The 72,089-nt window shown below is 36.3% G+C and overlaps 1 long non-coding RNA gene across 1 annotated transcript; it reads right to left on the reverse strand.

The window, feature by feature from the left end:
- Nucleotides 1-7,633: 7,633 nt before the first annotated feature.
- LOC150107324 (uncharacterized) lies at nucleotides 7,634-36,098 on the reverse strand. The gene is made up of 3 exons (XR_016548225.1): nucleotides 36,005-36,098; nucleotides 14,109-14,209; nucleotides 7,634-7,744 (listed from the first exon to the last, which is right to left on the reverse strand). It is a non-coding gene; the product is annotated as an uncharacterized LOC150107324 (long non-coding RNA).
- Nucleotides 36,099-72,089: the final 35,991 nt, after the last annotated feature.

A 72,089-nucleotide genomic window follows, 5' to 3' on the forward strand; every position in this document is an offset into this window, starting at 1 on the left:
AATTTCATATCAAAGTTTTGTTTTCTTCAAAATCATAGACAAAGATATCAAAGAAATGTTGAAGAGCAATGGTAACAAGGAATCACCTTGGTACTATGTGTATACGTTTATTATTATTATTATTATTATTATTAAATTCGTATGACAAAAAGACACTACTACTTCCAAAAATTCATGGAATATAACGACAACATGAAGCAAACATGGGCTACACTTAATGAATTAGTAACTCGAAAAATTAAAACTTCAGCACAAGATTTTATTGCAAAAAGTTTCGGTCAGGATATAAACCAAAAGGAACTAACAAACTCATTCAACCATGCCTTCACAAACAACATCACACAACTCAAAAAACAATCTACCAACGATCAACAAAAAACTACCGGCACAAAGTCAACAACAAACTATGAATTATGTATTTTCCAACTTTAACGAAACAAGAAATGAAAGAAGTACTTTTACGGTACTTTTTTTACAGCTAAAACCAAACACCACTCCAGGAATAGACAAAATAAAACTCAGATCTTTTAACACACTTTGAACAAATAAATCCAATACTTTTGAGACTCGTGAACATAATATTCGACACAGGTATTATTCCACAACAACTAAAAACTGCAATAATTACGCCAATTTACAAACACCGTAAAAGAAAGGATACTCAGAACTACAGACCAATAGCTACCCTACCAATCATTTCAAAAATTCTAGAAAAAATAACACACACAAGACTACAGAACTATTTACACAAGCACAACATCATCTCACAACTACTCACCAAACTATACTCAATAGGTATAAGAGGAACACTGCATACCTGGTTCAGGAATGATCTCTCAAACAGAACACAAGTAACAAAAATAGGTACATGTCACAGTCGGAGTATACAAGTAAAACACGGTGTACCTCAAGGTGCCATATTATCACCCACTCTATTCAACATATACATTAACGATGCTCATAACATATCCATAAGAAGTCAAATATTTCAGTACGTAGATGACACCCCACTACTAGCAATCCACACAGACCAAAGCATTTGATACGCTTGATCATGATATACTACTCACCACACGGCTCTCTCCAAAGCACAACAAGACCTAAATGAAATCACAACATACCTCTACCAAAACGCTCTTGCAATCAACGCCACCAAAACACAGATGTTGATAATACACAACCCAAGAATCATGCGCCCCGCACCACTATCAATACACTGTCACACATACCGCTGCATTAACAACAAAAAAAAAACCTGCCAATGTCCCGAAATCAAATCGGTAACACATGCAAAATACCTCGGTCTCTACATAGATTGCCACCTTAAATGGACAAAACATATAGATTACGTACACACCAAACTCCGCATCATCGCAGCAAAACTTTTCCAAGTAAAAGACATTATTCCATCTAACATAAAAAAAAAACTCCTATATCAGCCACCTAACAAAATTAGAAATATCACATACGAAAATTGTGTTAACAGTGATTTGGACACCTTATACGCAACAACCAATATCTGATTAGTACATGGCGATACACAGAATCCTGAACATTAAAAATCTGAAACACAAGCATGACATTAATACGGAATTACTTCAACATTACCTATCGAAACAACAGAGACACATATCGTCAGTGGCGTAGCTGGAGGTAGGGGGTGGGGCGGAGGAGGCTGTCCGCCCCGGGCGGCGCTTTGCGTTTAAGAAATCTTGCCATACTGTCTATAGAACAGCAACTGAGTGATGAAATAGACTTCGACAATGTCATCGACAATTTTGCTAACCGAAAAATAACATTTTAGAATGTAGGAATTAAAGTTTTACTTCAAAAATAAACATAGTGTTTTAATTTATTTCCTTATATGTCATTTTGACTTTTTGTAGTATTTTTGGTGTGTATTGATAGGGGCGGCAAACTCGGGGATCGCCCCGTGCGGCAAAAGCTCTAGCTACACCACTGCATATCGTATAACACGACCTACAACAACTCTTTACATCCCTACACGCTTCAACAACTCATACGGTTATTTTGTGAGATCACATCTGATACCCACGCTACTCAACAACCTACCAAGAAATTTAAAACACATAGATAACTACAGAACATTAAAACACGAACTCTGGAAAATATAACAACAAAGTTAATATTCCATTAACACTAATATACACATCACAAATCACCAGCATCCAATGCCTACATCCCATCCATAAACACTAACAACAACAACAACAACAGAAATAGTGAAGGCTAATCCCACTCTCTTCATAAAAGCTAACCCAAGCTTCGAAGTACGCAGGATTAATCCGCCTCATTCAACTACACGTAATCCCCATAATCAAAGACTGCAAATTATGTAACAAAACACTCAGTATGATGTATAATAATAATGAAGATACTGATATTAAAAAAATGTGTGTATGTAAATAGGCTGTATAATAATAAGCTATGGTATTGATATTGAAAAAAAATCATGTACATTTACATTTTAAAAAAATCACTGTACTCTACATTTTGTACCGAACAGTATGCTTTATTGTATATATGTAAATACTCTGTATGATGATAAATAAAATGTTATTACAGTTTTAAAATTGTACGGGCACCTCCATGAAGTCCGAACACTCATCGCGGGAGACCCAAACTATTAACACAATCTATCATACCTCTCCTTGAACCCATTAACAGAAAAAGCACTCACAACTGACTCTGGCAACCCATTCCACTCACCCCCAACTCTCCAAGCAAAAATTCTAGTCCTCACATCCCTGCTAACCACACTGTTATTCAACTTCCTTATCCCTACTTGTTAATATGTTCTTCAATAGCCAAGTAATCTTATGGGTTACCTTAGCAATATACCCTCTAAACTTTAACTATCTGTTCACCACCAACAACCCTAAAGCTCTAGCTTCATCTATTTCCTGGATTACAGTGTCAATGTGATACATGAGTTGTAATCTATATTTATCCTAAAATGCATAGCTTGACATTTCTGGACATCAAACTGATACTCATTAACTTTTGCTTATACTGACAGACTATTTAAATCGTTCTGCACGCTCTCCACATCGCCTTCATTAACTATTACTCCACCTAATTTTATATCTTCAGCAAACAATTGAATATTTTCTTTCAGGTTATTTCCTATATCGTTTATGTACCAAATAAACAGCCATTCCCTGAACGTTGCAGCACACCACCAGTCACCTGTTTTCGTCTCAATTCTGCCCCTTCATGTGCTATATTTTGATATCTTTTCAGCAGCCATCCTCTTATTCATTTAACCAGTGTTATACACGTATATATCCCCATTTGTTCTAATTTGTGTAAACAGTGTTTTCTGTGGTATTCTGTCAAAAGCCTTTGCAAAATCATCGTATAGCCTTTTGCTCAGCTGTTACTTTATTATAAAACATTAGTAAATTACTAAGGCATGACTGACCCATCACGAAGCCATGTTGACCCTCGTACAGTATCATATTTTATCTATCCATTCTTGAATTCTGTTTTTGATCATTTTTTTCAGTATCTTTACCACCACGTTTCAGATACTGGTTGGTCTATAATTTGCTGTTGCAGTTTTAGAATCTCCCTTATGCAAAGGAATTATTTTGCCCTCTTTCCACTCCCTTGGAACTCTACCAGAGCTGAGACTTAAATTAAACAGCTTAGTCAAAGGCACTGTCAGTTCCCATGCACATTCTAGCACAGCTCTGGTATCCCATCATATTAGATGGGATACCAGAGCTGATATCCCATCTAATCCCACAATGGAGATTCTGCAAATACTAAGGACCTCCAATTCATCCACTTCTGTTCCTGCATTAGTATCTATCACATTGGCTAAAGCAGTAATCTCACCAGGATGGCATACCTTTGCAAAGTGGTCACTCTCCTCGTGACCATCATCATCACTCATTAAGGCTAATCTTCCCTAGTCATTCTTCCTCTTACTTGTCCCATAACGAAAGAACTCTTTAGGATTTCCTTTGGCCTGATCGGCTAAATTCTTCTCATAATCTCATTTTCCCTTCCTTGCCATGATGGTCACCTTTCTTGCCTGAGCCTTGTACTGTGCGTGAGTTTGCTGGTCGTCACCTTTCTCTTTATATACCCTCCACAGCATTTTATTCTTCTGCAGCTCATGCTTAATGATATTGATCATCTATTTAACTTCTACCTGATTAACCCTTCTTACCTTAGGTATACAAATTAATACTCGTATTGCTTTCTACAGACGCTCCTTAACTATCTTCCATATACTGCTATCATCCTTCCCTTGCAGGGTTTTATGTCATCAAGCTTCTTCCTCCTAAGGTTCTCATAACCACCTGCCTTGTAGTTCCACAAATACCCCCTTCTTGATAGGATATTCCTCATATTTTACAATTTCCCAAGTCATGACCGCATGATCACTTTCACCAATTGGAGGTAATGTTTCTGTCAAGTTGGTTATGGATAGCTCTTCTGATCCTGTGACCACGTTCAATATTCTCCCACCCTTAGTTTCCTCCATCATATGCTGCCTTAAGTAATTATCTCTTAGCAGGTGTATAAATTCCATTTCCTTCTGTCATGTGATCTTTCTTTCTTCCAGTCTATATCTTCATAGTTCCCTATAATAATCACTCGCCCTGTACTCATTGTACAAATTTGCTGATGTACGTTTTCCAGGTCATCTCTAAAACCCCCTTGGCCAACTAACTGTATATTTTGTCTTACTAGCCTTAATCCCACAACTTCAAATAAACAGCCACCCTATCGCCTGTCTCTTATTCTTTTTGGCTGCAACTCATCTGCCATCATCAGTAGTTCCCCCCTCCCATCCTATCTTCCCTGAAAATACTAACCCCTTCACATTCTATCCCTGTAATTACATCATCAGCTGTTAACCAAGTCTCGGTAATGCCTATTTGGCAAGTTTGCAACTAACCTAACCTAACTAATGCCAAAAACTCCTTCCTCTTGTTCCTGATACTTCTAGCATTGGCGTATAGAAACTACAGCATCCCTTTAGTCCCCACCCAACCACCTTTACTTCCTGTACTGACCATCCTATTCAATATTTTTGATTAAGAGACTAGATTTCGCACTTGGCCATTCTTACACTCACTCACTCATCTCACACACTCGAACATGCTGAAGTGCAAATTCAGGGAAACTTGCACAGTTAAGGTGGAAGTAAGTGAGTGTGTGTGAGATGAGTGAGTGAGTGTAAGAATGGCCAAGTGAGTGTAAGAATGAGCCAAGAATGGCTGACATCTTACGAATCATAGTCAAGAATGATAGAAAGATCGCTTTATATCCGATCAGTGCTGACGAAGAGAAAGAATTGCATTCGCTCACTTGTATGCAACTCCTCACACTCTCCGATTTACATGAATGCGGACTTTCCTTGCATTTAGAAAAGTCACCTCAGCGAGGTGCTTCTCGCTCTTCTTAATTACATTTTATTTACTGAAGCAATTAGACTTATAATGAAAGAAAGAAAGAAAGGAATTGCTTATTAACGACGTAAAAAAAAAGCAACATAACTGAAATAAAATTCAGAAAAGAAGGGGGATGTAAAGTAACAGTTTATAACCGTTCGTGGATGGGATTCGCATAGAAAAAGTAAATAACAGTTTATATTAAATGTATACTTTAGTAATTCATAAAGAAAATCTAATCATTAGACACAAAATACACTTTACTTTTTTATTTATTTATTTATTTTTATAACCATCGAAGTACATTTGTCTACGCTTGAATTTATCTTGGAAATTGAAATGTTTAAGAAATATGCAAAGAAGACTCTTTACTTCACAGCCCATACTGGATTAAAGTTTGATTTGACAAACAAACAAACAAAAAAAAACTGTTCCCGCATGATATTGTTCACTGATCAGCCGTAATGTAAACCTGTTTCTCCATTAAGAGGAAACGGACAGTCCCATTTCATTTCGTGTGTAGGCGAAATGAGTGTATTAATAATTGGGATTTTAGCGAACAGATTGAACGCATGACTAAACAAAGATTTTTATCGATGAATCATATGTTATGTTGGATATCTGCATGAAGTCTCTTTTTATTTACAGAATTATTTGTTTGTTCGAGCAAGTCTGCTCTTACGAGACTTCAGTGCAATTTCACTCGGACATAATAATGCCAACTTATCCATAATTCTATATTTTGAATAGTTCAAAATATTTCCTAAAATTCTAAAAACACATTTTGTGTGTTTTTAAACGCCCCAGTTGTAATAAATAGTGTTGCAAATACATGATTAGTTCTCAATACAGCTTCAACTACTATGTTCATAGCAGGGTTTAGTTTCCACATGATTACGGATGATGGTAATTTTCACCGCTCGGAGAACCTCTGCAGTCCTGCTATGAGCAGAACGGTAGAGATTGAAATGGATAGGAGCAGGGGGTTTTAGATTATATGATCCCACCCACAGAACTAATATGCTGTAGGTTATAATCTTTCGTGGGTGGGATGGTCATAAAAAGTATTTTTATGACCATCCCCCCCCCTTGAAATCTGTGTATTCCATTTATGAGGTGCACTTTTCTTTCTTTAAAAATATTGTAAATCGCATGCCAGTAAAAATAATATATAATTTTCATTTCTGTTATTAAAAAAATAATACGTCAAATTGGCTCAGATAACTGGGAGGTACATTTTCGAGATTATTTTGCCGTTGTGAGAGTAATTTGTGTATGTTACCCGAGGTCGCTTAAAGTAGTTAATGAGAAAAGTTGTGGTTGTCGCGATGAGCATGCATTTCACTGACAGACAAACGAAGCGTATTATTATTAATGATTATATGCTAAAGCAAAGTGTCTCCACTTAACTTGAGCATCGCAAGTGACTAGGCAGGCAATGACCTCCCTTCTTTTATTCCCATAGCACGTCTTTGGCACTACATGAAAGCACCAAATATTTGCATTCGAATCAGTATTCGTATTGTAATATCAGCACTTTTAAAATGGGAAGTGAAGTCAACTGGATTTTAAGCGTCTCTGGAAGAAAATACATACTTCAGTTTTTCTTTTCTTCTTTTTTTTTTCGCACCAGGATTTCGACTCTCAGATTCAGCAATCAATCTAGTAATATCATCCTTACTGACGTTACTAGATTCTAGTGAATATTCAGAATATTATATAAAATCTAATCTAGAAAACATAGAATATATTATATATTCTATGTTTTAAGCAACATGAGCTTAACCTGTGAGAAGCTTATTGATGAAGATAGTAATTAATTTATTTACGTATCCTTCGATTTAATAGCTTGGATGTGTCTGTTCCTCCGTGAAAAATAAAATCTACACTCTTCCAGTCATTAATTCGAAGATAAATTTATTTTCATTTTTTTAACAAATAAAATTGGATAATAGTTTATATATAAATATATATAAGAAACATAAAATCAATTTAGAAATATGAAAACATTTTGGTCATCAAAACAAAATTTCAACTTGTAAGTCAAATCTACACATGGATGTTATCTTACAATCGACATATCTTTGAAAGTACGCTAATTTTAAAAATGTATATATAGTATTTATGTTTATTTATTTATGTTAACATGCTTATTTGCTTAAGCAGCCTTAATCCGACTGCATGATTATAATAAACCCTGTAAGCAACCTTGCATTTCTTCTTTATTATATGGAGAAGCTTAGATAACTCGATCAGCCGTATTCAGTAACTAATTTAAAAACTGCTGATTGGTTCCAGAAATTCCTACAGATCTGGAAATATAACAAAACTTATAAAATTAGATATATAAAAGTAATTAAAATAAATAGATTATTTATATAATGAATAATATATACGAGAAAAAAGAATATTTTAATTTTTTTTTATAGATACAGTTCATACACCAAATTGTTTGTATTATTCTATAATAATAATAGGAGCATCTTTTTTTTTTTTATTTGTTTAGATTTTCTCGTAAGATAGAGAAAATCTAAAGTCTGTTGTTTTGAGTAATCTTTCACGGTAGATGAGCTCAACAATATGGAATTGCCAACAGCAAGTTAATATGCAATGAATTATGAATACAACCATCTCTAAAAGAAGTACTGGCTGATATTGCAATCGTATCGTATCATTTCATTTAATGAAATAACACCTCCTTTCCAGCAAATCAAAAACCGGATTACGCTTAGTCCTCCATTCCTACTTTAGGTGCTTCTCTGTTTCTCTAAGTAAGTTGTAAAGCGAAAGACCTTAATATTACCACCTACGCGTCACTGCTATGCATTATATTTAGAGAAGAAAGGGTTGCAATTGTTTACCCAAGTGACCATTAACGCTTTTATAGGTCACTCGATGGTAACCATGACTACATACTGTTGGGAAAGGGTAACCGCCCAAATGGAAGTGGTAATTAAATTGGAGTAAACGCCTAGTGAACTCTGGTAACTACAATAATCTAGAAGGCTTGGCTTTGGTGTATTTCTCAATTTCACAAGTGGAAGTGGGGGAAAAATCAGTAGAATGATAAACAAAACAAACAACAAAAAAAGACTTTTATATGAAAAAAAGGCTGATGCCCTGAAGGTTTCGGGATTTTACAGAATAAAAGACCAAAACTTGAAAAACAATCATTCCAAGTGGAAAGAATAAGTTAATTTACAAATAACTGCAATTCCATACAGGTATGGCATCCCCCCTAATACCCAGTAGGTAACCTCAGGGTTAATTTTTAAATCGAAGTGTGGAAAGTGTCCACTGCTTCCAAGATACGTCATTAACATGAGCATTGAACCCAACTTCCAACAATATAAACGCACAATCACGCGAAACCACGTAGATCTGTGCGAGACACGCAACCGCGTGCCATTGTATTCATTAATTAAAGCTTTGATGATACGCTATAGCATCTAATGGATCGGCCATTCACCTTCATTCTTTACTGGTTCGAAATCAAACCTACCGATTTTGGTGTCGAGGATGGCTACTCTTCAAACCCAGTGCGTGACACCCACTTCAGTGTTAAAGCAACCAAATGAGGGGAAAAGCGGAGGGGGGAATTGTAGGAGTGCAATTATGTTTAATTTTCCAGGACTGCGCAACCTCGTGGTTAAGAAAATTAATGGTACCTTTCAAAACCATTTCTTCCGAAGAATCCTCCTCTTTTGTGGTAGGTCACGTTTTTATAGCAAGTTGTTACTTGGGTATAGGTTAAGAAACAAGGAAATTGAATAAAGATTAATGATAGATATCGGATTTTCTTGAGATATTTTTGCGTCTAAGAAATCACCGTAATCAAGGTGCTGGTTAAAGTCGTATGAAAAAGTGGACTCGCATTCTGTTAAGATGTCATCAGAGGCTACAAAACTCTACATTAAGAAAAAGAAAAAAAAAGTAAAACAGAAAATATGCCCGGGATACAATAGGACAAACTGTTTAAGAGCGTGTGTGGTAATTACACAAAGCCACCTGTGAATATAAATATAGTGGGTTCGAACATACCCTTGAAGATAGCGACATTGGGCTGGTTGGAAGCGATACACTGAGATAATTTCAGGTTACAGGGGGTAATTAGAGGGAGGGATACTGTTATTATCCCAGGTATGAAGTTGTTCCAAACAGTCTACGTATCAAAAACAAATTTGGCGATAGGAATGGAAAACATGTGCTTCTGTCTCAGAATTTCTTACTTTTTTTACTTCCTTCTTTTTTTTAAGAATAAATGAAAGAAACCAGTCTAATGCACCATGATAAGTTATTCAAAAATATTCTGTTGCGGTTTAGATATTTTATTTGCTATTTTTTCTATGGACAACCATTATTCCTACATGAATTCCTATATATTTCATTTAAATTTCTTGAGATGGTAAGTTGATTAACATATATTTTAAGAATTTTATCATAATCCAAGATAAAATCTCTTGTAACAATGATCAAATCACAGTTGGACAACAATGAACAAATACTTTCATACACACAAGATTATAAAACAATCGTTTGTAACAACTGGAATTTTAATTGTTGTAATGGAAATAACAGTTCATTGTTACTATAGTATTATTACGAAAGCAAATCGGTCATTGTTTCCTGGTGATGTCGTTTTATTCTGATTCATTGTAAATAATCCTTGTGAAAATAAATTTCAGATTGTTTCACATTTCTTAGCAGTTTTCTAACAAGATCCATTTCAGTTACATTAGCGTCATTTATGATAACACCAGTCATAATGTTTTTTTCGCATTTTCCTGGATAATCCCGAGTTCAAATTTAAAGCAATGGATCTTTTGGAATTTTACATGACTTGAAATTTAAAGAGTCTGCTGTTTCTTATATCACATTTTTGTACGTATTACCTCATTCTTTCACACAAAAAATAAGCCTACATTTCTCATTTCTTACGACAAACAGATGGCGTCGTTAGGATGCTGGGTGGAGAGCACATAGTGAGCACAATGACACCGAATGTTTCTTACTGTTATTAAGAAGAGCAAGCAGGAAGTACGTTCTTAACTATTTACTCAACTAAGTTCTTATTGAAGATGCTACCAAGTAGCCTCCTCCTCCTTTATTGTTGTACAAAATGTGGATCACGGTGTGAACATAACTGTGGGTTAGTCTCCACCTCGTGTGATGAGAGTTTTCAACTTGGAAACCTCCGCCTAATGCGAAAGGATGTGCTACCTGAAATGGGACACGGAAAGATGATGATTCTCCCGTGTTTGTGTAATTTGTACGACATCGTTTGGACTGAAATTTTGCGCAAATCAACACCAACAACATAGGGGGATGTACCATAAATGAAATACACCTGTTTAGCTTCCTAACCCCAAACAAAAGCCCTGTAGCGAGTTATGAAAAAAATACAGGTAGAAACAGATGACTAGTGATGTCCATGGGCAGCTTCCGTCTTGGATATGTCACGTGATTGATGACATTCTGATGACAGTGATTGTTAATTAAAAATTAATAATTCGAAACTTATTTTTTGTAAAGGGAGAACAGTGAATGAGTAGGCTTAGGATACATTAACGTTGTCTTTTCTTGTGGATCCAAAATCCTTACTGTAACGAATGGCTGCGGACGTTTTAAGTGTTTCGAAATAAGGTTAAACGACTGCTGAAGTTGCTAATTTATCTCACTGAGAAAAAAACATTGAAAATCATAAACAATGAGGTTTTTTTTTTCTGGAATACCTTCCTGCCCTTAAAAAAAATCCTCCCAACGACTGTTGTAATCAAAATCCTTCGCTACAATAAGAAAGGAAAATGCGTAAGAGAAAAAAAAGTGAAAAAAAAAAAAACTGCTATCACCTTCACTAGGCCAAACATTTACTTCTGCATGCTTACATTGGGTGGCGGGGTAAAAAGCCTGATGGCCTGACCCATCACCGCTTTAACACAACGCCCGGATGTAACAAATGGCTTCGCCTAAAGGGAAGAAAGCAATTTTTTTTTTTTCCTTGATTAAAGTGTACGATTCTTGACACCTCCCTTCATATTTGTATGAGAATGCGAGAGAATGTGCGATCGCTTTCACTTTAGAAATTGGTAAGAGCAACGATAGTTGAAAATAAAAATGAAAAAAAAAACGCAGATGCAGCTCGCCCCTTAGCTAAGGACTGCAGGGGGATTCTAAGATGATAAAACCTCGGAGAAATGAGGTTGTCAATTTTCTAGGACAAGGAACTAAGTATCTATGGCTTAGGAAGTTTTTTTTAGCACCTTTTATCAGCATCTATAACTTCTATCACGCACTGCATTCTGCCTTGATAATTCTCATCCATATCTACTCCAAACGAAGACCACGGCAGCTCTGTTGTACCATTCGAAGCTCGTACTAGCTGGTGTTAGCACTGCTAATATGTCTGGATGACGAACTTCCTCTTGCTGGAACCTTTCACCTTATCTTGAATGTCAGAAAAGACGAAGAGCCTAACAGCCCCACCTCTCAAGATTTATAAGCTAAATGGCAAGCGGTCATAGAGGCCTATGACTGCACTGCTTTTTATACATACGAAAAACGCATGCCAAAGGGTTATGCAAGTTTTATTAAGGGAAATATCTCGCAGAATTTGAGACGCTGAAGGAACAAAATGAACCGACACAATAACTTTAAAAAGATTAAGTTTGGAAACGTTTAATTAATGAATGATTTTTTGGGCTGTAGTACGACGTGCCTGTTCTTCCCACATCGCACACATTCTGCATGCAAAATAGAATTCAACACAAGAAAACTTCCAGGAAGAGATTGGTCCTCAGAGTGAAGGAGATGGGCCGAGAACGATAAATCCCACACCCCTATTTTGTATGCGCGTTCCTATGTACGTGTGTGTTAAGAAATATTAGAAGTTAAATTCCTATAAGAAAAATCTCTTCTTGACCGAATATCACAAAATTATGAAAGTAAAAATAAAAATGGGGGGGGGGGGATCATTTTGAGATCCATAAGACTCGATTAAGTGTTAATGACTAAAATATTAACTTCCTTTTGGTTACAAAAATACTTCCGAAATCGATATACAGGAAGCCAGCGATATCTTCTAGAGGTTTTTGTGTGATGTGAAAGATCAAGAAAAGCTAAATTACGGTAAGTTATCATCAGAAAAAATTGTATTTGAATTTTTAGGCAATGAAAGAGTTAATGGTTTCCTTAATGCTTAAAAAAAAAAAAAAAAAAAGAAGAAGCCAAGTACTAGAAGAAGATTTGCTGCAATTCAGAAGGGACTACATGGATGATATTTTCATTAGCGCATTGATTAGTTCTGTCGGAGTTTCCGCTATTATTGTATTGCTTGAATTTCAGGAAAGGACTTTACATCAAGTAGCTGCTTTTTAAGTTACAGCCAAATGACTTGTTTTCTATGCATTTGGCTTGCTTCGTTACACAGGATTGTTTAATGGGATATAATTATTATTTTTTTTTTTTCACCTGAAGGAGGTAAGCATGCCGATGAGCTGGTCAAATTCGCTAAGGATTTCCTGTTGTTTCATATGTTTGTGTATTTTAGCTTGTACCGGAACTGAATATAGCATTACAATCCTCTCCGTGCATTTCCGTCCGTTGTGGTATGAAATCTTCAGGGGACTAAGTAATGTTGTTATTCTCATATGAGTTAAAATCTGTTGAAAGATATGACTTGTAGCTATCCTAGTTTTAAATAATTCTTGTAACAAACTTAGTAAGTTCTCTACCCCTTTTTTTTAAATAATAATGTCAGCCACGATTAAAAGTTAGACTAAGGTTTAGATAATCAGATTCTCTTGCTGTAGACACTAATCAATACCCTGATATGGCTTCCTTTAAAGCCATATCTGGGTATTGGTGTCACACACCGGGAGATGAAAATCATCTGCCACCTACATATATGCACAAACTTCTGTCCATAGTGGAATTCGAATCTTTATCATTTCCTGTTAATTTCTGGCTGGTATGTTCCTAAAAGAATTCAAAGCTCGTATATTATAGAGTTTTAATATATGTGTTATTATAATAAAATACTTTTTTTTTTTTTGAGTGGACATCGTGAGTATTGAGATTATTTATTTATACTGACGATCAAGTTTTTGGATCCTCAATAACATTTATTTTCTAAATTATATATATTATACGCAATTTTGACAAATTCATGAATTTCAGAAAAAATTGCTAAAAAATGAAATGCCGAAATGATTGCATGCATTCCCTATAAGGAAAGGTGTTTGGTAATAGCATTCTTGTATAGCAACGTAATTCGCTATCACGACAGTTGGAAACCCCATAATGCGTAAGCCCTACAGATTCATTTTGTCCATCCGCCCATGTCATTCCTTTGCTTTGGCTGGACGTAATAAAAATCTATCCAAATGTCTCATTTCGCAATAGCACAAAAAAAAAAAAAAAAAAACTGTAGATATATAAATAGCTTTCTTCCATTATATACCAGTGGATCCAATAGGCAAACTATATACTACCCCCTGGGGGTGAAATCGGAACAAACGTAGCCTAAGGATTTTTATTCCATCTAAGACGACATCAGAGAGTATAATGTCCCTTACAAATAAATGAAATAATAATTCAGTAAATATTAAAGTATAATTTGCTACTTATAAATAATAATAATAATAATAAAGATGAATATTATAACTGACAAGAAGATACCTGCTGTTTTTGACTGTCTCCATCTTCTCCTCACCCTTTCGTTGTAGCAGTTCCCACAGCTATGAAGAGTGCGAAGAAAGACTCTCTAGAAGTCCCGTGCCCTGTATGAAAACCAATTATTATATGGTTATTAAATTACACATATATTCAGTTAACATTAAAAAAAAAAAAAACGCAGTAATATTTTAGTAAAATTCCAGAGTAATAATATTAGCAATATTCATTAATGCGTGCGTGTATCGTAGGTAATATTAAAACCATTCCGCTTATTAAAAGTATCCATGACGTTACCACAACTCCCATTATTCTCCTAAGGGTGCAATTAATATGGCGTCTAGCGCTGTACGGTAAAAGACATTGGAAATTTCTGGACCACCTTCAGTGGATTCGTGGGCCACGTGCAGGAAGTCAGTGTAGTGAACTTTACCTTTTTATCACCAAGATGGAGCGATGATGATATTCTGCGGTTTCCACATTTTTTTAATGCTACCTTCTCTCTCTCAGCAGCTGCATTTTTGAACGCCGATGACTGCGGGGTAAACAAACCTCGTCTGCTGGCTTGTCGTAATTGTGGTGTCTGGAGTTGCAGCGTTGGAGATTCGGTACCTGATTTCCCTTTCTTTCCATCCCCCGGTCATTTGTTTAGCTGACACCTCCACGTGGCTTTTCCTCCTCCTAAGAAATTCCTTTTGTCGTTCCTTTATGGAAAAAAATATTTTTTTTATTATTAGAACTGAGCGCGTGCTTATTTCATATCCCACAAGGGGCAATATAACACGAGGAAGACTGCATTGGAGTTCCCTTGATCTCAATCCTGATGACTGGGTGCTTCGGTTCCCTTTGTGTTGGCGTTCCAAACAAGTGGGCCCTTCTTTTGTTCGCTAATGATTGTGGGAAAATGGATTTGTTGTTGTTTTTAATTAGAGAAAGGTCACGGAGTCAATTATACCTAATCGCCTTCACCGTCTAACTATTCTCTATTTCGATTTCCTCAAGGCTTTCGTGTTGAGAATATTCTACTCTTGACCTCCTTCCTATGTATTCAGGAAGTGAGCAAATATTACCATCAAACTCCAAAATCAAATTAAACATTTAGTATTGAAGCTTCGGTGTTCATTAACGATACATGGCTCTCGGAATCCATTAATCCACTACCCGGATGTTTGCATGTTGCTAACGCCATACTCCTTTCCTTGTACTGTATATAAAATCAATCTTTTGTGCCTAATAAATGGCCAACCCATTGCTCTATATTATCCAAAAGTTTTGTTTCGTTGTCGAAGACAGCTGTGACGTCATACTTTCATACGTCTACGACAACAGTCGGTTCTGCTTGCGCACAATAATCAGCGCATGCGTTTGCGCAGCTATCCAATGTTCTTAAGTACATTTATAATTGTATTTTATATTTTATAATCCGTACGGAATATAAATATAAGTGCAGTTTAATAATTTAAAAGAAACAGTATGCTATTTTTCTATACAATTTACTTTCTTAAGTTCTTAAAAGAACTGGGCGATGGACTGAATCCGAATCCTTGATTCCGTCATCTGAATGAAGTAAATCTGTGTGGATGGGGTGTTATTGAGCTAAAAGCTCTAGTCAGCAACAATTTACTTTCTTATAAGGACTGGCTTAAAGGGGCGAAGCAAGAATGCTTTTCATCTTCCCCGTTATCTGTAGAGGACAGTGTATGGATAAGGTGGTATTGAGCAATTAAAGCTCTGATCATGGCAGGAGGATAACAGCAATAGCCGAGCCTCAGTTAGAACTTCATTGGCTACAGCATTGCCATCCATTACCCTCCAAGAGTATTGGGTTGAATGAATCAATCACCGCATCTCACGGTCGATTTTTTTTTTTTTTTTTTTTTTGAAAAAATGAACCAAACTTTCTCAAGAATTAAACTAGAAAAGTTATATTAATAAAAAAAAGGTGTATAAGAAAACTTTATTGAATACTTTAAAATGTCGTTTAATTCAAAAATACTTAAAAAAATCTTTAATTTGCATATAAGTTTATTCAATAATTTATATAAAAATTATAATTATGGCGCAAATTATTGTAAAACTTTGGGGTTCTCGTTTCTTAATAAAAAATATAGCACCTTCTTACTAAACTAGTCAACACTTGAATGACAAATTTTCTCGAAGAAATCTTGAACATGTTTTTGAATACGTCATCCAACATTCAGTTTTTAACAGTAGTGTATAACAGAATTCTATTGTTCTTGTTAAACAATAGAATGTTATCTGATTTTCAAATATTAGCAGGAAACTGCTATCTTATTGTTGCTATCTGATTATCTTTATAACTGAATTTCTTAACCGCAATGTTTGCTTTTGTTTCTTATTTGATTTTCAATGAGATCTGTTAATGTTAGGTTTCTTTATTTTTTTCTTCTTTCAGCGCTTGCATTGCTAATAGCAAGAGAAATATTTGGTTGATACCAGGAAATGTCTCTCAAATAAACGTCAACAGCTCGTTTAGTAACCTAGGGGTAAAACTGACTGCTCAAAGCCCCACCTATAGTCATAGCCAGCGGAAAACTAACACGCCCATAGAATGGCAATAATAACCAATGACGCAATAGATTTCGCAACAATGATTGCCCTTGGAAAATGGTGCTTCGTTTGGTACACGTGATGGACTTACCTGCCCTTATCATCGAAATCTATGTTGGAATAAATGAAAAAACGAAGCGCCAACTGACTTTTAATTCTAAAATTCAATGTACGTAAGCATTCAAAAAAGAATACATACGTTGAAGAGTGTGCAAGTGTTAAAAGAATGCTCGTGACTCTTTCATTCAATAGAATGAGAATTCATTGTTAATATAAAAGCAATTATTTGCCATCTCATTAGAAATGACTAAAGGCAGTGAAAGCCAGTAATTGCTTCAATTGTTGAATTTCAATTGCAACAAATTACATTGTTAAGGAAATAATGTTTGGATTATTACGTCACTTATGATACAGCAAAATGTTAATTTTTATTATCTTGTACATTTCTATTATTAAAATACTATAAATGGCGCGACCCTGTCTTTTACGTGCGTTTTTCTACGTAGGCGTAGTTTTATGTAGCGTAGGGTTTAGGTTAATTCCTATGAGATAGAATTTCGTTTTCGTGATATTCTATTAAGTCGTATCGGGTGGAGTACTCGATCTATCTATCTGTCCGAGTTGACAGGTCGATACGTCACTGGGCTTTCTCAACAGCGAAATAAAATGGCAGAATGGAACTTAGAATTGAGGATAAATCAACTTGCCATAGTCCTAGATAATTAATTCGGTTAAATACTGGCCTAAAAACTCTACACGCTACACTCCCAGTGCGTGAGACAGATATTAACGACTAACTGCTGGAATTAAATATATTTTGATTCCAGTTTAAAGGAGGATGGCAAGGTTATTAACTCTGTTCGTGATTTTATTTATTTATTTTGACGTAAACGGATCGTCGTAATAAAATCGGTGTTCCTGCAAAAACAGTCACGTAACGACTCTCCCCCTTTCCACTTTTTTTTTTATAAATATGATTACTGATCATACGTAAATGGTTAATATGCGAGAACCGTACTTTACAGTACAAAACAGTTTTTTTTTTCTATTGGTAATCAGTAGATCGAAGGGAATCATGTCTATCCCCCCCCCCTCCCCATGCAAGTCATCTATCTATAATATTAACTGATATTTACTTCCCATCAATTTTTCATCTTCCGAAAAAGTGATGCCTAAAAAGTCATTTATTATTATTATTAAATTCCTTATTAACAATCCCCGAACTTATAAAACCGATAAATATTTATTTAATTATTTCACTGTATCCTTTTCATTTCGTTGTATCCTTCTTGATTTGTTTGTTCCACTGCTTAACTAGCGCTCCGAGATCTTTGGTTTAAATTCCCTCAAAGACTATTATTTATTTTTCAATATATTAAATTGAATTCAAACGCATGTGCAGGAATATACTGTTAAATATAGAAACTAAGAAAAATGGAGTGCATCATAACTGGGTTTTTGGCGCCTGATTTGAAAGAAAATTTTCCACAGCTACGAATGAGTCATAATCGATAGCGCAGATAATACCCGTAGAAAGACGATGGGAAAGAAAAGTGACATACGTCACAAGTAATAGTTGCATCATTTTTATCATTTCAATCAAACGTTTGGAAAGACTTTTATAGCTACATTCTTTTTATAATAACACACCTACACTGAGTCTAGTAAATAAATGTTAATGAAGCCAGTTTCGTAATAACAACGGGGAGAATGAAGAACATCACAGATAGGATGGGAACAAGATCGTTATTACACTGTTGCTACTCTATCGAAGCCATGCGGTGTTATTAAAGATATTACAGGCTTTCCTTTGACTCTCTAGATTATTGCTATGCTCCCAGAATGCAGAAAGTGGGAGAATAATACAAGTACTTTCCATGCCTACAATCACTTGGTGAAAAGACCTTTCGTAATTTGCTAAGAGAAATAGAAGCAGCCATTATTTAATTTGTTTATTTTTTAGTCATCTTTCAGGCGTTAGAAGTTCTAATTGCCAAAACTGTATACGAAATTTGTAAAATGGAACACAAAGTTTTAACCTCATTGGATGCTCAAAAATATTCCATCACAAGTCGAGTCTGATGCGAAATATATGCCATCTGGTCACCTGCTCGTCTCTTCAAATAATGAGTTGACCTGCGCTACAAAATTCGTTCCATCATGATGCACTGTGCCACAGGACTGCGAACCTACATAGAATGAAGCGAGACACGTCGTTAAAATGTTTATCTTTGTGTTATATATAGCATTAACGACAGGTATAAAAACCATCTTCTTTGTCAATTGGCAGCACAAAGCCAACAATGAAAAGAAATAAATGAAATTATTTAATGCCAGTCAGCACGTTGTGTTAATTTCGTTTGCTTGTAGTGATTTGAGATTGTTGCCTAGTGACAGCAAAGCGCGATGACAAATGCCTACAGCTCGCTAATTATTCAGGAAAACCAAGCACTGAGTGAAGCTAAGAGCTTGGAGTAACCGAGGCAGTAGACCAGACACAGAACTGGGGGAAGGAAGACAAGGGGGGGATAAAGAAGAGATGGAAACTTGCCAGTCCTCCTATTGCCCTCCCTACCGGCTGTATTCAAGGTCACGTTGGGTCTTAGCCTGACTTCCGAGTGATGCCCATGCACCCTAGGGTCAGGTGCAAGCGAACCAGGTGGAGGTCCGTTATAATGTCGGGCTGGAGAGAGAGAGAGAGAGAAAACAGGATTATGGCTGGTGTCGGTCACTGAACGTCTGCCGCAAGATTCTTCTGGATGACGTAACGAATACCACAGTTACCGTTGCCGAGTCGGAGAAAACGCGTGTGTGATTTACAGTAGTACCCAAAAGGGTTGGTAAGCTGTAATTATCCTGCAGGTTCGAGGAGATAATGCAGAACGTGTAATTATTATGGTAGTTCCTATTCGCCTCTTCTGCAGCGTTCACTTCTCGGGATACACAAGTTAAAATAATCAGCAATTTGCATTCAAAACTTCAATTTAAGTTTGAAAACTACTTCAAACTAAAGCACTGAAATGTTGTTATAAAGGAAGAGATTACTGCTGGATGAATGCGGTGTAGCTCTCCCCTCCCCCCCCCTCCACACACACACACATATATAACTTACTTTTTTCTCAAGGAGTATTCTTTAAAAGCCTTTAAAAGTGACTATTGGCTTTATTTCAGACATCGTCGTTGAGCCAAAAAATAACAATTGAAAGCAATTCTCGGCAGATTAGTGAATCGTAAAAATACTAGGAATGAATTTCGTTAATTGGTTTAATTTAATGCAGTTTTAAATACAAACTAGTCAGATTTAAATGCATTGAATAAAAAAAATTGGTTTATAAGTACGTTGGAGCAAAAGACAGTTATTAAAAAATAATTCAAAATATTTTTGTTATTTTTCCTGTTAATTCTCCCTCTTGTCCATCCCAATCATAATTTTTAAATCGTTTGAAAATACGGGTTATTGGCATCGGGCTGGTTAACCAAACAAATGGCAGTCCGTTCGTTGAAAACCAGGCACGTTGTTTTCGCATTTGCTGTTTGCGCATGTCTTTACAAAATGATACAGAATTTCTCCGTCGTCCGATGCCAAACTATCACCTTATGGGAGGCCTAAAGTGGATTAATCTCTAAAGCAAAGTTTTCGGATTATTATTATTTTGTTTGTCTTATAACTCGTACACGGTTCGCAACCTTTCTTGGGTGGAATTCAGAAAAGACTTGTCGTGTGGGTGCTCAATGGAACTTTTATGATGCAGAGAATGATACGATCGTAATTTCTGTTTACCCATAGGTCCACTTTGTATCAGATGTTCGAAGCCGAATTAGACAGAATGGGATGACTCTTTTTTCTTCTTTTGTTTCATGCATACGCGAACACCCACACCGTGCAAATGGGATGGTTAATCATTATTTCCGTAGTCTTATACGAGTGTGTTTTTCTGACTGTTTTGTGGAATGAAAAAATCGAGTGTCCGGGAATCAAAAAAACTGTGCGATGAGACCGGTTTGACTCACCTTCAGGTGAAAAGTCCTGACAAAAGCTCTTCGTGTCCTGCAGAGAATTCGAACCAAAGTCTTTCAAACCTAAGGTCATTGCAAAAATGACTGGGCTAAGAAGGCTCAAAATTAATTATTCTTTAAAACGTTAATTAATTTTAACATCTATGGTGTCGGATGCAGAACAGACTGATTCGAATAGTGTGGATATAATTGAGGATTAATTTCGATGGAGCTATGAAGCAAACGGAATTTAATTTACATTTAAAAAAAAAAGGACCTAGAAAAGGAATTTAACAGTTTCGAGACTCGAAGCAAGCATATACGTGTTATACATTTTTCAGTTGACTTTAAATCTGGCTTTATTGCTGATACTAAGTGTTGTGCACGATGAGATAAGCTCAGTGGTTTTGACATGAAAAATAAAATATTAGAAGTATTTTTAGAATCAAGTTTGATCACTTCGAGATATAACTTAGATTTTTACCAAAGTTACTCTTAAGTAATGAGTCTTCTAGCGAATAACTGAGTAGTTTCGTAATCATGCAAACATCCAGTTAAAAACCTTTGGACGTTGAAGCAAATTCTGTGCGAAATCAATGATTTCCTTGAGTTAATATTGGAGTAATAGTTAAGATCAGTGAATCATTCTTTAGAGCACATATTAACGTGCGTGACCCGCTCTCATTTTATCTCCAATCAGAGATTTTTTCCCCCCACCACCATAAGGGACCTTGGTAACTAACACTAGTCATTAATTATCAGGCAAGTGGCCACTTCTAATTACAATTACAGTAATTTCGAAGAAGGCAGAGAAATCTCCTAAGGGCTGTTTATTCTCCATTATTAAGTAAAGTATTATTTTACTACTCAGTAGCGCGATTTTAAGAGGTAGCATTCTGTATTAGCACCAATAACGACCCTTAAAATATCATTGAGGAATGTCGCTATTACTTTTCATTACTATCAGTTTTATTCGTAGCTTGGGGACTACTATTTTATTAGCCGCGCAGCTATCAGTGACGATTTCCATCTGGCAGCGCCTTTATCGCTGTGATACGCCAGAGGCCACGATGATGTTGTAATCAGACAGTGAACTGTGCATGAGTCTAATGAGGGCTTTTGTGCCGAAACATTCGAGGTATTTGTAATAGCAGGGTCACTAGCCCGTGGTCGTAACTTTGAGTGAATCAACGGGGGCACCGTCTGATTTAGCAAATAAAGGTATCGTTTATAGGGGCCCGCTTCTATGTCTTTATCTGTTTCGGAGACTCCGATAACAGCATAAGAATTTATAATGAGACGCAAGGCAAAACATGAAGCGATTAGAGAGATTTGCACGCTCTCCTAGCACAACCTCAACACACGCCAGGCCAGTACTGCTATTATTTCCATGCCCTCCCTGCTAGATAGACTATTACTGGCATATATCTCCGTGTCTTATCACATTCTTTAGTTCATCTGGCTCTCCTTTCATTCTTCCTCCTCTTCCCCTCCCCCCCCCCCCTCCTGTACACCATTAAAGAATAGTGTGTTTAGAGTCAGCCTCTAAACTGAATTCATGCATTTTTTTCTCTTATTTGGTTACTTTCCGTTGATTTTTTTCGAAGATTGCTTTTGCATTTCAGAGACAGAACTATTTTAACATGAGACGTACTCAATAAAACTCAATAAAAATAATAATAAATATACCAAATTTACAGCAGAACGCGCGACTTGGTTGGTAGATTAGTTAACATATCCGCTCTCCAGCCAGCCAGCTGTGGGTTCGAATCCTGCCGTGAGCATAGATGTTTGGGATTGTCTTTAGATGAATTTCATAGCCCGGTGTGAGATCACCGTCTCGTTTATTGGAGTCTGATGGCTCGAAAAAGTTCCATGTTGGTCTGTAGAGCTGAACTGGTTTCTGGAATAAGTAAAACGTGAATGAAAAAAAATATATAAGCAATTAAAAAAAAAAAAAAAAAATTATTAGCCCCTTCAGTACTAATGTAAGATAAGCTTACGACCTTTTGTAAAGGGCAGTCATACATATCATCGTATGTTACGCTTTCGCGCAGGCCTACACATTTAACCGCGTAAGCTTCCGTAACCGATAATCTCGCAGAATAGGTTGGTTGCTCCTTATTCGCGGTAGTATCCCATGTCTGTCAAAGCGTGTGTTCACGGGGTTGGTTTGCCTGCTTTGCGAGAGGAAAAACTCCAGAATAAACTGAGGGAAAAACCCCGCTGTCCGCGTCCATGATCGGCTAATTTGGCTAAGGAGGATTCTTAAGCTCACGTCGTCAGCGGGAATCGAACCTAGAACACTCCTTCCCCAACCATATGGTTGCGAAGCGCGCACCACTAGGCTAACCGCCCGGATTTATGCTTTCCAGATGGCGCTACTATGGATTTAAATAGATGTATGTGATTGCGGTTTGATAGTGAACTCACCTAATCCAATTGGATCTCCTCAGAGGTCAAGCAGAAGCTCAGAATATTTACGGCGGAGGTCATTCACAAAAAAAAATATTCGGCATCCAATAGTTCAAAACAAATTTTACAAGTCACTTAAAACAGTAATAAGATTGTGTTCTTATAAAATGACAAGAACGTGCAACGGAATCGTATTATTAGAGTAATAACCATTAACGAGTTTGGTTTTCAGTTAATCAGGCTACATTAATGTTAAGTTATCACTTTCATTTAAAAAGACGCTCCTAAGATGGGTGATATTATGCGTTTCTGGATTATTCCTTGAGAGGGAAAAAATTGAGAATTTTAGAGTATATTTCGGTTTCAAAATAGCTCAAGACTTCCCTCTTTCCCCCGCCAATCCTCTCTTCATTTAATAAAGAGTCACTTAAAGACTCTCATCTGAAACCTAAAATAAATCTTTCGTCACCTGATTTACTAAAGCAGGTAAGATTATTTCAAGCCAAAGATTACAGTGTCTGTCTGTGACACGCTCTTTCTACTGGAAATTATTAGAGAAGGACACTTGTAAGTAAAAACGACTTTTATTCACCTCGAAGCAATTTTGAATTACGCTCGAGGCAATGATGTAATCAGACGATGCTTGCTCTCTGCAGGATATTATGATTCAGAAGGATCTTCATCGTGAGTTTGTCTCGGAAGGTCAAACGATAAACCAACACCATAGCATTAAAACTAAAGGGCAAACAAAAAAAAATAAAATAAACTCGTCACCGGATTTTTTTTTTTTTTCATTACACTGCCCACAGGCATCGCTTTCCACCTTTTTGACGCGATTGCAACAGTAACATCCGTCTTTTTCGCTAGATTTATCATCCACGTCTACTTTTCCTTATTTCCCAGAATGGTATCGTTATAAAAAAAAAAAAAAAAAAAAAAAAAAAAAAAAAAAAAAAACGTGACAAGAAGAAGAAAAAAAAAAAAAAAAAACAGTAATGAAAGCGTCTCCTGCACTTATAACACTATGTAATTCTAAATCATAATTGCTTATTTAATACATTATTATTACATTAATTTCAATATGTTGTTTCGTATAATTTTAAACTTAGTAAAATATTACGTTAAAATATATTTGCTTCGTATATTTCATCAAGCAATCTGTCCATAATTTTTGCACTTCTTTCTTCACTTTATATTTCATTATTTGAACGAAAATAGAAAGAATGAAAGACGAATGCATGCTTCCCTCAAAGTGAAAAACTTGTAGGAAGTTTTTAATGTTGTCCTGCGCGCGCATCTATCTTGTACTCTGCAAAGCGCAGCAGGAAAACTTTCGCGGAAAAAATTATAAACGGAGATGACTAAACACCACCTTACACACACACACACACAGAGAGCCATCTGGTCGCTGATATTCCCGAAACAGAATTCAACTGAAGTCCGCTGAATGGTTTTCCTTGTGAGATTTCAAAGGGAACACAGTGGCCGAAGAAAGGCGATTTGGGTATCTGTTTAATTTATTTTAATAAATAATATTGAAGCAGCAGTTAGATCTATGTAAGCATGTGTGTGTGTAAGCGACTGACTGAGCCATTATGTAAAATTATAAACGAAATAAACTATTCTATCAAAGGAAAAAAACGAAAGCAGAAGTAAATATTTAAAACAATACTTACTTCATTCTTTTCCAGGGGTTTGAATAACAAGTTACTGTGGTATTCAGTTATAATATGCAATATTAATGCTTCCCTACCCCCCCCCCCACCTCATACATGCAACCAAGCAGGTGTCAAAGAAGCCAAAATGAAAGAGAAGCAACGACAGACGATTCTTAACAAAGATTGAATAAGATACTGAATATAAAAAGCGCTACGCGCGTGATCCTGTAAACCGAATTATAATCTCACTCTTAAACATCTGAATAATTTTAAAATTACGTCAATGTTCAGTCAGGTTTATTATTATATGTGAAATTTATCGCATATTAAATTAAAAAAAAAAAAAAAAAGGCTTTTCCTTCTCCCAAGGAAGTAGAGGCAACTTTTTTAACCCTAAATCGGCAGGTATCCAGTCTCCGCTGTTCATTATCATACATGAGTATGGCATATAATTACTTCCATCTTATGTTCCTAATCCTAATCAGCATCATTTTGGAAAACAATATGCGTTCTAAGGTCTCAATTTTTTTTCTAAGCTGCAAGATTAAAGACTGAACTTTCGATAAGTAAAATCCTCCTTGTCTGTGTCAAAGATGATTATCTCAAAAATTTATTGGGAAAAAAAAAAAAAAAAAGGCCTGAAAAAGGTCCTTTAAGTGGTAACGAAAATCAAACGTCTAACGGGCTTTCTTCTAGGCCAAAAGTTACTCTGAGCTACTTAAGCACGATTGTTGATCCCTCGTATTAATTATTGCACAATTCCACAATTTCTTCGACTCTTTTACAAGGTTAGCGAATTAATAAGATTTTGTTTCATTTATTTTTTATTTTTATTTTATTTTTATTTTTTTTCAGAGTTGTCCAAACCGTTATTCAATAGTTCCAAATACTATGACTGGCTTATTTTATAGTTTAACTTATATATATAAAGAAAGAATTTTTTCTTCATTCCGATAATTGATTTAAAAAATGAAATCTAAAAGCAATTGCATTGTGTTGATAAAATATAGAATTATGAATGCAATTTTTTTGTTCGTTTATGCATAAAATTCTAGTATGACATCATCACAACATACGTTTCCTGATATGTTATTTGCGGTTGAAACGATGAAGATGGTTCTTGTCTTAAAACCAGCTCTCTAACCATGTTTAGCTCTTTCCTTAAGGAAAATATGTTTGCCAGATCGCGCGCGCGTGTGTGTGTGTGTGTGTGTGTGTGTGTGTGTTGAGAGAGAGAGGGAGGCGATTACATATCTTTGTCATCTGTATTTTTAAACTTCAACAGAGATTGGAGGCTAAAAATAACGGTTATGATTATTATTTGGAATTTCTTAAATGTCTTAGCTTGCAGTCACATTTATAATAATGAGCTATTCCAGAATAAATCAATTTCCTTAATAAGAAAACACCATCACTAAAATTATTATTTTATTTTGCATCTGTCCACTTAACTTTGCTTCTCCGCATCATTTTGAGCGCGCATCAGCCAACTCTACAAAAGTCTTTTTCCATGCCTCATATAATTTGATTTCATGCTGGACCATTAATGTTTTGGTTAATAAAAATACTTTCGACAAGAACTAAAAGAACATTATAATCTCTAAAATGTATGCTCTTGATGATAAGGACAATAATTGACATTCCAGTATGTAAAATCTTTAGAAGTTGAGATCGTATTTTAACTATTTAAAATTGTGAATTATTGGCTACGTAATATTTTCGAAGAAATGACTGCTGTGCGGGGGCACTTATATGTTTACGCCAGAAATGATTGGAGGTGGGTGTTATCCCAAGAAGAGAATCCCAAAAAATAAGCCCGCATAAAATGATTCTTTATATTGGCAACAAGTAAGAAAGGATCAAGTTTTGGAACCAGCGATATTCACAATGTTGTCAAAATCACAGTGAAAAATAGCTTGTGGAAGATCCTTCAGACTGGATTGTCTGAAGGATATTCCACAAGGAATAGCGATTTCTAAACGCGAGGGGAAAAAATGCAATGCTCTGTCATTGGTAAAATTGTGGACTGAATTTGCATGAAACGGAAGAATGTTACTGATATGCAGAAGGGAGTCGGGGGGGGGATGAATCCCCTTGGTGCCCAATATTAGTTCCTGGAGTACATAGAAAAAAAGTCCACGTATTATCATATGTAACGCATGACCGGGAAGGAGAAAGTGGCAAATGTAAACAGTATGGCAACCCTTCTCCAGAGACCAAGCATGAAGTTTTTCAAGCCACTTGAGGCCTCCAATAAGCGGAGAAGCGATCTCACACCAGACGATGAAATTCATCTCCCGAGTAAGAGGCCTTTTGGCACTACAAGGCGTCAATCGTCTTTGGACAACATAAGCAAGGGCAACGAAAGTCGTTCTTGTCGACTGTTTATTAGGTGCGAGATTCATTCATAGTTTAGAAATTGGCTTTAATGCATTTCTCATTACTTTAAAAACAATTGAAGCAAGAAACTGATTTTGATAGTAAAGATTGTTACCCTTCTTAGCAGTAGGTCGAATATGAGCTTCTTTCTTGGCTACAGAACAGATTTATTAGTGGAAGAGGAGAAAATAAATATGCGACACAGAATAGAAACAATACTGAAGCGCGTGCACACACACACACACACACACACAATATAAATGGAGAAATGTTGTTAGCATTAAGAGACCTTGAAGTATCCCAGCTATACGATATACTTCTGTGACGAAAGCTCAGTAAGAAAACCAAAAAGTGGCTCTTTTTTCAGTCAATATTGTTTGCCAAGTGTGCCAAGAGAAAGCATGACTGCCATTTGGACATGATGCAAGTTTTATGCTTTTAGTTCTTTCAAAGTCAGTTCTGGAAGTGCAGTTTGCTTGCAACTGCTTCACTATAAACAGAAGAAGAAGATGAAATTTTGATGAAAGTCAATTGCTTTTTTTTTTTTCCTTAATTCTTCTCTTACAACCTTGGCATGTTTGGGGGGGGGGGGACCAAAGCATCAATGACGGACGAGAATTTAAAGTGCAATGGGAAAATGAATGCCTCTCCGTAACAATAAAAATAGTTCCAGTAGTTAATTCAGTTTGGATCAGAGAATTCATAACAATCTAACCAAGGTAAGGAGGCATGGAAATCGCGAGGATCATCGCACTTAGCATTCCTGTGATGCCAGATAATCCATGGATAAGAATGGCCGTGGGAATATTGATCCGCGGAAGAAAGGTTTAGATCCGAATTGCCTATAACACGAATAATGTTTCCAGGTGCACCTGATGGATCGTTGCTGAGGAAGTATCAAGAGTTTGAGGACAACTTATTATGCTAGGTGGTACACAAACTATCTGTATACGATTATTGTTGATGGCAAATGTCTTAACTTGTACCTGCTTGATCTGAACAGCGATTCCTTCAAGGAAGATAACCTCGTTATTAAGAAAGTTAGGTTCCAGAAAATCGACATTGAAAAGAAGTCAAAAACTTCACACTGACTACAGTTCTGAGAGCAACAGAATCAACAAAGGGAATCTGATACGATGAGGAAGTTAGAGATTTTTAGTCAAAAATATTCTAAGTTGGAAACTATTTGATATCGTATATCAAAGTGGAATAACTATTTTTATGCTGCGCTCTTAGAAAAATAAATAAATAAATAAATATTGCCTCTCTCTAGACTTTTTTTTTCCCCAGACATTCTTAGTGCTGATGATTTTTTTTTTTTATTAGCAGTCGAGAGTGTCTAGCAAAAAACAACTGAGAACACACACTTGAGACAATAATTGAGACAGCCAACCTTGTTATATATATATATATATATATATATATATATATATATATATATATATATATATATATATATATATATATATCAGTATATGTAATTACAGTTTGAAGTTTCAAAAAAGCAAGTTGAAAATGCATATATGAAAAACTGTACGCAATCAGATTGTTCAGTCCAGGCTCTCTTCATTCCTCCCCACTCCCACAACCAAAGTGTGCAGGACGTAAACACACAACTCCCAAGCCATGTGATTTAATTGCGGTAGACTTTCTCCGTATGATATTTGCCTTCTCCAAGTTTCTGCAACCAATTCATACACTACAACAACAAAAAAGCCTCGTTGTACATATAAATCTCACCTTGTTTAGCTGACCAACCCTTTTAGAGGGAGGGGGGGACGAAACAAAGCATTCGTTATTACCTACTCGTATACTGGGTCCATGCCGTAATGGTAGGGGTCCTTTATCAGCTCTAAACCTCGGCCATTGTCTCGCCACTAGGGGTATTTATTGTGGCGCGATAAGTTTCACATCGAGTGGTGAAAGCAGAGGAAGAAACGAGAATAACAACAGGTCGGTCAGTAAACTGTATTTGCATCCACTGACTAGCTTAACCAAAAGTTTAAATGGGGTGGAATAGGAGGGGGGGGGGTCAATTTAATCCACTAACCTAGTACTGAAGGGGTTTCGACTGAACAAGACTGGCGGACATACATAATGTTTTATCCCACTTTTTCTATGAGTGAAAGGGAGTGGGGAGAAAAAGTATTGGAAGTATAAAAGGGGAAAAACTTTAAAATAGACAACTAAAGACTTAAGAGTGCAAATAATGTCTGAGAAAATTAATGTATACTTGAAAAATCGCACTGGGAAATTCATCTAAGGAACACATGAAATCTCTTCAAAGAAAATCCACTATTTTTTTTTTTTTTTGTATTTTTTATTACGTTAAATCTGTGTTTAAATAGCAGAAACATTCTTCAGTTCCCTTTAAAGGTGATAATGATATCTACCAGTAAACACGGTGATTGCATCATTGTCATTCAAAGATTTCTCGAGTTCTACGCACGTGCTAAAAATTTGACCTTATCAATTATGAAATGTCAACATTCCAAACGCAGGAAATAACAAATTAACATCAGAAATTGAAAGCATCGATAAATGTCGCCATCCGAATTAACCATGGCCTAATTTGTCGTATTAATTTCTGATCATGTTTGTGATAATAAGATCAAAATCAATTAAATATAATTTTTACAAGGTGAGTGTCACTTAAAAAAGTTGTAACCCTAATGGTGAAAAAGTGACAGAGGTTATTTGCACAAATACTCAATAAAACTATTTAGATATCTCGTGATATATAAAACCATAATACGGCTGTATTATGTCAGTTAATGTCGTGTGTTCTTCGGCTAGTTTGGCTGTTTTCAAAGGAGATAGACCCATCCATACGTGATCAGCTAGCACTTTTAATTGAAAAGCCCTTATATAAGTATTCTTTATGCGAACAAAATCCGATCTCCTGAGTTTCAAAAATTAGAAGGCTCGTAAATTTCGCCGACTGGAACATCATCATACTTGCCGCTTGTATCGGCAATGGTTTCCATACGCGTAGAGTCCGTAATCGTTTTATTACGTACACAATATTAATAATCCAGAAATGCCATCAATTAAAGATAAGTCAAAGTGGGCCGCTCGGAGTTATTTGAATTAATCTGAGGTTTTTTGTGTGTGAATGAATTTCAGAAAGCAAATTTAGAATTTTTTTTTTCTCCTTCATTATTATCCTCAAAACTTATTTCTGTTCAGTAAAAGGGACTTTCGTTTCTCTAAATATTTCATAATTCGGATCCAACCTATGTCTTTTATTCGTTTGGAATCATTACTTCTAATCCAAGTTTTCCCTCTCTTTATCATAACATTGCAATAAATGCGATTGGTTTGTGCTTTTAAATTAGCGCATGCGTTAAAGACGCCATACTTTTTGATTGGATAATAACAGTACACCACGTGTTTGTGAAGAATATTACTGGTTATCACTATTTATGACTTATACAAAGCATAATTTGGAAGTTTGGAATGATTATTGTGCATGGTTATACATAAATTAGTTGTATTTCATTACGAAATCATAATAACTGTAATATCTCCTTTAATATATTATGCAAAGATCTATTTAGATTGTACTATGCGAAGAAAAATTACTCATGAATTTTCAGGAGCATTCGCCTCTTTATCTATCAAGAAAATGTAATAATAATTTGATTGATGGTTCGTCTACAAGAAGAATTTAAGCCGTCTATCGAGATAATTTCTTAAATGATAAATGTATGGAATAGTTGTAATCAATTTAAAGAAACCTGTAGTGTTGAGAAAATGAAGTCTACACGAGAACACAAGAAACTGTTCCTCACATTCTTCAGTCATTTTTAAAAGAAGTTCACCACCCTTGCAAGGTCTGGATGTCAAGTTCTTCAGTCTGTTTGTTGTTTTCAAGGGGATTCACAAAATATTGCGATATTAGCCGTATAAGTGGCAGATTGTCCAGCATATCACTAAAGCTGATAGACAAATAGTTTTTAAGTTATGAATGTGTGAAGATCGAAAGCAGTGGTAAGCCCATTTTGGAAATATTCCAAGACAAACTTGGTATGTTCATTTCCCAAATAGCCTGCAGTTGAGTTAAAATAAATAAATAAATAAATAATCTGGCTCCCTTCTGATCTCGAACCACCCCTCCAAATTCTTCCTATGAGATTATGCAAAAAACTTAAGTATACAAATCAAACATTCCTCAGTTATGACAAAATTGGAGACTGTGGCTGAGTACCGGTACTATGAAAATGTTGGAGCATATGGCAAAAGCTGAGTTACAAATGTATGATAAGCTTACAATTACTTACTGTTACAATCCAACCCGCCATTCACAATATTTATTTGTAAATGCAAAATTGATAGTACAAGATTTTACATTTTATTTATGCAATTTTTTACATAAACTAAAGTATCCTATTTTTATACTCTTTATATTTAAGATTTGTTTTTATTTATCTATGAAAAAATAATGTAATCTATATTTTCTTTGAAGTTAATGTTTAATAATAATAATAATAATAGAGATGAGTAATTTTCTATTATTAAAAAAAATTACATACTCCTTTATATATTTCATATCATCATCATGTTATAATAGTTTCGAGAAAAATTACAATGAACATGGCATCGGAATGGATTAATACCCTTGGAGGGTAATGGATGGCAATGCTGTAGCCAATGAAGTTTAACTGAGGCTCGGCTGTTGCTGTTACCTCCCTGGGGCGCTGAGATTCCAGAGTTTTGAGTTCGCTCTCTTAAGGTTTTTGCCTTAAGGGAGCAATTTGAGTCTCCGGGGAAGTGTTCTCCGGCACGGCCCGCTGAGGGGCTTTGTCGGTGAATGCTTTTCTTCGGAATTTGAACGGTTCTTCTCGGTGGTGATGGTGGTGGGTGGAAGGCCATCACTGAGTGGAGCCAATGCTGAGATAGACGGCCTTTCGCCCACGATTGAGTGGACTAGGGATCGTCCGAATTTTTAGAGACGGCTTTACCTTAACATATGGCAATGCTATATAGCCAATGAAGTTCTAACAGAGGCTCGGCTATTGCTGCTACCCCTTTTGCCATGATCAGAGCTTTAATAGCTCAATAACACCTTATCCCTACACTGTCCTCTACAAATAACGGGGAAGATGAAAAGCATCCTTGCTTCGTCCCTTTGAACCAGTCCTTATAAGAACTATAAGGAAAGCTATGAATATATTGGTAGTTGATCTGAAAGGATGTCAACCTAAAGTCCTTTTTAGGACTTCCAGGGTAACAAATGGCAATGCTGTAGCCAATGAAGTTTTAACTGAGGCTCGGCTATTGCCGTTACCCAGCCATGACCAGAGCCTTTTAGCTCAATAACACCACATCCACACAGATTTACTTCATTCAGATGACGGGATAAAGAGTCAAGGACTCAGTCCATCGCCCAGTTCTTTTAAGAACTTAAGCTATGAATATATTTTCGAGAAAAATTGCTATGAATATATGGTTAAACCTGCAGCGATACATAATCTTCTTTTTTTTCTGCTATGAATATATAAATATTTAATAATCAATAAATGCTGTATTTATTTGTAAATGCAAAATTGATAAAAGATTTTACATTTTATTTATGTAAATAAATTTATTATTCAAAATACCAATTTTTCCCCTCCGTTCTTGATTATTAGATATTCATAGCAATTTTTTATATAATATTATGATATGAAATACATAAAGGGCATGTAATTTTTTTTAATAATAGAAAAGTACTCTTCTTCATTAGATTACATTATTTTTTCATAGATAAATTGAAACAGATCCTAAATATAAAGAGTATAAAAGTAGCATACTTTAGTCACATCACATCGATTATTTTATTATTAACTACAGCATACTTTTTTGGCTCTATAACATCATCTCACCAGGAAGTGATAGTTTTACTGTGTTGTTTATGAAATTGGTGTATTGTATATACTAATTTTCCATTTCTATTTTAGAACAGAAAAGGCGAAAATGCAAAGTAAAATTAAACGTTAAATGACTATACTTAGTTATGCTATAGAAATCATGGGTTATTTGCTTACTGTATTCATAAATGAAGATAAATGGATTAAGGAAATTGCCACACATGCTGTGGATTTGATAGGTTCATTTGTTATGTATATATCGAAAACCAGTGGAAGTGATAAAGTTGAAACGGGATATTCGGATGACCTTTAGGTATTATTATACAGGAAATCATGAACAGACAAACAGTGCCAAAGAAGATTAAAAACAAGTTGATGCATATTGAATTTCAGACGCTTAAAATATCGGTTTCATTTCGAGTTATTTTTAGAACCAACCTTTCGCATTCGAACAGCACGTTGCCTTATTTGCAGTCACAGTCACTCCACCCAGGTGTGCATCAATACGCAGACAAATGATTGGGAAGACGAAGGGCCGATCATGAAATTATCACTTAACCTGGGTGGTCAGGGAATCTTTTTAAAAATTCCTCCTCTTCAACCTTCCCCTATATCCGTACTTACACCTGACATCCCCAGTCCCCTGCTGATAAGATAATAACTCCCTTACTTTTGTTGGCCCCTTAAATGGCTTATGCTGCTAGCGAGGTTAGAGATTTTGGAGGTTGCCTGCGCAAAAATATTCGGACCACAGTGGAAGAAGAAATTGTGTTGGTTCTCTTTGGCCCGATCTGTTTTTACCCTTTGCTCTCTGTCGCTTTCAATCATGTCATCCCACTTTTCAGTTTCATTTATCTACGACTATTTCGATTAAATATTGTTCTGACGTACATAGCACGAATTACTGGGACCTGTCGCCATAAGCGATGGTCATCACGGCCTATAACATAATGGGTCAATGCAATACTTTTATACTGGCAATTCCTTGGTTGCACCAAGTTTCGATGTGTGTATGTGTGTGATTCTTCACATCACAATCATATACAATGTATATTACAAGAATATGATCATAAAAATACGCCATACTGTGTAGGTACAAATTTATTTCAGTATTTTTATTCATCTAGATCCTCCCCTTCCCCATGTACGCTGTTGCTTATCGCAAGACATTTTATTCCCCCCCCACCTTAACTGATGCATTTCTAACTGTTAAAATAGTGGTTATGGAAGTAAACATGATACCTTTACAAAAAAGTAAGAAAATAAATGGATATATTATTATAGAATAGTACATAAGATGGTATCATCATATTATGCTAGAAGCTATCAAAAACAAGAAAATCTTATAATTTAATTTCTCTACTGAGAGCCGAATTCTTGATACACAGCTCAGATCTCACAGTGTTACACTTTTGATTGCGTATTTTTGACACGGACTCCAAATTACATTTTTAAAATAAAACTTCGAAGGCTACTGTTAACAACTAACAAAATTAATGGTCATTGGAAAAAAAAAAAAAAAAATTCGGATAAGGATAATAAATGAATGGAAAAATTTAGTTTTAGCATTTTAACTAGTATTCATCATTTAATATATGATGTTCACAACAATTACCACTAATAAAAATAATGACATTTATTTCACTCTTTAGTAATCACATGTACTGCATGTTCGAAAGACTGCATTTTGAATTGAAATTGACAATCAATTCAAGTATTGTTATCATTCTCATCAACAATTAAAATCAACACACAGGATCAGCTGATAAGAATGCCAAAAATACTTTATATTTGCATGTATATAAACATATGTGTGTGTGTATATATATACTAAAAATGCATGTTGGGAATGATAATTTAGGTCAGTTTCTCCTAATCTTCTACTACGGTATGTGATACCATCACGAGAGAGAAGGAACATTTATGAGTTTTAGAAACCTTCCTATAGGTATAATGATAACAGAGCTATTCAGATAAATATAATGATCACTAAGCATTACGTGACAAAAAAAATATTAGAAGGTGAACTTATTCGGTAGGCTTCGAGTCTTGGGGATAAATGCCTTGGCCTAATTACATATCTATAGATGCTCTTAAGCTGGCTGCGCTATTAGTTAAATAATTACTAAAGTAGAATTTGAGTCATTTTGCAGGTCGACAGGGGAGGGGGGGAAAGGGACAGCGGTTGTTTATTCATCCATAATCTATGGCGCACATAAGTATTCAAATTTGATAATGTTATTTCTCACTGATTTTTACGTTAAATTCAGGGCTGTATATCTTTAAATATGCAACATTAAGAGAGGGGGGGAATTCTGTAAAGTTATTTGCGTATTCTAGTTTCCGACTTGCCAGTATGGTTGTCACTTTTTGTTTTAAATGGCATACTTAAAATCCCATTAAATAATTAGATACATTTGAAAAGTTTCTACTTTACGTTTTGCAATCGTATTGACTGTTTTGATTATTATCCTGCAACTTCGTTGTGTGTCTTTCAGAAGACTTTTGTTTTCTTCTAGTGGTTTGCTTCCTTAAAATGAGGGTTGTGAATAAAGAGACGAACTTAGTCATATGCACTGGTGATTAAGAAAGTGAGTCAGATATTTTAAATGCTGTATTTGAAGTAAATTATATTGTTAAACGATTTAAAGGCTGCTTAACAGTAATAGAGTTATATATAGCAGAAAAAGGAATATTTAGAATAGTAACTGCACCATAACTAATAAAAAAAAATTAATAAGAAATGAACCAACAAATTAAATTAAAACGGGCCATTTGGGGACGTAACGTCCTAATGTTTTTTTAATGATTCGTGTTTGGGAATATTAGTACTTATTATAAAATCAAGTAAACTATTTAATTATTAACTATTTCAGACATAATGCGTATTCAAAAAAAAAAAAAAAAGCAACTGATTTCCAGAAACATGCACAATGAATTTTAAAACGTATTCTAAATATTACAATATAAATAGAAGCAGGAACGAGAATAGACGCTAAGCCTAAAAGAAGTAAATAGGGACCAAGTGTACCTCATACCACTGCAGGCTATTGTCAGACTTTCTCAGGAGTAACACTCCCACAGCAGACAGGCTCGGCGCCTCCAAGGGGATTCCTGGATCGAACGCTACGTTCACCTCTCTGACCTTCCTCGCTTCTTCGGGCATGAGAGATGGGCCGACTGCCGGGCTCCCCTCTTACCTGTGTGCATGGGACAGTCCGCGATGGCAGCCATGATTGCAAGCCATGTACAGGTACACCAGCGATGTCTGTAGGGATACAGAAAGGGGATTTCACAGAGAGAGAGACACACACACACGTACATACTCTCTCACTCTCTCTCTCTGTACTCTCTGTGTTCAACGGACGCATGCACGCACAGGCATACCACCGTGCTGTGCTTTGGCAGGGTTCCTGACACAGGAGCGTTCCAACACACACACACATACATACACACACACACACACACACACACACACACCAAGCGCGGTTCATTCCGTAGCTGCCGATAGCAGCGGGAACGAAGAAGAAGAAGGCTGGCGTTATTTTTTTTCTCCGGCTACAGGTGTGTGAATGCTACGTTTCGCCATAACCTCGGAGTGCTGTAGTGGCAGCGCGTGTCTCTCTCTGCGATGCCGTAGGACTTGTGAACTGTCAGTGCGCGCTGCGGCGGTCGAGTGAGCGATCAGGAATGAAAGACAGCAACGAGGACCAGTCCACTACCCTACTTATACACTAGCACAGACGTGTGGGGGAAAACTACGAAGAACGGAACAGGTTCGCAAAGAAAGAGAGACAGAGTTCACCCAGGTAGAACCGAGTGCCAAGAAGAAGCGAAACAGAACTGTATTCACCAGGATTCTGCGGAACCAACTACGTTGGACTGGCCCCGACTACGCCACCTGACAATGGAGGCCGAAGGGACAGGTTTTTCGAGTTTTGCGGGTCCAGCTGCAACAGCCACCACCACCACCGCCACCGATGCGGCTACCGACAACAGCAGCAGCTGTAACGGGACTGCTGCTGGGGCCCAGGTGACGACGACGGCAGTAACCGGCTCGGCCAGCCCCCCGGCACCCGGTCCCACAAGGTAGGAGGAAAAACCCCTAGTTGCCCAATTTTCCGAACCAGTTATAAAGAAGGGATCAACGGGCTTAGTTGTTTGTGGCTCTTCCGCTGCTGCTGCCGCTTCTGCTGACCCTGCCCAGATATTAGGGGGAGGGAGAGGAAAATGGAGTGGCGGGAAAAAAAAAAAAAAGGCACGTGGGGAATGGCGCGGAACGTGCGAAAGACTGTTTGTTTTTGAAATGCGAGACTTAGGTTTAGCGAGCGAGCAACGGCAGCAGAAGAAATATTTAAAAATTAAAAAATATATATATAATAAAAACAATTATTGTTTTTCTGTCATTTGTCGGGGTCCTTAGAGTTAGTATGCTAACTTTTAGACAAATTTCTGTTAATTTTTGAAGCGTAACGATAGCAACAGGTTATAAAAAGTACGACTTTAAAGCTATGCAGCAAGAAGGCGACTGTGAATTATTAAGATGGCGGACTACTTTGCCATGCTCGCTGGCTTCTGTTCACAAGATAGACGCAATGCTGGCTAGCGCGCTCCTGTTGTTATTGTTAACTGACCTTGGATTTTAGTGAAATGCGGGCTTATTGGATCTGTAAAAGAGGTCAAACGACCATATAATAACTAGATTAATTATGAAACGATAGAAAAAAAATAGATGTTATTTCACGTACGTATTGACAAGTACTCAACAGTAGCGATGAATCACAAAGGTTTAACACTATCATAGTTCGTTTAAACTGAAATAAAGGTTTTTTTTAATTATTTTTCAAGTTGTCCCACAGCGTAGCAAAAATGCAATTAATAGAAACTTGTCATTACCACAACATAATCTTTGGCATATGCCTCGTCGGCATAAATTAGGTTAAAAGTGTATTTTGTGTTGTTATATGATTATTCAACTGTCAACTGGAATCCAATCTATGCCATGAATCGGGACAAAAGGAACCCATTCTTGTTCATCACGTTTTAGTATTGTTAATGTAACCATTGTTAAAATAGTGTTAAGCCCATTCTTGACGTTTCCATGACAGCTCATCGCTGATTGGCTTAAAAGTTCAAAAGTCCTCGGAGAATTCAATAATATTAACAAAGCAATTAAATTTACTATAAATTTGCACATTCTGAAATATCATTTTATATTTAGTAGTATACCAAGGTATATATCCATTTATTTAGTATTACATTAGATATTCTAAAAAAAATCTAAAATGAATAATTTATTAAATACTGTATCATATTTTCAAATATCTTTTTTCTGATATCTCCATTCTTTACAGGAATCTGCAATAAACACGCAACAATTAAATCAGGATAAATACAGTATATAATCATGCATTGTTGACAACTAACAACCAAACCACAATGATGACGTGTAAACTAATTGTTGAACTGATTATTTTCGTTACAATACCACTTCGACAAATTGTTTGAAAGCATTCTCGTGTGGTCCACAGGGAAGGGGAAAGGCTTTTATTGCGTACTCATTAAACTAGTGTGCCCTTGAGCTATAGCAACTGAAAACAAACCCCCGGAGAGTTTTGTTTGTGCTATTTTTCTAATACGCTCTCTCTCTCTCTCTCTCTCTCTCTCTGTTGCACCTGGCTAACGCTAAGACTATAGTTTTCACTTACCTACTGTAAAACCATTTGGTATCAATGGCCATTGGATGTCTGCCGTTAATCACTTTTGCAGTGTGGAGACGACATCAATAATTAAAACTAAGCGAGAGAAATGGTCACATTTTATTCAAGATTCAAAACGTGTGTTATATTTTAAAATAGAGTTTTAATTACAGTGAATCTATTTATTTTGCATGGATGTTTATTTATCAAAATCCGCCATAGACAAGATAAGCTTAATAAAAAGAATAGAAGTTAAAATAACTTAAAACTAACGTCTGAGAAATGATACAAAGAAAATGCAATAAACCATAACATTGCATTCTCTTAAGATATCAGATTATTTTGTAGGCTAGAAAGATACAATCGTGATGATCTAATCAGTGATATTGGCGATCTTTTTATTTCAATAAACAGTTCATTTTAAAGTGTTATGCGAGATCAAATCCGAGCAATGATTTCAAGTTTAATATTGATGTTCTGTTAAAATCACAATGTCAAGTTATAATTCTGATTACATATCTTTGCTTATCAATCATGATCATGAATATAACATTGTTTTCATTATAGTTTGCTCATTTTAAATTTTTGATAATGTTACATTCTTGATTAAAGTGCAAAACCTTTTATATTTTAAAACTACAGTGAGAACAATAAACTATTATTCACGAGAAAAGACAAGGTGCCAAGAACAGAGCTCTTCAAAACGCTACAGTTATATGGTGTCAATGGGGCATTATATCAAGCAATACTTAGTCTCTATTTGAGTTGTTAATCAGCAGTTAGAACTGAAGGAGATACAGGAAGATGGTCTGACGTTAAATCATGTGAGACAAGAGTGTACATTATTTCTACTGGTATTCATTATCTGTATGAATCACATTATGAAGGAAAGTGGTATTAAATCTGATATCAAAATTGGGGATGTTAATCTTAGTTCTTTACTTTATGCAGATGATGTTACACTTCTGAATAAATCCAGTACAGGCCTGCATGATTTCCAGACTAAATCGAATAACCGTTGTTATAAATTTGGTATGAAAATCAGCAAAAAACATCGACTGCATCTTGAATAGTGAGCCTGTGGAACAAGTAAAACATTTCAGCTATTTATCACGATTTTCAGTGAAGATGGCAAATTAAATATGGAAATAGACAACAGAATCAGCAAAGCTGGTATGGTAGGAAGTCAACTGAATAAATTCATATGGAATAAGAGAGAAATTAGTCGGAAGACTAAATTAGCTGTATACAAGACAGTGTTCAAACCAGTTTTAACTTATGGATCTGAGAGCTGGGTCAGAAATAGAACACTTGACCAAAGACTAGAGACCGCAGATATGAGAGTCCTGAGAAAGATTAGAGGCGTGAACAGATGGCATCAATGGCAATATCATATTAAAAATGAGGATATTAGGAAAGAACTTGACATTGTCAGCATCCAGGAATGCGTTAGCAGAGCTAATCTCAGGTGGTATGGTCACTTAAACAGAATGGGCGAGGAAAGATTAGCAAAACAAGTGTTCTCTTCCAGGTTGGCAGGTAAACCACCCAGAGGAAGACCAAGATATAGGTGGATTGATACGGTACAAAGTGTCTTAGACGATAGAAATATAAGATCTGATAATGTTCAAGTCTTGACAAGTAACAGACTGATTTGGAGGAAAATTGTAGATAGGAAGTTGGTAATGACGTAACTTTCTCATGTCATATGATCATAATATCCTGTACATCCCCCCCGAGGGTACATTTCAGGAATTTGATGATAAGGATGAACTATCATTCTTCATCACCATTATTATATCAGGAACTAATCATATTTATTATGTTTTCAAATATATAAGTACTATTTAGAGTTACTAATAAGAGAACATGAGGTTAAATAATCGTATTGGACACGACAACGACGTATCGTTGTCGTAATTGTCTCCGGACGATCAAATTTTGATTTTTATCGTTGAGTACAGCGTTACTAATAACACGCGTGCTAAGCAAAATTAATAATAAAAAGTCTATTTGCATGTTTATTGGAGTTTCTCGGAGCAATAATAATAATGTTTTAATTTGAAACAGATAACACTTATGAAAGGAGACGTCTCTTGTTTCAACAGCAATCACACGTTCATCTCATCATTTTTGCGTACTTAACCTGCTAAGCGATGTTACTCCAGAAAACTGAATTTTTAAATTTGTGTAATTCATTTAAAATTTTTTTTTTTTATCATAACTAATATTTTGTGAGAAATTCGCATCGCATTTCCAAATAATTTTCTCTCCATCCTTTGTAAGAATTTTGTGTGCGTGGATTTTGTTTTCTTTGATGGGAATAAAATGGCCATTTAATTTCCAGCAATATGGTCACTTGTGCAAACAGAAGACCTTCTGTTTCCAACCAGTTTGCCAACTTGGACCACCTGGAAATGCGCGTAGATCTGAGACGATAAGTCTTCTGTCCGTTCTCATCTCACAGTCCCTATATTTACGCCTCTCTACCACATTTCGACGGAGGTATTTGGGTGGAAAATTTGCACGCGTTTGCAAGCAGAGATTTTTGGACAGGGAAGTAGTCAAGAGAGAGAGAGAGAGAGAGAGAGAGAGAGAGATGAAAACAGCAACGAAGACTGACGCAATTGAGATAAAATAAGTAGGCAGAAGTGCACTCACGAGTCACTAGGAACTCCCTTAAATGGCAGTCAATTACGTTTTAATGCTGTCTTTATGCACAATTACCTCGTCATTTGTCCCTGGTTGGTCGTTTCTCGAGGATAAAACAAAGGAGGTGCGGCACGAAATATGGGAAGATGATGTAAGATGCCGACACTTCAAGAAGATGTTTTAAGAATTCCTTCTTGGACCGTCGTGCCATCTTTCACATTTGCCTCACCTTAATAAGTGCGCGGGAATAACGGTGAGAAGGAGTTTAAGTGGGTAGACAGCTTCCCCCTTCCCTTTGTATTCCTTCTTCCCTCGAAGGAGGATCAACAGAGAGGTTGGGGGTTGTCTTCTAAGCCATCATCATACGTAACAGATGGTTTCGGGAGATGTGTATCGAGAACTAGGCCATTGTTGTCATGTGATGCCAAATATATATTATTTTATTTATTTATTTATTTTTTTATTTTTGACATCATGCAATGCAGTCCCAATAGTGTGATTTCACATGATTTTGCACTTGGAGGAGAGGTGGGATTTTTCTGTTGAATCACCAGTGTGACACCATAAAAGAATTACTCAAGTCATAACTAACTTCTTTCGCTATTCTTAAGATAATATTCTTGGAGTTTTACTTTTATTTTTATGAGTCGTAAAAATCTCTTCAAATACCTGTTGCATGCAAGCAAATGCCTGATTTTGGAAACTTCTTTCAGATTCTTCGATATGCGGTTTCCGTGAATTTCCAATTTGGTTCTTTCTAACTCTCCCCCCTTTTCTGTCCATTTTTCATCTTCCCTCCGACTTGAGTTCTTAGGTTAGCAGAATTACGACGAATGTATTTATAAACATTTCTATTAAATCGGAGAACTTTAAGAAAAATGGTTATCTTTAAGTGATGACGTCAAATCCCCCCCCCCCTCTCAATATTTAGCAATCTTGGGGGAAATTATAGCATAATAGACCTTTTTGAAAATGAGGAATCTCTATGAAAATTTTCATAAAAAAATATCGGAAAGAAATTAAGACAATGAATCATTATTGCCTGCAAAATATTTTAATCAAGAAAACATGCGACACATAATATTGCAAGAAAGTAACATAACTTTTTTAGAAATAAGTCAGTTTAATTAAAAATAATATTTTTCTTATTCACTGATTTTTTTTTTTTTTTTGATTTTTATTTTACTAAACTGGTTTCATCGAACACAGTTTTAGAACCGTTGACATAGAGAATATAGCTGGGATGACGGCAATCTCAGAATAGCTTTATTTTTCAAATAAAAACATGACACCTTAATATACCACAAACATTTAAAAGTTTTGAATGTTTTAAAATATTGATCTTGTACACTGCAGTGTCTGTTTATATAAAAAGTCCGATTTTAAAACTGGTTCAGATACAAAATTTTGTGTAGATAAAGCAAGTTATCTATTCTCTGCCGTTTAAGGAGTTTTTGTTTTATTTTATTTATTTATTTTTTCATCACATGCTTTCTCTCTTCTATTCGACAGAGACCCTGAAAACAAAGCATTCTTAATCTTCTACAGCCAACCGTATTCCCAAGCGATTTCGTATACAAGGTGCTGCCTATTCTGCCATTACCCGTCTGTGAGGGGATTTCTTTGTTTCCTATTCATTTATTATCGAATAGCAGTTTCCTGATGAATGACATCATCGCATTATCCATTCTTTGTTCGCTGTGGTGAAAGAGAGAAAGAAAGAAAAGAGAAAATTAAAAAGAAAAAAAAAACACAAACACTTATGGTGATCCAACATATCGTTGTGCGCCTGCGCAGATGACGTATCACTCTCTCTTCTCGTTAATGCCCACTCTCGTTCATTCTCCTAACGTCACGGCTGACGTGAACTATACTGCTACGTTTCTAAAAAGATAAACCCTGCTTCGAAGGCCAGAGGCACGTCATCCATTCACTTGACGACAAATCTCACTGCGCATCAGAAGACAGAACCATTACGAACTCTTAAAGTACACTCAACCAACTCTTTGTTGATTTCTTCGGTTGGTGTTAGCCTTGAAGGCTTTTTTTTTCTTCTTTTTTTTTTTAACAATTCGGTTTTGAAAGGGCTGTAGAAACGGTTAGACCGCTTATGGAACGGAAAAAAAAAAAAGTTGATGAACAAATCGGATTGAATGGATTGACCGTATTTTGTACGAAGGGAATTAGACAGTTGCATAAACAGCCTTAAGTGCTACAAAGTGGGCAAAACAAAAATACTCGGTGACCTTAATCGATAAGTAAGGTCGTCATCCCTATGGAAAAGAAATATCACAGACTGCAGTTTGGATAGAATATCTCAGTTTAAAAGAATCAGTTTTCTCTGACATCCCTGAATGAAGGACAGTCCCTTCTCCTGTGAAGTACCTTCGCACGCCATACTTCTACCAACTGTCGTGGACAGCCTAAGAACTCTTATCCTTAACTTTTAAGGACTAAACACGCTCTTTAAATGTATAAATACTCGTAGATACTGTCGAATAAGAAAATATTAGCGAATTCAAATGAAATATTAGCGAATTCACTTACAATGAAATTCTGACAGTTGATAGAATCAACAACCAACTGAATATATTTGTTAGGCTTAGCACAATTGGATTCTTCTTAATCTCATCTCCCATGTATGATGCTAATTGTTTACAGGCCTTCATTATAAAATCTACATTGTAAAACTACGTACTGTTTTGATAAATTGAATATGGAAAACTCATACGATAATCCAACATGCAAACATAAGACATGACATACGTACATAATGCTATAGAAGATACATAAAATAAAAATGAGTACTCGTTTTTTCTATTTATTTTAATTAAATAGTTTATTTTTTGTGCAATACCTTTGTCCCAAAATAAAACAGCAACAATATAAATTGTGTATGACGTAACTTCAGTTCTCTGCCTATTTGCGGTTAATACCCCCCCGTGTTTGTTAAATTGCTGTTCGGAAACTGCCATTATCTACAAGAAAAATTGTTCCTGGCATTGTTCTGTAGTAATAGAAAGTAGAGAAAGGGGTGTGTTTACTTTCTTTCCAATACACCGCTCGTTAAGTTACCAATTTCCTAAACGATGTATAAGTAAGTATTGCTTGTAATTGTCACTAACGAGGTTCTCCTATCTCTCGCTGCATGTTCTAACCTGATATCCCTCAGTGTTTAGCAACAGATCTCAGATAGTGATATTCTACTTTCCCATACGACCCTAGTAAGTCAATGAGGAAGAAATGGCCAACAAATGTGCTCTTAGTTTTTTTTTTTTTTTTAATAATCATTTCCGGGTCTCTAGATTTTGGCTTTGTCGTTCACTCATTTCACATAAGCATTTTACAGCCCCCCCCCCTCTTCCCTCCACCAAGGAAACAATGTTCCTAATAAAGTGTGACGCCACTATCACGTGAACGTACATGCGCATTTGCAGATATCAACAGTAACCATTGTTTTGGTGAGTGGAGATCACGTGGTGCATTCATAGACGTACTTAAATGATTTAATTGTTTAGAGTCAGCTCTTTTGTTAGTATTCATATTTGGGTTTTTATCACAGCATAACTTTTTTTTTTTTAATTTCATTAATGCCTAAATATCGGCATGGTTGTATTTATTAATCATTAATATTAAAAATTACGTATTTTAGCCACTAAAAATAATAAAATTAAAATATTATTAGGAAATATTAACGGATAAATTACGAAATATCATAATGAAGGCTTTAAAAAAAATGAATGTGTGTGTGGGGGTTGTTGATAATGAGGTAAGTTGCACTCTCTCATGCAAGGCAAGGTTTGCGCCCCGGTGATTGTAGTTCTAAGTACCGACTGCTCTTGTGTATCCGGCAGTTAATTGAGTACATGGTGAAATCTGGAAGAGTTAAAAGTAGCCGGAGAGACAGAAAAAAAAAAATTCCTTAATAAGTGTGGATCGAATGCGAAGAGATACATAAAAAAAAATTAAAAAAAAGCAAAATTATATATTTCTCAGCAGTAGATAATTAGCACTAGCTTTGACGATGTCTTTCGTCTATGTAATGATCTAACTGTTGGTGCTCTCTCTTTATTATTATTATTAATACTATTATTATTATTTTGTATTCCATTCAGCATGTATGTTAGAATACAGAATATATGAGAAGATATTTCTAGTGACCCATTTTTAATCCGACTTGGTCTATTGAGTCATCATGACCCAGAGGAAGTCGCCCACGTGGTTCTGACGCATTTTTTTCTCCTCAATTAGCATGCATGTCGGAGACACAAAAACCAATGTTTTACATCAACGTATTGTAGAAAAACAACAGGATAACTTCTCATTTGCTCTTCTAGAATACAAATGCACTCAATGAATTAGTGTTTTAATATTTCCTCGTATTGAGGCTAACACATCCTCCTATCGCTGTTTGATCTTTTCGTGTTCCGAATAATAGCACACTACTTGAGGGGACAGATGGCCCTTTTTTGGCATGTCCGTCGCGGACTAGTTATGTTCATTGAGAAAAATCCATTATCGCGATATAAAGGCTGGGTAGTGCCTTTCTTAAGTGAATCTTTTTTTATTACTCTATCTTCCCTTTCATCTATTAACTATTCTTGATCTTGGAACGTCGTAAATGCGCTTTCATTAGTAAATCCACCCTGTTATCGCGGTGATTTACGTCATCCAATGCAGGGAAATGAGGATATTACAGTGGCGAAGATGGGGCGTGAAAAATTGAGGGCTACAATAGATGTTATTGTGGAGCTGTCCCGACACAATGGAACACCTTCCGAACTCGTGATGCGGTGAAGGATAGAAGCAACCCAAAAGGTGAGGAGTTGTTTTACTGTACGCATTTATCAGGGTCGAAATACGATGTAGTTTCAAACAAAGACAACACCTTTTGTTCGATCACGTAAGACAGTGGAAATTTCCAATGAACTTATTTAGATCCATTCCTCATCGTCACTGGAAAAAAAAAAATAATAAATAAAAAATCTACAAACACATTGCATTGAAGAAATTTTAATATTGTTTGCAATTAAAAGATGTAAATCTGTCTTTTGAATCGCTTTGTCTGTTGTAAAAATATCAACAATAATGGCAACACATTGTTACCTTTCTCAGTAAAATCTATTATTAAATATATACTCGTTTGCTAGGTTTTGAATCAGTAGCACATGCGCAGTACAATCACCTGACTAATATAAATCTATAACAGGATGCGACTGCTCAGGACAAGCTTATAGGACTGCTTTACCTCAAAGATCAATAAAAATGTCGATCTTCAACGAATATAATCCAAGAGTTTTATGCATGTCTTAAGAATGTTTAGAACTATAAGGCTAAACAAATACGAACGAACGAAGCAATGCGGTGTATCCAACAGAGGATTACTTCACTTGCCGTACTCTTCCTGTCCCCCCCCCACATTTTCACCCCACACATACACTTATTCCCCACTTTCTGTGGTTCCTTAACCTTCGCTCATTTTTGCAATGTGGAAATAAACAAAAAAGGCGTCTGTAGAGTAAGCAAGACGCACGAGTAATATTGCAGCAGGGGCCTACCTTGGCCAGGCTTTTGCTCGCTTCAAAAAATCTCCTCAGTTGGTGTCACTAACGTCTCGCTGCGTAGGCGGTTTCGCTTGGTGGGCGTGGCCTGCAGTCACGCGTAATTTTTCTGACAACACGCCTACGGTTTTTTTTTTTTTTTTTTTTTTTTTTTGCGAGCTTCGTCAGCATTCCGGCATGGCCTAGCGTGTGGTGAACGCAAGCTTCATTCGGAGTCGCTGTCCTGAACTCCGTTTCCTTCCAAGATGAGCGCCCGCTAAAAACTGTTTGTTCATCAGTGACGGACGTGGGTTCATGACCTTCGGTTCTGTCCTAAACTTGACAGTCATGGAGAACTGGTCCACGGTCGGCTGTACGCCACACCGTTGGGTATCTGTCTCATGATGGCGGCCTCAGTTCGTAAATGGTTCATCCTTAACGCCAATTAAAGAAGATTTACTTCAGACACTCTTGGCAGACTATTTTAATTGTGTTCAAGGGAGAATTAAATTATCTCGGAAGATGTAGTTATGGGAAGGAAATAGACAGCTCTAAATTCATCCCCCCCCAGAAAAAAAAAGACAATCAAATCAGTGACTTCTTAATTGGCCACACTCACAACGCTTCAAGAATCCACAAAGTGCAATATTTTGATTAATTTAGATGCTTATCTACTACCTGCCGGCTTATTTGAATCTTGAAATAGCTGAGAGTAAGAGGATTCTTTTCTTATCATTTCGAAGGTTGTTTAATCAATTTATCGTGGCCTATTCATTGCTTAATGAAATCCTTAATTATTACATATATCATCAAAACGAGTATTGCAGGTTTCTTTGTGTGCCAACAATGAGATTAACTGTAGTAATGACATTCATTACCATGGCTAACAATGGTCGCATTCAAACGTAACACGTGACTTTTTATTATTAGTTTTAATCTTTGATAAATGTTTGAATAGGTGTAAACAGATAGCAGCACTGAAGATCATCTGTGGAATAAATATTGAATCGGAAATGAAAATGTCCGTTGTTTCTATTATTGTTTTTGAATTTCTATATAAAATAAGGAGCTGTCAGAAGTCTTATATTGTTTCATTTAAAGCAATGCGTTTATGGCACTGCGACTGTAATCCAGCCGTGTCATAAAAATATTTGAATTTTTGAAAGGAATTTTTAAGAGTGGCTGATTACCTCGTGACATTCTTTCCTTCCAAATACTGGCCATACTTAATGAATCCCTCCATTATTTTTAACTTGGACAAAAGCAACTTTAGTGTTCCTACTGTTGATTTCCTTATCACGTGGTAACAGCAGGAATACAAACATAAAAATTCACTTGAACGTTGATTCAAATTGTGCATTGGTAACTATTTCATCTGAACCCTGTTATTAGAAATGCAGTACACATAAATACACGTTGTCCGTATTCGTTCATCTCTTTTAGGTATGCTAATATCTTTTCGTTCGACCTTAGTATCTTCGAGCAGCTGTGAGAACATACTTGGCGACAAACACTCCCTCTTTTTTTTTTTTTTTTTAATTAACACTTTCATCCTTATTCAACCGGGAAATAATGAAAGAAATCAAGTCACAAAACCTTGGAGTTGTTATTTAGGGATTAGAACACTTCAGAAATACGACACTGAAAACATTCAACAAGTGATTTAAGGGACGCTCTCACACACACACACACACACACACACACACACGCAGCTATCATGTTTCTTGACTAATTTCTTCCTAATTTAAGAAGCTGATTTAATTTTTATGTATTCCCCGTTTGAGCTGCAATCGTGTGAACTAACCTTTCACCTCGACCGAGCGAGAATTGTAGTGCTGTGTCGATGACATGGTAACCAGTGCAAGTGCAAGGCAAGCTTTGTCGTAACCTTCGCATCTTTGATTCTCTGTTTACTCATCCCCAGGTGGTACTTGTAAGACAAGTCAGTCGGGTGCTCGACTTCGCTAAAGTGCGAATCTCCTACGAAGAATTGCAGACATTAAGTGAACGCAAGAGTGTGAATCAGCTAAGACAAATGCAGCTGGAAAAAGTGATTTGGCTCTCGAGCCCTGGATAATTGTGACAAATACATGGCAGTAGTGGAGTTCCCGTCATGGTCAGGTGATTAAAAAAAGGTGGGTGTGTAATATATTAGTGTCCCAATTAAACTACTGTTTACTTCCCATTTTGTTCAACATATTAATTGAAGGTTTCGTGATTTCTGAATAAATTTTTCTAGTTGCTTGGTTCTGAGAGAGAAGGAATGATATTCGACTACGTTATCTTATACTTACCACCATATTACATAAATCATCGCAATAATTTCTTTATTTAAAGGAAATTTATCGTATATTCGGGGACACATTAGTATTATTTACATTGTTAGAAACGAATATGAAAAGACTGTAAAACTATCTTTCCATCCATTCTCAATTAGGCGATCGGTAAATACCTCCTACTTTATATGTTAATAATTTTATAACGTAATAGTTTAATTAGCTAATATTAACTTTAATGATATGCATATTAAAGCGCCACAAGGCGGATTTCATACGCTTTTAGGGGTAGTAGCAAATCAATGAAGGATGGATGAAAGGGGGTGGAGGAGAAAAATCCAATCATTCACTGAAAAGGGAACGGCTTATTGGAAATTCCTCTCACGTTGACTAAAAATAACACAGTCATCTTTCCCTGCCAAGGTCAAGGAGGAAAAGTCCCATAATAAAAGAGGATTGCCACTTCTTTTATAACTTTAAGAATATTAAGTGAAGACTTCAAAACAACACCTGCATGCTCATTACGTAATCCACACTGTGAGTTATTACTTCATCCCCCAATCAGTTCTAGTATTTTTTGGCTTCGAAAATGACTGACCTCCTCCCACCTTTCCATTGAAATAACTGTTTCGGTAATCCCTATATTTTTTCCCGAAGAAACCTTTCATTTTAAGGATTCGCATGAATATATGATAAGCTTAATTAGCGGAGTAATTTTAGAATGTTCAAATGCGATGAGTATAACCTTTGGTGTTTACAGGAAGTAATTTGTTATTGCGAGGTATTTCCTCCACCTCTCCAACAGTGGGTGCCAACAATTTCTTTTTGTTGGATTCCCAATTTTAGTTCTTTCTTGGTTTTGAAAAAGGAGCACAAAGGGGTATCTTTTGACGGCTATAAGGGCTCTCGCTTTCTAGAATGATGTTATCTACAAAACTGCATTTATCACATTTTTGCATTGACTGTGTTTATCACCTTGAAAAAAAAGTTATTTAAATACTAAATAAACAAAGGCAAATAAATCCTTAATTTATTTCTATTTTTAAGTATGTCCAAGATTTAGAAAAAAACAAAAAAACTGAAAGTTCATCAGAATAGTTTTTATTTCGCTTTATCTTGTGTTGAATAGTTCCTAAATGTTCCGTACTATTCAACTATAATTCTATAGATCAGCGAACTCTATCTATTTGCATGCTTGGAGGCATTCAAATTTATCAAAAGAAGCCGTTGATTCTACTAAATCATCAACACAAATTCATGATTAGTTTTGGAAGAAGGATTAGTCCTTCTTCCAAAACTAATCATGAATTTGATTGTTTGTTCTTCGCAGATGCAACGGAGGAAAATTCTAACTCGTATCAAAAGGTTTATACAATTCCATTTATCCCTTTTGTTCGTATATTTCATAATTGACTAAAGAGCAAGAAATGCCCGTAATAAGGGACCTCCCCCCCAATGAAATTGAAATCATTTCTCTTCAAACACTGGCATTACCGGAGTATTCTCATCTCTAACCGTTGTAAGCATAGAAGACTTTTACTCAAGAACCGGTTCTTAGAAGGAAAATCTGTGATTTTTCATTTTTCCTTGTTAAAAGTTTTCCGAGAGAAGGCCTTTATATTTCAAATAATGCATTATTAAGGGGATTTACTTTTATTAAAAAAAAAAAAATCAAATATTATCACGATGCTATTATACATCGGCTTTTGTCATTCCCTCATTTAGTATTTTTTTTTTTTTTTTTCCTCCTTCAAGATCAAATGCCAGGGCCCTTATAATGAGTTTTCTTTGATTCATAACCTCCCTGCTCTAGCTTTCTCTCTTCCTTCTGAACAAAAAAAAAAACAAAACTGCAGGGTGCAACTGTGGAATCTTCTCTGTTCCTTACCAATCCCGCTTTCTTATTTCCTATGTCGAAATAACCCGACAAAAGAAAAGTTTATGTAATTTTCATTGCCATCTAAGGGAGGAGTTAATTCATGAAATTAATCGCAGCCAGGTGGCGGGTGCGATACACAATAATACGAAGCCGCAAACAGCCGTTTGCTATTGTCTCAGACGTGGCAGTATTTGACGTCCTCATGTATACATATACACACACACACACACACACACACACACACACACACAACTCAGCTGTTGTCCCATCTCAGACTTACTGTGACCTCAGAGGCGTCTTCATCACCAACTGTAACCTTGTCCTTGACCTCTGGTCTTTACAAACTCGTTTTTCCTTGAACCCCGCTGAATAGCTAAGCCGAGAGTGGCTTCACACATGTTCTTCATAGTTTGGTGGTGAGTAGTGGAATCGACTGGACCAAAACCAAGTCCGGTGCAATATATTGGGAACATTTTCTGTATTTTGTCTAGTTTGGGCTCATAAATTACATTCCCCCCCCCCTTTATGAATCTTTCCATCTTTTATTTTCTCTTTTCGTATCCCATATTGTTTATATTGGAAAAAAATATGAAATACCAGGATAATCTCCTGGTATTTCATTTCTTGGGATATTGGAGGATTATCTGTCCTACAAGGAAGTAATACCCTTTTTACCATAGGAAAACTATTACCTTTCGAAAGTAACCCTCCTTCCCCCGAAAGAAATAAGCGTAGCGTTTACGGCATAGTCGCCTCATTAGGTTCGCACGTGTTCCTTATTGCTTGAACAGTTTCTTTGCATCGGTACTCCAAGAGGGTCTTAACCCCTGATAACAATTCCCTTTCATATTTCTTTGAAAACTATCCTCTATTTAGTTGTGAGTTAGCCCCTGATGTGGTTTACTGTTCATAGAAAGGGCTATTTGCAAATAGGGTTTGCGAATATTTCTTAATATTAACATACCAATGCTTTGAACAAAACAGTCAAATATTTCAACATCTAATAAATAAATAAATAATAATAAATAAATAAATATATATATAATATTCAAGATTAATTTCAGATTCAAATAAACTTACCTTGTCAATATATATGTCATAACAATAATTTTTTGTCGTTGTTGTTAATTTCTGTTAGAAGGACAAAATTATAACAATGACAGTTCGAAATTATAACAATGAGGCTAACCAAACAACACTGGAACAATTTTTATCGTATATCGCGTGTCACTAGCACGCGATTATATGATAGAAATGTCTGCATTGTAGGTTGCCCATAAAAATAATATCCATATTTAAATACTGTTCCCACATATTATTTAAGTACAAGCTCATTCTAGCAATCATTTACTAGGTGGAGCAAATCTGAAATGATTTGTACAAGTAAATTCCATCACCTTGTCTATCAGTCGTCATCGACATTAGCTGACTCAGCCATCTTTTGGTGTTCTTTCCGCTCTCGTGCCTCCAGCGGCATGTAACTTTCCCAAGGTTGGTACTGTCTGCATGACATGGCTGGCGTTTCTTTCATTTCCAGGCTATTTTGTGCATCAGTGCAAATAAGTGACAGTTTTTATGTGTGTGTGTGTGTGTTATGTACCAGAAAGCCACAGTCATGCGTGTCACAGTACTTTGTACCACCAGACGGCTCTGATGATTACTGTGTGGAATTACATTGATGGTTACCGTCCCAGTGGGGTACATCGCTTGTAAAAAAAGTGAAAAAAAATATTGTTGACCGCATTTATTCCTTGGAATATAAATCGAAGCATGAAACTGAGTCGAGAAGGACAAATTCAGTTAATAATATTTTAAATATTTGCTACATTTGGCTCGGGAGGAAGGAGAAATGTGACTCATAATCGAAGGAAATTTTGAATGGTATGAAAGTAATAAGAAACAAATCAGTGATTTGAGATCGCAAAATAAAGGTTTAAATTATTTTGCGATCTCAAATCACTGATTTGTTTCTTTATTTAAAGGTTTAAATTTTGGCCAGTTCTAAAGCGAAACAGTATTTCTGGGTTAGAAAAGACTTGGCTGGATTTGTATCTTGTCAGTGACTTGAAAAACCTTAGAAGAATGTAAAAAGCTTTTTCATCTGCAGGTGATTGGTCGGTCTTATACAGGGGAGATTTTTTTATTTTATTTTTTTCATTCCAGAAACGCGTGTTTCCCATCTCGTAGACAAGCAGGCTGGTCTGAGAGAATGCAATATGAACAGTCACAAATATTGAGGGGAAAAAAATGGTTCGGTAATAAAAGTGGCCAGTGATCTGCGAGCATCTTTAAAGTATGTAACCTTAAAGTACTAAAAGTATTAAATTGGATGCCTCGGGTATGAGCTCGGTTTTCCACTACTTAGTCTGGCCCTGTGTTACACTTATGAGATGAACTGGCATATAACAGAATGAAAAATTTCGATAGCAATGGTTTCCTTATTATTATTATTATTATTATTAAAGATACTTTACATTTTGATATTGAAGTTGGTGAGTGTATATGTGCTGCCAATTGTGGCGGTCTCTAGTTCAAATATCGTATTATCAGAAGGATTGATGTCAGATGAACTTTTGCCAATATTGAGTTGGCTGTTTTTCAATACAATGTCACTTTTTACAGTTTCATAAACTCCTGATTCAGCAAAGCACGAATAATCGTATCCTTACAGTCTGTTATATGAATAATAATTTATATATCTGATTTTGTCGAGTGGTCAACACACACACACACGAAACGTAGGTTCGAATTTTACAAAGCAAAAAAAAAAACAAAAAAAAAAAAACTAGCTTATCTGACCTTGGTTGAATACCCATGATACTCAACCTACAGCGTTTTTCAACCTTTAAAAAAAACCGCAAGCGTATGAAATGAATAATTTGAAATATATGGTCCGCATGATCCTTACAGTTCTGTATTTATTGCATTTCTCTTATTTGTTTATTTGTTATTTTATTATATTATTATTTTTTATTACCATTACGATGAAATCTTTGCCAACATTACATTGTTCCTATAAAAATGTGTTCAGTTACTCTTTCATTGGATTCAAACACAGTCGGACTTCAGACTTGTTGCTTACGCCGTCTATTGGCAGTTTCTGGAAATATTGGCAATGATTCGAACTGCTCAGTGATCCGAATCTTTTAAACACACCACGTTACAAAAAAAAAATAAAAATAAAATAAATAAATAAATAAAAAACGCTTAAAAGAAAGAAAGTGTTGGCAAATAGCATCAGGAAGTAATTAAATGAACGAAAAGATTATATCGGATTAAATTTATGTATGCCAAACACAGTGTTTGAAATAATCTTTATCGTGTTGTATTGCGACATCCAAAATTTTTCCACTTGAAATTCTTTTGAATATTCACTAAATCTCTTTAACGTCTTATTAATGATCGTAAGAAAATTACTAGATTCAATGTTATATGGCGTCAATCACAACTCTTTCTTAGAATCAGCCTCTCTTCAGATACGAAAGTTGAATTTGCTTTAATCGTAAATAATCCAGCATTCTGTAATTGCCAAATCAAAAGTTCTTCCCACAAAAACTTCCCCATTGTGTTGGCGAAGACAATGGTAATAAGTACAGCGGCTTGTCAAGTGTCATACCACTAACTGTTGCCCGGCTTAGATTGGCTATCACGAAATGCATCACGGAGTACGCAGAGAAAGCTAATTAGATCATGTCCCAGACAGAGAAACTGCTGTAAAGAGAAGGGATGTACCAACCAGACAAAAGCATATAAAGAGGAACAGAGCAGTGAAATCAATAAAAGAGACATCGGAAAAAAATACGTAATGATAACAATGGAAACGAAAGAGAAAGACATAAATATGGAGACAAATACGACGAATGAAGACTGCAAAGAGAAAAAATCCTACAAGGACCCAGACGAATGACAAAGCGAAATAATGAGCGAGCAAAGGAAATAAATATAATTCTTAAAATTCTCAATAAAAGAAAGAAAATAAGAAATATATGAAGTACAGTGAGTGCATTTGTTAATCTCTGAAAAAGAAGACAAGAAATATTTCATAATTGGCCAAAGAAAATATCAAAGTTTGATTCCAGACGGTATAAACTTGTGGGCACTACTTTTGTAAGACACTCAATTACACGTGGACCAAAATTTATGGGGTTTTTTTTCTTCTATGTAATCACGTCTTTTCGAAAGAAACAGACTTTAGAATTTGCGACTAATAGTTGGTTGCCATTCTGTCTGGATTGAATTGATTCTCTAATTCGTAAATTTCCAATTATAGACCATTTTTAGCTCACAAAGCCGTTTGGAATAATCAAAGTGCAAAAAGCGAAAGGAATTATAATTAAAATAACAACAACAACAATAGAAATGTCTATCTTGATGCTCCTGTTTGTTTCATAAGCAGAATTTTCATTTTATTTTATTTTTTTGTCAGAAAAAAATGTCGTTTGCAGAAGGTTGGAGAATTTGTGTATTTCTTTCTATTTTTACTGCCGATTTTTCAGTTAACAAAATATATCAAGAAGAAATATGTCCTATTTATTTATTTTATTATTATTCAATCCATAGTTACTATTGTATTAAATCTAAGAACTAAGATAGGCCTTTGAAGAAAGTTGTAATAAAATAATGTTAGGAAATAAAACTGAAAAATTCTCATGTCTGAAAGAACCCTAAACTACAGACACCAAGCTATACTTTACAAGGAACAGCATTGGTTTACTAAATGGAGATCATGTCTGAGCAATTTGTTTACATTTTGTAATAATGTTGGGTCTGAGTTGGGGAAAAAAGGAATAAATACACTATGATACTGTGGATTTGCCAAGGCATTGGATAGAATATCACATGAAAGGCTGTTGTGTAAACTGGGGTATATAAGATTGGAATATAAACTATTGACTTGGATAAGTATATGGTATCAAAAATGATATTATGGGGGTAGGGTGAATCTGTCAGATTTAAAGTGACCAGAGATGTGCCCTATGATTCATTCTTGGCGCATTGTTGTTCAGTCTGCACATTAATAGTATTGAGGAGGAGGATCTGACAGGAGTGCTCAGTTGTTCGCGGATGATGCAAAGATAGGCAGGACAATTAAGGATACTGCTTATAGACAGCACTTACAGAAACACGTGGATGAGCTGGAACTGTGGGCAAATGTTTCAATTCAATATTAAATATTATGCGCATTGATCTGATGAGTTTTCAGTGTTATATTATATTGTTTTGAATATGTCTAGAGAAATTGATCTCGGAGTTGTTATGGGTTCAAAAGTCACCTAACATTACAAATACAACTCAGACGATATGGATAGTCATGTTTCCTCTTTACAAAGCATTGATACTTGGACTGCTCCGCTCTGATTTGGTCTCTGAGTTCCGAGGGGGGGGATAAAGAAACTGTGGAAAGGATTCAAAGGAGTGTTAGAAAGATGGGACTGGAATTATGGGATGGTATATACCTATTAAATAATTTTTTTTTTGGAAGATGGACTGAGTCCTTGACTCTTTATCCCTTCATCTGATTAAAGAAAATGTGTGGATAGGGTTTATTGAGCTAAAAGCTCTAGTCACGGCAATAGCCGAGCCTCAGTTAAAACTTCATTGGCTACTGAATAAATAAAGCCATCTCTAAAAATTAGGACGCTCCACTCAGTGACGGGCTCTCTCACCACTGAGCAGAACCGCTCATATTCCAGGGAAAAGATCCACCGATATAGAGCCCCTCACCGGAGACTCAAAATAATCTCTCAGGGCAACCCCCCCTTCTCACTGGGAGCAAAATTTCGTAAGAAACCTAAGAGAGCGAAACTCAGTGTCCCAGGGTAACGGCAACAGCCGAGCCTCAGTTAAAACTTCATTGGCCTACAGCAGTGCTATCCGTTACCCTGGATGGTTCGTTCTTGATACCATACTATATCTCTTAAATTTACCATTAACATTACTAACAGGATGGGTGAAGCACAAGTGCTTTTCATATTTCCCTTTATCTGTAATGAGAGCTGTTTAGGAATGGGAGGTTTGTGAGCAGGTAAGCTCGCCCTCTGAGGGCAGTTGTGTTAGCTATGATCAGTTGAGATAAGAATAGTCTTCGGTCTTTTGTGTTTGTAGTAATCAGTCTCATTGTAATTGACAGCTTGTACGATTAGTGAATTTGAATGTGAACTTGACTTCACGAAGAATTTTTCTGCTAGATTACGAAGAAGGGAGGAGATGTATGGAATGCCGGTTTCTCAGTGAATTTCTGATGAACCACGTTGCATCCAAGATCATCCTAAGGCATTTGCTTTGGATTCTCTGCAATTTCGAAATGTTTGATCTTGAAGTGTGACTTAGTGCTGGTGAGGCGTAGGCAATGACTGGACGTATTACCATCCGGTAAAGAAGCTATTTATTATGTAGGTTCAATTTGCTCTTGCGGTTGATCATTGGGTAGAGCTGTGCAATGACTTTGGAAGATTTGGAGCCAATGAGATTGATGTGCTTGTTAAAAGGGAGTTTCTTATCCATTAATACCCCCAAGATATTTGGTCTCTGATTGCCATGGGATCTTATGACCAGAGAGCAGGATGTCTTCTTTAATGCAGACCCTTCTTTTTGAAAACATCATGGCTGAGCTTTTGAGGGGGTTCACTTGAATCCTCCAGTTGGTGAACCAGTTTGCTAGCTCATTGATACTTCCTTGAAGTCTAGTGATTGATACTTCCTAGGCGAGGCTAGGCGAGGGCTGAGCGATCTAGCTAGAATAGCAGTGTCGTCGGCATAAAGGGCCGTAGTAATTGTTCTTGAATTGAAAGTAATATCTGCCATGTAAATTGTGAAAAGTAATGGGGCCAGAAGAGAACCCTGAGGTACTCCCGCCAGAATTTTGCGCCTTGATGACACTATTCCGTTGAGTTTTACTTGCATGTATCTTTCATTGATATATGAATATATGAGTTTCACTGGTTTAATTGGGATATTGTTTTCAATTAGTTTGAAGATAAGGCCTTGATGCCAGACCTTATCAAAGGCCTTGGCAACATCCAAAAATACAACAGCAGTGTGAAGGTGCCAGTTAAAACCATGAGTGATATGTTCTGTTAGTCGGTGATTTGTTGCACCGTGTTGTGAGCTTGCGAAACCCAAATTGCTCATTTGAGGTTATTTTCTGTTTGTCCACTGCTGATTGTAATCTTGATTGGATGACCTTTTCTATTACTTTGCCAAGACAGGAAAGAAGACTGATGGGCCTGTAGCTTTGGGGAAGTTGTGGGTTTTTACCAGGCTTTTTCAGAGGTATAATATCCGCGATTTTTCAATCTGTGGGAAAGTACTGGAATCTTAAAATGGAATTGGTAATATTAACTAGATGAATTATGGCTTTCCGTGGGAGTAGCTTTATTGTTCTATTGGTAATGCCGTCAGGGCCGGGGGCCATTTTATTCTTCAGATGGGAAATAATATTTATTATTTCTGTAGGAGATGTGGGGGTGATGGTTTGTGAATCATCCTTAGGCTGTCTTAGTGCATTTCTAACTTTACGATGAACTTTGTAAATAAGATTGATATTTAAGTTTACGTAAGATGGGCTGCATTGATTTTCCAGATTGTCAATTGGGGCTTCCACTTTTTCTTCATCTGAGTGTGCAATTCCAAGATTGGTCTTCAAAGGGGGAAGTGGTTGTCTTTTGGTACGAAGAGATTTTACAAACTTCCACATGGAGTTATCTTCTGGGTTGATTTCCCTGAGTTTGGATTCCCATTTGGAATTTCTGTTATCGGGAGGGCTTCTCGAACCTGTATGTTCAGGTTGTTTTGTCCTGCGGGGCTCTGGTGTTCTGATATCGCTGTCTGAATTTATTTTTGGCCATAATCAGGTCCATTATCTCTTCTGGGATCCAGTTGGGAGCGTGGAAGACAGTGGTTTGAGTGACTGATGCTATTGCTGTTTGATTTGCCTAGTTAAATTGCTTACAGCTTGGTCTATTTCTTCTTTTTTACGAATGACAGTGGGTGGACCGATGTGGACTGGGAGAACCTTAGAGAGCTTGTAAGAAAGAATGATGGGGAGAGAGCTGATCTTGAAGTCCTAACCTGAGCAGGATGGGATTATGATCTGAGTTAAGCTCTTCTACTGTCTCCAGCTGGTATTGATATTTGATGTTTCTGAGGATAACTATGTCTAATACATCAGAACTTCCTGATGGGCTGTAGTGGGTGGGCTCAGTGGGTCCAGCTACTATTGATGAGTTGAGTACCGTGTAGTTGAATAAGGTACAAGTTGATTGACGAACTGAACTAGGCCGTATGTTTGGAGTTTAGGTCTCCTGCTATAATTATGGAATCCGTGGAGCCGAGGACGGAGTCTAAGTCTGCTGTCAATAGTGGAATGCTGGGAGGATTGTATGCTACTTCGATTTTGAGTTTGCCTGCGTTATTAGTGTGCATCTCTATACCCGTTACCTCAAGGTTTAGAGTTTGGGGGTTGGTCAGCGAGTTGTGGCTTAAATAATTTTTAATAAAAATAGCTGTGCCGCCTCCACTAGAGTTAAGTCTGTCTGTCCTACATAAAATATAACCTCTTAGTTTTGGGTTGTTTGATGGTCTGAGGTGGGATTCACTGATCAAGATTATGTCTGGATTGTATCTTTTTGCGAATTCTTGCAGCTCGAGAATTTTATTTGTTAAGCCACTGGAAGGTGGTAAGGTACCTTGCTTTGCTGAATTCGTGAAGCATTGTTGCAAGTCACGAAGTTAAAGCTGATGTGAGATTAGAGCTTGTTCGCTCTTGCGATGAAGGAGTCTGGGTTCTTACTGCTTCCGCATATGATTTGGACATGGATGAAGGTCGAGTGCCTTCCTGTGTTGCCGAATGTGAGGTATTATGATCTGGAGGACGACCTGTTTCGTTGTTTGTGTCATTGCTTGGAGGAGCGTGGTTAGTTCTTGTTGATCTACGGTTTTTTGGACGGAAAAGGCATCCCTTGTAATTAGAGGGATGTGGTCCTCTACAATTGGCACAGCAGGCAGGTGTGGATCTGGGTTTGGTGCAGGAGTTAATTTGGTGACCCTCACCCCATTTTAGGCACCTGTAGGCAGCTCTGCACAGTTTTTGGGCATGCCCGAACCTCTGGCATCTGTGCCACTGCCCTGCCGATGCCTTCTTCCTTAGAGGTTCGGTTGTAATTTTAAGCTTACAAATGTCGGTAACTTCATAGATTCTTTTTTGTGTGTGTTGGAGATTTCGACCAACACTAGTGGCATTGGTGTTTTATCTGACCTCAACATTCTACTGACTTTGATTGGGGTCAATCCTTGATTGATGAAGTCAGCTGTGATCTCATCAGTTGTGATGCCCTCAGCCACTCCTCTTAGAACTACTTTTAAGCTCTTCTCGCTTGCTAGCGCAAAGGTGTGTAAGGGCAATTTAGAATTGTCCAGCATTTTCGTTCATCATGCGATAATCTGTGACAGTGGTAGGGTGAATCTTTACACTCTCTTCAGTATTTCTTGCCCAGGAGAAATTGATATTTTGTTCTCCTAGGGATCTTGAGACTGAGGTCCATTTATCTTTATCTCGAAGGATAACAGGAGGGACCTTTTCTTTTCTATCTTGGGTGATCTGATTTAAGTGAGTTGTTACATCATCTTCCATTCCATCTTCCGATGTTCTGCGTCTTTTATTAGATTGTTCCTCCTGTGAACAATCGAACTGTCGGGGAGTCTTTGTAGGTGGAACAGGTGTAATGTCCTCTTCGATGTCCAAATCATCATCTTCAGTGTCATTTACTTGAGTGAAGAGATTTCAAATTTCTTTAGGATGAATTTGAGAATGCCAAGTGATATATCTTTGTTTAACTGTTGATTGGCGTCCTTGGTATCTTTTACATTCTCCATCCTTGTGTACAATGAGGGAAGAAATATTTATAATGGCGAAGAGAACGGGCTAGGGCCGGAAAAATGCATCAAAAGTCAAAGTCTTACCTTGTATTCCGCTATCAAAGAAGATTCACAAAATCTAAAACTCATTAATCACCACTGAAATCAAAAACATTCTTCGCAACAACAACCATCATGCCGGTATTCATCTTCCGCCATAAACCTCCTTTCCAAAATCACCTATTAAAAAAAAAAAATTAAAGGGGCGAAGCAAGAATGATTTTCATCTTTCCCGTTATCTATAGAGGACAATGTAGGGACAATGTGTTATTGAGCTATTAAAGCTCTGATCATGGCAGGAGAGTAACAGCAATATCCGAGCCTCAGAACTTCATTGGCTACAGCATTGCCATCCATTACCCTCCCAGGGTTTGAATATTGATTCCATACCCATCACCTATTTGGCGTAATATAGTTGTAATATCCTTATGATATGAAATATTTAAAGGTGTGTGAAGTTCTTTTTTGATAATTAATAAATATATTGTAATATTTAAATGGTTAATCTTTTATAACAAATAAATTATAGATTGCAATATTGCTTTAAATACGAAAAAAAATTGCTTTGTCAAACTGTGTAGTAACTTCATCCCCCAGAAGAAAAAAAATATATAGGAAGTATTTAAATAATTGTCCTTCCGTCTACATGACATGTACATGGTGCCCTATCGAACCTCTATCTCTGATACGCGTCCACTTCAACGGAGAATCCAATTTCAAAACCACGTTTGAATTCACGTGATGCTATTGAACTTCTGTCTGCAAAGCGAGGTTCGTTATAATTAGAGGGGTCAGTCCAGTGATAAACCATTTTTTTCCTTTCGTATTGCGGTGTTGCCTCCGTGACGAGTTTGGTGCACGCTAAAGTTTCGTGAATAAAATCATTGTCCTGTGTAACGAAAACGACACCGACATAACAATTAACGATCACGAAAGCGAAAATTACACGGCCAGAATTTCATCACGTGAAATCGAACAGATGACGTAGCAACATGCGCCAAGGATATCGCTCCGCTATTTGTTAGTGGATTTCTCTTTTGCAAAGATATGAAGGCAAAAAAGTTTATTTAGAGTTAATGATACCTCGGTGCCATTTAGGATTGTTTTTATGACATGCGTGATAAACATTTTTTTTTTTTTTAGTTTATAACCTATGGATATTTCGTGGCAATAATGACAGAAAGCAATTGTATGTGATGACAAGGTTTCAGATGGGAAAAAAAAAAAAATAAAAATAAAAATACTGTCACTTAACATTGCACAGTATTAATGTTTGAAAAGGGTGCAGCTTACGAATATGATCCCATGGTATGCTTAACACTTGTGTCTAGCCAACATTTTAGTTGAATACAACGCTTTCTATTTTCTGTGCAGATTAGTAAATTTATCCCATCATTTTCTTCTTTTTTATCCCATCATTTAAATCTCATAGATTTAAACCCAAAACAAAACCGTCCTGTTGGAGTGTTATTCATATCCCACTGCAAAAAAGGAGCAGTTGCCGCAGTCACTTGTGGAGTGCAAACAAATACGCTGATTAACTATTTTGTTTAGTGTTTCACTCTCAGAATTGTTTTTCCTAATGGATTTTAATCTCATTTGCATCATTAATCACCACCTTTGATTATCTGACAGTCCACGAAACCTTTCATTGCATTCGCCTTTCTTCTTGCAAATCCTGTTCTTCCTTTTCTTTATAACCATTCCCCCTTATTCGTTCATCTTTAATAAAGTATGTCACGAGCAATTCAAGTAACGAAAAATAAACAAAAGAGATGTCAGAAGTCAACCCTGCTTGGGAAAGGGTATTTACTGGGGAACTCTGTCGCCCGTCACTTCTGACATTTAATTATCAGAATTATTCCAAGAAAATAAATGCCTGAAGCGATCAATTCGTCTTTGCCCCCCCCCCCTTTCCCCCTTCATTAATATCTACTATAGAATGGGTATATGATTTCTATAGTAGATATATTTTAGTAGAAAAATACTTTAAAAAAAAAATGGAAAGCCACTTCCTGTTTGGTTATTCAACAGAAGCGCATGCGCTGTACAAAACCCAATGAACTTTAAATTAATAACTTAAGGAAAATAATCAAGGAAGACAATTTGTTCCCAGAATGTTTATTAGCATTTTTTCCCCTTTTCTTCCTCAATATCAACATCCAAATAATAGCAGAGCCATTCACTGAAATTCCTGAAGAAATCGAACAGGTAAACCAGCACACACCACATAAGGAAGAAGGCTGGAGAAATTGTGTCATTTCGAAGCTCTCTCATTGGCGCCCACAGAAGTAAACACGTGCATTTCAGAATGAATATTCTAGTCAGACTTCTGACAGAAAACCGGAAAAGAAGATGAATGAAGCGAACCAAGAAGGAAGAGATTTAATAGTGCTGGATGCTGGCAGTTGTCCAAAGACTCTCAAGTGACGGCCGCTGACCTTGGCCGCGGGGTCAGCTCTTTGGGAAAAGAAGAAAAAAAAAAAAAAGGAAAGCTAGAGACAGAAATCTATCTCTCTCTCTCTCTCTCTCTCTGTGCAGAAGTTTGAGGGGGGGGGGATGTCTAGAAAAAGAATTCATAAATTAATGTAGGCCACATAAAATGTACCAAAAAAAATTAGAAGAAATTGCTTGCGGTCCACTACAGAAAGCTAGCCCTTGACATACTATTGTGTCCTACATCGTACCGTACAGGTGTATTCAACGTGCTTGTCATCCTAGGGGGCGTTAATCTAGTTATTAAATGTCTTGAACATGTCGCTTAGGGAGAGGTGACCTTGTGGGCAGTGTAAGAGCAACTGTTCAACGGTTCCTGCTCTGCGTGCATGCACCACACAGCGTTTCACTGACACATGCAACGGTCGCCTTTGGAGTCTCGAATACGAATGCCTTTGCGATTGAGGTTAAGCAGCAATTCCTAAAGGGAGACGTTTGCTTCCTCCTAGAAAGATGAAGATCATGAATTATATTAGAAGATAAATTGGGTTACGAAATTCAAGGGGACAAGGAAACGCCATTCCTGGTAGATTGGAGACACTCCCTTCCCCCCTATCCTCCACACACACACACACACACACACACACACACACACACACACACTGTTATTCCGTCAGTGTGGGGGGGAGAGGAGGGGAGGTTGCATCAGTGAGACGAAGAAGTTGCTACATGGGATTACCATGTAGTGCAATGGTGTTTTGTGTCCAACTTTTTCCCCGAATCAAGGCCATATGAACTCAAAAGTGAGGAAGGACTGTGTCATTCTTATCTAAGGCATTAATATATTGTCACAAGCCGGATTTAAATTATTAACGTACCGGCACAAGGATCGTGGGTTGGATAAGGATAGTTTGGTGTGGGGTACCATCAATCTCTATTTTAATAAAAACTTCTAAGGAGTGTTGCGTAACGATCTTGTGTATGAAATCTACTTAAATGTATGAGCAGCTTCCTTATCCCAGTAAACAACTTTTTTCTTTAGTTTTTCGTTATTTTCTTCTTCATACGAAAAGCATGGAGAATGAAGTCCGAATCTGCCTAAGATAAACCAAACCAAACCAAACCATTATAAGATGTAAACGAATTCATTTGCTTTCCTAATCCATCCCTGATTATATCTCAGTGAGGTTGCAAATGACGACCGAAATACGAAATATAAATATTGGAAACAAAGCCAGCAACTGTTTTGACTGAGGGCACCGTCACTACAGTGCGTGGTGCTTACAACGTTTCTCGTGGAGAAGATGCTAATATCGACACTCGCTCATTTTGTACGTAAAATTGAGTTTCGTCAGCAGTCAAAAACATTCGCTTTTAACGAGAATTCTCAGCCGTGATTGCTGCTCCTCTGTTGGCTTCACATTTCACTTCACTTTCCTCCGATTCTCTTCCAACTCGCTGTTTCGCGTCTGTCTGTGCACCGCTTGTTCTGTTTGTCTCAATTGGCGTCTACATGTCAACGAGTATGATTATTAGCATCAAGTACACCCTGGTGATGTTCTACCTAAGCATAATACTGTATCCATTATTTTCTTTTCGAGGGTTTTTCTTAAAAACATTCCAGCAAGAATAGAACTACTTCCTGGCGGTCTTCTCTTATTACACGAAACAAGAAAAGAAAAAAAAAAAAAAAAAAAAAAAAAAAAAAAAAAAAAAAAATATATATATATATATATATATATATATATATATATATATATATATATATATATATATATATATATATATTATTTTTTTTTTTTTTTTAACGTAAGCATTCGATAAAAGCAACAATGATTTTTCAGAAGAAAGCATGAATAAAATGAAAGTATATCACTAAGAAGGAGTGAAATATTATCAACTTAAAGTAAAAAATAAAGAAATATGTGAACAAAAAGATAACATTTCCTTGTAATATTTTAACAAAGCTTTTATCCTGCTATACATGAAATCTGCGCCCCTAAACAGCTAAACGTGACCCAAGTAGTCCATTTTCCTTATAGTGGTGTCACTTTGACGTCCTTTTGAGTGTCCGAATACCAAAGAAGTGCGCAACGTATTTCTACCCAAGGGATTGAGGGACCTCTTAGTATTAAGACACATTTCTTTTCAGATAACTCGCGTATTTGACCTTCTTTGGAATTGTAAGGAACTGCGGACATGATTAGCCATTTAGTATTCACAAGCGTCTACTATTCAAGGCTTCGGTTGGTTTTATCAGCGCTTTAATCTGTCACTGAGAGGATGAAATGTCGGCAGTGTTTGTTGTTAATCTGCTTCAGATTTTCCTTCTGTGATACTCCACGAGGTAAATTTTGGTTTCACAGTCCAGAGCGATGTCATGTGCAATTGGAATTTTCTTTTACACATTTCAACAAACGTTTTAATCCTGTTCTACAGAAATCTGCTCCCTGATTACGTGACTCCAGATACTCTATTTAGATAAAACCAACAAATAAACTCTAAAAACTCGGAGTTCTCCTCCCGTAACACAAGCAACACTACTGGAACACGCACTTAACAGATATAATGCGCTAAGTCTACATTCGATCACATTTGAGTTTACCGCCTTAGTTGCTTTGGTGGTAAATAAAAAAAAAAAAACTTAACTCAATCAGTTTCATCTAGATCAAATATGGGATGATAAATAATTTCATCTTCGATGCAAATCCCATATAGGAAAAAAAAAATATTTATATACATACATTGCTTGGGAAGAAGTCCACGTCTGTGGACAAAGTACAGTGGGGTGTGAAGCTTCCAAAGTTGCGTTATGGAGCAACGAATCATTTTGTATACTCCGCCAAGAAGATGGACGGGTGTGGAGGATGCCCAGTGACCGTCTCTTACTAGAGTGCGTAAGCCCAACTATGAAATTCGGAGGTGGTGGTGTGATGGTATGGTCCTGTTTTTTTTCTGGTTTGACCTCGGACCTCTGTTTGTGGTACCACGAACATTGAACTCCGAGAGGTCCCTGAACATTCTGGACAATGCAATGCTTTGTGGCGTTTTTACGGAAGTGACCATTGTCTCTTTCAGCAAGACAATGTACCGGTGTCATAAGGGTGCTGCTGTAACTGCGTGGTTTGTGGACATGAACGTCACCACGCTTGACTGGCCTCGACCGAGTCCTGATCTCAACTCTATTGAGCATCTGTGGGATGAACTGAACTGGAGCGTCGGGTGAGTTCAAGGATCGTTCGCCCCCACAACAATCCCGGACCTCAATAGTCCAAAATTCCTATTGATCGCTATTGTACGCTTTATATATACACAAGTGTACAAGTGAAACTCATCTTTTGGTTATTTTCAACCATTCAGTTTCCTTTTACCAATTAATGTCTTTACTGATTCTATCATTCGAAATGAGTCTTTTCGTTACATCGGAAAAGTGGATATTAAAGATCCAACATTATTTCAAAGCCGAATGTTTGTCAAAACTTATGAAAGTTTCGTTAGCTCTCAGGTCAAATTTTACAAAACTTTCATAAGTTTCTACAAACATTCGGCTTTGAAATAATGTTGGATCTTTAATATCCACTTTTCTTATTAGTTTTACATCGCCGAAATGAAGCCGTATAGCTCTTTCTTTAGAAGAGTGTCTTTCCGTGTTTAGTTTTTGCTTAGATATCTTACATCAGTAAATTACCAACAAACAATCTGACAGGCTGGATCGTGAATCTTCCTTAAAACATTACTTGAGAACTGTTTTTGACTTTCTTTTCTTCGATAATTTTCTTCTGCGTGATTTTTTGTTTTAGACTGAAGGTCTCAGTATGCTCATTGGTGATTATAAAGTATCAGTTGGCCGTACTTTTTATCACAATTATTGACCTCATCTTGTAGAAATATTCAGTCATTTGTCTATGGATAGATACCACGAAAAAGTCTGAAGAAACTAAAGCAGTTGGTCTTGCCATTTGTATTTAAGTTTGCATAGAGATTTTCGAATTATAATAGTGTTGTTCAAAATTTAAAAAAAAAAAAAAAAAGGCATTTGATGTTTTCTCCAAAATGCCATCAAATCTATTCAAGAAGCCAGAAATTTTTAAAGCTTTAGCCTTTATATTCATTCTTTTCGGTGTGAATTCGGCGTATTTATTATTTTTAGAGGATAAATTTCCTTGTATTTGGAAAGTCTTCTAAAGTTGGTTCTTTATTTGTACCGTATTCTTGGTTATAACCGAACAGATTAGCATCCTCATTAACCCCTGTAAATCTGCAGGTTGTTCCTCACCCCAGTTTGGAAGATATCCAAACTGTGAAGTATAGTGAGGGAGGGAGGGAGGGGGGGAGGAACAAAAAATAGATATTCTGTGTCTACTTTCCTTTTGTTGCATCATATCCTTTGACGTAGGACACTCGTGTAGGATGTTGGCAGCCTACCCCCAGTTTATGTCTCCCACAGGAAGATTAATAGCCCAGGTGTGGCAGTAGATGGCCGCTCCTGTACGAGGATGGCATGCAGCAGCAGTAGACGCTAAATGTCACCGACAATTTTTATTACCTTGACCCCTGCTAGCGGACCTAAGAGATCTTGGGATCACAAGAAGGTTAGTGGGGTTGAGATGCGGTGTTTATGCGGTCCTCTTGGAGCAAAGGATACTTCGAAAATCCTAGCCGATGAATAATTATCCTTTTTCTGGGAAATAAACACGCTCCGAGGGAAAGATGGGGACTATTTGTTTCTTCTACTGATTGGCACAATCAGTTTGTGTTTTCTAACGGTTCTAACAAGCATTCAAGGTCTTGTTTTTAGCTTTCCCTGGAGAGAACTAATTCGAGCTTTGTTATCCTCATCAGGTGGTTTTATTCAATTACTTCTTTCCATACTTTTACGTAATGGCAAGCTAAAATTCGTATCAAATATTGTACCTAAATTTAATTATTGAAACAGCTAAAACCATCATCATCATCATCATCATCATCATCATGCCTGTCAAGGATTTAGGCCCAGCATGGCCTGTTCCGGCCTTAGAAGTCATCGTTGAATCTCTTAAGAGGACATCCTGGTTTTCTTTTCCTAATGGTCTGTAATTTAAGGCTTGTTTTGGTAATCTTTCTGTTTTCATTCTTTGAACGTGTTTCATCCATTTATGTTTATATTTTTTATTTTTTTTCTATTACTGATTCCTGGTTTAATTCTTTCATAATATCTTCGTTTCTTTTGTGATCAAATAGGGTATACTTTGCAGTTTTTCTCATAAACTTCATTTCTGCTGTTGTTAATCTTTGTTTGTCTTTTTGTTTTATTGTCCAGATTTCGCTTCCATACATTAAGACTGGTAGGGCTAATGTATTTTATACTTTTAGTATGGTTTGTCTTTGAACTAGGTTTGGTTTAAATATAGAATTAATTACACCTGTTAGTTTTAAATATTTTGCAATTTTTAGGTTTATATCTTTTTCATATGTGATCATACATCCTAGGTAGTTGAATGAATTCACCTGTTCTAAGATCTTGTTATCTATTACTATTTTAGTTCTTGCTGGATCTTATCCTTTAAAGGCCATAGTTTTTGATTTTTCTTTTGATATTATCATTTCATAATCTTTGACTATCTCATTTAAATTTAAAATAGCTTTCTGTAAGTTATCTTCAGAATTTGTAATTATTATTTGGTCATCGGCAAAAAAAGAGAGTGTTGAAGTTCGCAGTAGGAGAAAGTTTAATAGCTTGATGGAAATTTTTTTTTTATTCCTATTTATTATTTTATTTAGATAAATATTAAAAAGAGTTGCTGGAAGAGGACATCCCTGTCGGACGTCTTTGTTTATCTCTCTCTTATACCATCAGGATGGATTCTTGGAACCCATTTAGATTGCTTTAGGGAATTAAAAATATTGATATTTCAATATTTAGTTAATTTCCTCAGGCTTTTTTCAAGCGAATTAAATTAACTGGCCATAGACAGAACTTAAGGGTGGTTTCATTTTATAAACGCAAATTTCGTACCTCCGAAAGTACACAAACTAGCCACAGAACACACGCAGATATCATACAGTCTTAAACAATGAGTTTCTCAGTTTTTCTTTAATAATTTTTATTAATCAATGAATACATTTGATGTAACAAACGCTAGCTTTAATACCATGTCATCGATTCCGATGCGTTGGATGGCTGTAGGTAATTTGGCAATAGTTAGCGGAAATACTTCAAAACGGTTCCCACAAAAGGTTCTGGAACATTGATAATTGCAGATTAACAGAGTTTGTGATGCGGAGGAGAATCCAGACGAATACGTAGTTAGTACTAACACGGCAATCACTTCCGCATTCAGGATCAGCCCATTGTTAACAAAAGATTTCGTTGCGATATCAGCGCATACTCAGTACAAATATCATTTGAAAAGAATGACGCCTTTTATTTCTGGAACGTCTGTTAAACTGTCAGTTGGATTGTTAAGAAAGCTTATCGTTGGCTCATCACCGTTCCACATTCTACGTCGTGAGGGAGTGAGAAGTGCAGAGTCGAGAACGGAATTATGTGGATGTCTCAACCTATACGGGAAAAGATTGATGAGCTCCGAATCTACCGCTTGATCCTAGGGGAAAATGCAATTGCAGGTAGAGAAATAATACACGAGCCAAGTACCCGTAGTCCTTCCCCCTCCTCTAACTGGAATATCATAGAAGGAGGGAGACCATCACGAAAGGTTGCTTCTGCACTGTTCCGTAACAGATAATAATAGTCTGTCTGTTAGCCAGCTTACTTAGTATTCTCATCAACTAGTCATTCATAAACATACGAAATCAACTACATGTGTATGTGGCAGTCCCATCGCATCTCCATTTCCGTGATTATATCAATTATGTTGCAATGACGTCATCACAAATCCAAAAATGTGCGCAAGTCACGAACATATAAACTCTTTACCAACAGATAAAAACATTGCAGTTTTTCCAACTATAATATCTTAACAATGGTTCATATTATTATTGCGAATAATGGGCGGTTCTAACAATGGTTTGAATGTGATTAACAACTGCTCTTACCCACAATGTTTATGCTATCGTTACAAACCAAAAACCGCTTATTTCTTTATAATGAGATTTCCTGTATACTGGCGCATACTTCAAAAACCGTTTTCGATGAATGTCCGTGAGAACATGATGGCGAGGTCATTTCAAGTTTGCTACACATCATGAAGACAAAAAAGTATTTTCGTTTTTATTTTTTTCATTATAACTTTAAAAAAGGCTAATGGGGTGTTCAAACGTATTGCCACAGATTGCATTCGGCTAACCTTTTATTTCTTTCTTTTATTATTAGTCGCTGAATATTTCCGCTCTTCTCGTTAGGGGGAAAATGCATAATTCGAAAGTATGCAAATTTGATGATCTGTAGATGCATGTATTAGCAGAGGAATTTTCTTGGTAAAAATAAATAAATATTAAAGATGTATAGCAATATATTCTGGATATAATAAGGAACTCTTCGCCACGATGTTTCAAGAATCTTCAGAATGTTCAGAATGTTCAGACAATGTTCAGAAGCGAATATTCGCTTCTGAACTACGTCTGTGACTTTGATCAGTACGTGTGCGAGCGCGATATATATACATATATATATATATATATATATATATATATATATATATATATATATATATATATATATATATATATATATAAGGAACTATTTAGCGCACGTGCTCTGTACGCTTTTCTTTTTGGCATGTTTGTCTTAACAACACTCCTGTTTGTTCACTTTCTTTGCCATCTTCTGGTGTCTGCCCATTCATTTATTGTTTCACTCGTTTTTTTTTTTTTTTTAGACATCTTTGCGGACTCTGGTAGTGATGGTTAATCATTTTACCGTCAGGCTGAATTGAATGCCACTGTCCTCGCCTTTATTTGTCTACAGAGAGTTCGCCAATGTGCGCATACACGTAGACCATGGTTGATTTAACGACATCAGTACGGTGGAAAGAAACGTGATGCAACAGCCACCAATTAGACATGCTGCAAGTAGAGATGCGTGACTTTCAAAAACAAAATGTGGATTCAATAAGAGTGCAGTGGATATACAAAGCGTTGATCAGAAAAACGGCTGATGGCTCATAGCCGAGAACTGCTTCGATTTTGTTAATAAATTAACAATTAAAATTTTCGGTTAAGACAATGGGGAATTAGGAGAAAATATATAATGAAAAGTCTCGAATTGGTTATTTTAATCCGTTTAGATTTCGAATAGTAATTTGAAAATTAATCGGAACAATTCGAATTGTTAATTCAAAGGCATCCTTTTACAAGCAAAGTTGATCGGTTGAATGTATCTAAATGATCTCAATCAGCATAGCAATGCCCAGCTTACGGTAAGTGCATTGGAAATTATACTTACTAAGAAAGTATATTCTTGTTTAATTCTTTATCCAAGTGTAAGCAAATAATATTTCTTTAGGCAGTATTTTCCGACCAGAATACTTATATATAGATATAGGTTGCTGAATTCACATCAATTTCCTTAGGTATCCCATGATTCGAAAGATAGATGGATGTTGCCATTGCATTGCATTATAGGAAGATTCCTTAGACTGGTTTATTGAGGCCTTGGAGTCAAACTCAAAAAGATATCGAACTTTTTTTTTTGGGGGGGGGGGGATGGACGGAGTCCTTGATTCTTTATCCCTTCATCTGATTGAAGAAAATCTGTATGGATGAGGTGTTATTGAGCTAA

This window comes from Typopeltis vanoorti, chromosome 4 (genome assembly GCF_054136105.1).
Source record: "Typopeltis vanoorti isolate ZY-2024b chromosome 4, IOZ_Tvanoo_1.0, whole genome shotgun sequence".
Classification (NCBI taxonomy): domain Eukaryota; kingdom Metazoa; phylum Arthropoda; class Arachnida; order Uropygi; family Thelyphonidae; genus Typopeltis; species Typopeltis vanoorti.